General features: G+C 42.5%; 1 protein-coding gene across 4 annotated transcripts; it reads left to right on the forward strand.

Moving 5' to 3' along the window:
• The first annotated feature begins 9,302 nt into the window (after window positions 1–9,302).
• On the forward strand, window positions 9,303–55,546 carry TRIM36 (tripartite motif containing 36). 4 transcript variants are annotated; one of them, XM_006134474.5, is made up of 10 exons: window positions 9,303–9,608; window positions 25,514–25,751; window positions 38,007–38,332; window positions 41,380–41,526; window positions 46,105–46,200; window positions 47,487–47,740; window positions 49,501–49,631; window positions 50,697–50,990; window positions 52,451–52,748; window positions 55,081–55,546. In XM_006134474.5, the coding sequence occupies exons 1-10, from the start codon at window positions 9,513–9,515 to the stop codon at window positions 55,433–55,435; spliced, it is 2,235 nt and encodes a 744-aa protein (XP_006134536.1). In that variant the 5' UTR covers window positions 9,303–9,512; the 3' UTR covers window positions 55,436–55,546. The 4 variants fall into 4 exon arrangements, with proteins under 4 accessions (XP_006134536.1, XP_025046168.2, XP_075788106.1 ...); XM_025190383.3 differs by having other exon boundaries at window positions 9,308–9,608; window positions 49,501–49,625; XM_075931991.2 differs by lacking the exon at window positions 9,303–9,608 and adding an exon at window positions 24,071–24,221.
• Window positions 55,547–72,089: the final 16,543 nt, after the last annotated feature.

Genomic DNA, 72,089 nt, shown 5'->3' on the forward strand with positions numbered 1-72,089 from the left:
GGGTGGAAGAGCCTTTCTGAAGAGATTAATCAGTTTTTAGGAATTGCTGTGTGAAAAGAGCAAGTAAGATCTTTACATGAAAGGCACAAGTGTTATATATTGTACATATCCCCAGCTGATCCCTACTCCAGTAAGAAATGAATTTGTGCGAAGGCAGAAGAAATGCTAAAGTAAACAAATGGCTACTCTAAGCTGCCTGACAGAAGATAATGTATGTGCATTAATTGCTTGCTGAGAGTTTCAGGTTAATTGTATTGTTTCCCTTCCTTCGCTGCCTCCCCTCCCCACCCTTCTGAAGCATTGATGAGAAAGAGGAAAAAATAAAAGCTGTCTGTGGTATCTAGAAGATATCAGTGTAGAGCAATTGGAAAGGGGTGGGTGGGATCCCACTGTGGGTGGGATTTTAAGCTTGTCTACCTGAGTACTGAGCTTTGGTTGGAAAATTTGTGCAAATGGCATGTCCCGTGTTTGTAAAACTTCTCTGGAGTGTAATAGGGGCTCTTTATGTGTCATTGACTCTTGTTTCAGTGGCAGTTTCCATCAGCTCCACTTCCCTGTGGAGGGAAGAGCTTATGTAAAATTCATAACCCACTATCCTCATTCTCTTTGGTTTTATTTTATATGAACACAGGCCCATGAAATCCTTCTTTGAACATAGCTAGGAGAATAAAAGAATGTCCTGCTTCTCAGGAGAGGGACCTGATCTTGGCAAGGCATAGCTCTTTCCAATGATTTCTAGTGTTTGTTACACTAACAGTACAGTGGAAGGCTGAGGTTGTTTACATTGTACATTAGATTTTTTATTTTATTTATTTATTTATTTTACTGTCCACAATCTGACCTTTCTTGTTGTATCTCTGTTCCTGGTGTTTGAACCGTTAACAGCATTTTCTCACTGTCAGATGAAGAGCCAGTACCTTACTGTCATGTCTGTATCCCTCTCTGTCATTGTCAAGTCCTTCTGTCCCTACTCAGAAACCATGCATCTGGTTCCCATCTTTCCTTAAATTCCTTTCCATCACAGTGGAGCGTGTATATTAACCTTTCATCTGTTGCCACTTGCATCACCAGTTCCAGCCGCTCTCCTCAAGGCATTCCCTCCCCCCAACCCCATGGAAAGACTGCCAGTGACATTAAGCCTTTGTGTAGATTTATATGGGAAGACCCCTTAATGAGAAATGAGACCTATATAATGGGTATGTGCATGGCTGGATTCACAATCTAATGAAAGAGGGCAAATACCTTAGAATCCTAAGAGACTAAAAAAGAAAATAGTATCAAGCTTCACTGCCCAGATTTATTTCAACAGCAGAAACTCAAGCAATGGAGGAACCAATGAACAAATCCAGAGCTTTCCTTGGAAAAGAAACATATTTTACAGGTCAGGAAATACAAATTACCATTATACGTTAGCTTGCACATAGCAGCACCAGGACACAATACTATTGTAGGTTGCACTAGTAAGATTATGTATGATGAGGGAGCAGTGATTCAGATGAGGTAAACCAGTTAATAGCAGCTGAGGATTCGGCTCATGGCATTTACTTGCATGGATGCCTTTTCAACATCTAAATAACACTAAGCAAAGCGAAGCGGTTCGCTATTGATGCATGACATAAGTTTGTGTGTGTTGGATTATCACCCACAAAACTTTTGAAGGAAATTAGCAAGATAGTTCCATAGAGGGGAAGAATTTCTGAGGACAAAGCAAAAGAAAGAAAAAGATGAAAGAAATTCCTATTGGTCTCACAAATCAGTTTCTATGGGCTTAGCTCAAGGTTCTCAACCATTTGTCTAAGGTGGTCCACACCTGATTGGCTTTTGGACATCTCCTCTTCCTCTCACTGGAGAATAAAGCTAGAACGCCAGGAAATCAGCATATTGTGAGCAGCTGGAAAAGAGAAGATCGGGCACCACTGAAAAAGGCTCCAGAGACCTCCAACTCCAGTAGAGTGCTGCTGACCTAGGCATACTGGGGTGGTGCAAGAGGGAGGAAGGAGCTTTTTCCACCCCCACAAGCAGCAGGTTCTAAACATCTGATCTGAGTGTTCTTAACCGGTAATAAGCATGATAGATTAACTGCAATTTATCTGAGTGATGTTTCTATTGTGTAGAAGCACCCAGTGGGCATTTGATTGCACAGTTTTGCTTACACCATCCTGGCCTTGCTTGCATATGAGTAGGTGTAAAGGGGAGATGTTTGGGTTTTGTCCCCTTCCCCCCAAGTATTCTACTGTGTGAGTCTATTTGTGTCAAGGTAGTGCTTGTAAAAGGACTGAAAACCTAAGACACTGACGTTTTCTGATTAAACAGCAACTAGGTATATAAGTGCCATCTGCATAGGGTGTACCCAGCCAATGATGTAACTCAGCCTCGGTTGCTCACTTCCCAACTGAGAGCTGAAACCTTTTTTAACGTATCTGTTATTTATTCACAGTGGAAGAACATCAACAGGAGAGACTGAGCACCCTCTCCCTCCCCCCATAGCTCAGTGGTTAAGTCTCAGCTGAAATAGTAATACCCTGCTCAAATCCCTTCTCAAACAGGGATTTTCCTTGCCATAGATGAGTACCCTAATTTTAGCCATCAGGCTTTCTTGTGCAAGAAATTAACGTTGCCTATCTACACTGGCCTCTTGTGCAAGAATACTTGCGCAAGAGGGCTTATCCCTGAGCAGGAGCATCAGAGTGTTTGTGCAAGAAGCACTGATTTCCTACATTAGAACGTCAGTGTTCTTGCACAAATACTTGCGGCCAGTGTAGACAGGTGGCAAGATTTTGTGGAAAAGTGGCCACTTTTCACTTGCACAAATACTTGCGGCCAATGTAGACACAGCCAGCAAGTTTAGCTGCCTGCAGATATCAGGGACAAGTAAGTGAGTGGGAGGTTTATGACTCTTAACATGGCCTGATTTTGGATTTAGGCACCTAAAATAGCAGTTAGATTCCCAAGTCCTTTTGTGAATCTCTCCCTAGGTCACTGACCTACTGTACACAGGAAACACTTAAAAACAACAAATAGACTAGTAGCACCTTAACATGTAGATGGTATCATGAGCTTTTTAAGAAACAGTTTAAGAAACACTGATGTAGATAACACCATGAGCTTTTTGTGGGCACAACCTACTTCTTCAGATGACAGGAGTATTAGAAGTCCAGATCAAAGAAAAAATAAGGGCGGGGGGGGGGGGGGGAAGGGGGGAGAAGAGATAAGGAGGGGAAAGGAGAAAAAAAATAGAGAGAGAGAGACAATGAATAGATGGTTCAAATAGTTACAAGAGGCTGATAAGAACAATTAGCATCTCCATTGTTTGGCTGGTTAGTTAAGTCATATCAGCCTCTTGTAACTATTTGAACCATCTACTCACTGTCTCTCTCTTCTTCTTTTTTTCTCTCCTTTTCCCCCCTCCTTTTTTTCTCTCTCCATCCCCTATCCCCACCATTTTCCTTATTTATTCTTGGATCTGGACTTCTAACACTCCTGTCATCTGAAGAAGTGGGTTGTACCCACAAAAGCTCATGGTATTATCTACATCAGTGTTTCTTAAACTGTTCCACGGAACGCTGGTGTTCCATGAACAACTCGCAGGTGTGTCATGATGACTTCTTTGTTTTTTGTCTTTTTTTTTTGTCTGACAAATTTTTTTGTTTAAGAAAATTTTCACAGGTGTTCCACATTAAAACAAAAAAATTTGTTTGGTGTTCTATGGTCTCAAAAAAGTTTAAGAAACACTGATCTACTTGTTTTGTTAGTCTTTAAGGTGCTACTAGTCTATTTGTTTTTAAAGTTTTTTTTTTTCAGTTGTAGACTAACTTGGCTACCCTGCTGAATCAATGCTGAAATGGTTTGCACTTCCGCCATTGTAGAGAGAGCTCTTAAAACTAGCCAGGCCAGGCTCCCAATATACACAGGCTAACATGGGTAAGGCTTTAAGTGCAATTCTGGCAGCAGTTTTAAAAAAGTTTATGCTTCTTGACTGGGAACAAAGTCTTTTCAGACAAGCTGCTAGCTGACAAGCTTTCAGTCATACCAACCTGGGCTGGATTTGAATCAGCAACATAAAAGTGAAAGCCTTTCTATCCCATTACCAGCTTTTAATTTAGCCAGTTCTCTCATTCCTCCCTCCCCCCAAACCAGGTAGGCCTTTAATTTTAATTGTATTGGTATTTTGACTGGTTCAGTGGAGCTCTTTCAGTGTCACTTCATTGTGGGAATCAAGTGAATAAACACTGGACCTCAACTGAAAAATGCCGAAGTAAGAAGTAGGTAGTTTGTTGTAGCAAACAGCAGTGAGAGGAGATGGTAAACTATAGCTTTCAGTATTCTGAAGTGGGAAACGGCTGTAAATTCTTTGGCTTTTCCCAGTGCTTATCATTACTAAACAGATCAAAAGTGCATGTTTTGCCCCAGTCTGATTATCATTCTGGAGATAATAATGTCTCATGGCTGTCTATCTTCCCCAGCACAGCATTTATTCAGCACTTGCTTCCTGACTAAATTAGTATCCTAAGGCTTGATCTGCATGTAAAACTCAGGTTCATATAGTTATACTCCTAAGGCTTGATTTACATCTAAAACTTAGGTTACAGTTACACCCTCAGCGGTGTGGAAAATCCACACTGCTGGGCACTGTAGCTATACCAGCCTAACCCCCAGGCTACATCTAGACTGGCATGATTTTCCGGAAATGCTTTTAACGGAAAAGTTTTCCATTAAAAGCATTTTTGGAACAGAGCGTCTAGATTGGCCACGGACGCTTTTCCGCAAAAAGTGCTTTTGCGGAAAAGCGTCCGTGCCAATCTAGATGCGCTTTTGCGATCAGGGCTTTTTTGCGGAAAACAAATCTCAGCTGTCTACACTGGCCCTTTTGCGCAAAAGAGACTTTTGCGCGAATGGGAACAGCATAGTATTTCCACAAAAAGCACTGATATCTTACAGTAGGAAGTCAGTGCTTTTGCGGAAATTCAAGCGGACAGTGTAGACAGCTGGCAAGTTTTTCTGGAAAAGTGACTGATTTTCTGGAAAAACTGGCCAGTCTAGACACAGCCCCAGTGTATATGCACCTAGGACAGTCTTCCATTGACCTGTCAATCACCCTACTTCCTGTCACTCAGGGATATAGTGTCTCTACAGTGCTAGACAAACCCCTTGGCTGTGTCTAGACTGGCCGCTTGAATTTCCACAAGAACACTGACAATCTCATGTAAGAAATCAGTGCTTCTTGCAGAAATACTGTGCTGCTTCCGTTAGGGCAAAAGTCCTTTTGCGCAAAAGCTTTTGCGCAAGAGGGCCAGTGTAGACAGCTCAGATTTGTTTTGCACAAAAAAGCCCCAATCACGAAAATGGCGATCGGGGTTTTTTTGCGCAAAAGCGCGTCTAGATTGGCACGGATGCTTTTCCGCAAAAAGTGCTTTCGTGGAAAAGCATCCGTACCAATCTAGATGCTCTTTCCGCAAATGTTTTTAATGAAAACTTTTCTGTTAAAAGCATTTGCGGAAAATCATGCCAGTCTAGACGTAGCCCTTCTGTTCTGGTAGGCTGCCTCTACTCTAAGGGACTATGCCAGCAGAGCTACCATGCTGTAGCTTTGCTGCTATCATTTCCCTCCCCCCAAAGTAGACATGATGACTGTGTTACCTGTAAGATGCTCTTCTGAACAAACCTCTGCTGTAGGGTAATGCTTTGGAAAAGGAACTATAGCACTATAGTGGAAGTTTGCCACACTCTCTGCAGTGTGTCCCTCTCAAAAATTAGATTGACTAGCATTAAATCTGTCTGGGCTCCTGCTTTCCTTAGTGGAGGGGGAGGTGGGATTTACTACTACTTACTGAGTTGTAAAGAAGGTACTTGTCACTTAGTTGGATCAAAGAAACAAAATACCTAGCATGATATTAAATTATATATCAAGCACCTCTCAGCTGTATTGACTGATGACAGCTCTTTCTTCCCTTTCCTCATGTTGTTCATTCCTAAACCACAGTCACAAATACACCAGGTGCTGAAAGTGTACTGAAAGTACATGACTGTATTCAAATAACAAGCTCTTTGGTTAACGAGTCATCTGATCTATAGTATCTAGTAACAAACAAGCCTGATATCTATCCATGTGGCCTGGTTCCTAAGAAAGGGTATATTGTTTCCATGTATAACCTGTATAAAGGAGCTGGGATCATGTTGCTGCAGGAACAGAAAACTTGGAAAGCCCAACCTCTGAACAGATGCTCCGTTATCAGATACCCTTTAGAATGTTTGTACCACCAAAGGGCTAGATGAGTGGGTAGTACACAAGAGCCAAAGAAGAGCTCTCTTTGGTGTGGAAGGGAGCAAAGAGGCCCTAAAACCAGCAAAGAGAAGGAAGTGTTGCCCTAACTATTATTATAACATGGTGCACACTGTATTATTGAGAAAATGGACATTTGGACACCAAAATATTTATCTTGGGTGTAAATCAACATAGCACCATGACAGTTAAATTGGAGCTACAGCAATCCACATCAACTGAGGATCTGGTCCTCATGTTTAATCACATATGAATCTGCTCCATCCTTTATCATCATAAAATAAACTGAGTGATGTAAAGTTTCAGTACAAGCTCTCCCCTCATTGCTTTTGGGTGTGTCATGGGCCCTCATGTGAAAATTTCAGTAGGCCTTGTATAGTCCATCTCAAGCAATTTCAAAGTACCTGCTGCTCCTTGGGTGCTGTCACAAATACACGAGGGCAGGAGGGATCACAGGAGCTGCTTTTTCACCTTAGTAATGGATAGGAGTGCAGCATCCCTCGGGGCTTCCCTCACAGTGACAGAAATATGCGAATTGTGCAGGCATCAGTTGACTTCTGGGACACAGCTTGTGGGGGACATGGGAATCTTACTCCTCCATTCCCAGTTCCTTTGGGCTCTGGGACCTATCCCATAAACTGGCATGAAAATTGCCTACGAGTCTGGGATTCTTGCTGAAATTGTAGTATGCTGCAATTAGTGCAGCAGAGCCCTGGATGGGCATATGGCTCAAATACAATAGCTTACACCATTACAAGTGTGACCATGTACACACAATTAGTATAAATTATATGCATATATGGTAAACCAGTTCAGTTTGGGGTATAAATAAGTCCTCTCCTGCCCTGTTTCCCCCCATTCTCCCCCCCCCTAAAAACCACAAATGCATAATTTAGAAAAACAAGGTGGAATCTTGGTAGAGCTGCTGTTATGTTGTACCTCCACATACCAATCCACTTTAAGCCGTAGTGTCAAGTCACTCCTTTTGAAAAGAGGCATATAAACATCAGGAATGTGTTTTGTGTCATTGTAAATTACATCAATTATCCATCTCACAAACCAGGAAAGAGCACCAGTAATTTCTCAGGCAAAGATAGACAGGTTGAAATAAAGGATGAACATGAGTTGAAATGATAGTGTCAGATATTTTTAAAAAGTGACAAATATATGTTTTTGGAGACAAAAATGTTTTACAAAACCTATTATCGATAAAAAATGTTAACTACTTTTTCAATAATTGATTTTTTCAAAAATTAAACATTTTACTACAGTGTTTACAGATTTGACATTACAATAGGGATCTACCATGCAAAAGAACCAGAAAGTAAAGCTGATTGTTCTTCAGGAGTTGTCTACATGGGGAAATTAACCAGGATAGCTCTTTCAAAATAGTTTTTGGTACATAGGGACACCCAAGGGCTGTGTCTAGACTGGCATGATTTTCCGGAAATGCTTTTAACCGAAAAGTTTTCCGTTAAAAGCATTTTCAGAAAAGAGCGTCTAGATTGGCACGGACACTTTTCCGCAAAAGCACTTTTTGCGGAAAAGCGTCCGTGCCAATCTAGACGCGCTTTTCCGCAAAAAAGCTCCAATCGCCATTTTCGCGATCGGGGCTTTTTTGCGGAAAACAAATTTGAGCTGTTTACACTAGCCGTTTTGCACAAAACTTTTGTGCAAAAGGACTTTTACCTGAACGGGAGCAGCATAGTATTTCTGCAAGAAGCACTGATTTCAGACAGTAGGAAGTCAGTGCTTTTGCGGAAATTCAAGCGGCCAGTGTAGACAGCTGGCAAGTTTTTCCAGAAAAGCGGCTGATTTTCTGGAAAAAGTGGCCAGTCTAGACACAGCCAAGATGTTTACAGTGAAATAGCTATTTCAGAATAGTTTATTACACAGTAATCATTCTTATCAATATTAGGCCTTGATTCTGTAATCAGATTTATGTGGGTGATCCCCTGTGTGTCTGTGTGTGGTTCCCCAGGGAGCAAAGCTCATTTTGGTTGATCCAATTGCAGCCTTGGGGCCAAAGGTCTTTCAAGGCCATCATAACATCTAAACACAGCTTAAGGTATTGCTTTAGGTCCTGATCCTGCAAGAACTTACATACTTAAATGTGTACACTCTGAGACATCCTGTGACTTCTGCGAGACCATTCAGCATGGTTACGTCTAGACTGGCATGATTTTCCGCAAATGCTTTTAATGGAAAAGTTTTTCCATTAAAAGCATTTGTGGAAAAGAGCGTCTAGATTGGCACGGACGCTTTTCTGCAAAAGTGTAGATAGCTGCTTTTGCGGAAAAACTTGCCAGTCTAGATGCAGCCTATGTGTAAAGATAACCAGGTGCTGGTGCATGTCTCTGTGGAAAATGAAGGCATTTTCATTGTCCAAGATGAATTAAACACTAAAAAGCAGAGAAACAGCAATAATGTGAAAAATAAATCCCATATTAAAAAACCCTCAGTCCTAATTACTTGATGTAATACAGGTGACAAATTGATTTTTTTTAACCTGACAGCGTCATGTTAAAATAAACAGTTAAGTATCTTTTAAATCTGTCATCAGTTGCATATAACCCTTCAATGGAGCTCATAAAAATCCCATAGACTATTGCATGTTTTTTTTAATTAGCCACTCCCAGTTTCCCGATCAATACACACTTAGCTTCATTAATTATACAGGCCTAATAGGCTGATTTCCAGGCATGCCCTAGTATTTGCGGCGGGACCTAATTTCTGAATGCCACAGCCGGTTTTATTTCCTTTGCTGTGTATTGTTCCTTTCTTTTATTTGTTAACCTACAAAGAGGCTGTCTGATGGGGGGAGGCTTGCAAGCCAGTCTGAAAAATCCAAACAAATCAAAAGGCTGCTTGAATCAATCTGAAGATCAGATTAGACACATTTATTCATGGGACCCTCTGGAAATGGACTGGCGCTTTGTTGTTCCCAGCTGATGCGATGTGGGGAGCGAAGGAGGAGGCGGAGGAAGAAGCAGCCTCTTTAGGCGGAGCTTGACTGTCCCGAGACAGAGTTCATCTAATGAAATGTTCACATCCGACAGCCTCTCACGTTTTTTCCGTTAGCTCATCTTCTCCCTGACCCCCCTCGCAAACACAATCAATGAAGACCGCGCAGCGCTGGTCTTTGCTCCTTCCTTGCGAGCAGGCGGAGCGCAGGGCGGGTTCGCTCTTCTCTCTCTGACAAAACTGCGGCCGGGCCCGCGGGCGACAGTCAATGCGCTGGAAACTCTTGCTGGCCCGCCCAAGCATGTGCGAGTCAGACGGAGGGAGTGAGTTTGGCTACATAGTGAAGCTGATAGAGAAAGGCAAGGTAAGGACGGTGGGACCCAGCCGCGCGGGCTGCGGTCCCGCTCCTCAGCCGCAGGTTTCCCGCGCTCGCCGCGGCAGGCAAAGCCCACGGCGGGCGATGGGGCTGTTTGCATTCACCTGTGGCCAAACCCCGGGTTAGATCCGACGCGAGCAACTGATTTACACGCGGGCTTGGCTGCGACGCCCGCTGTGTCCGAGCAAATCCAGATCGCGTGACACCGACGCGACCAAACCTCAGCCCCTCGATCGTCTCTAAGCCGGCTCGGCGGGCACCCTGCGAGCCCCTCCTATGGCTAGGCACGACGGGCACCAAAGGGGCGAACACGAGTGAAGTGTTCGTGCGACCCGGGTGCCTTTCGTCTCCCCAAACCTTTCTGTGGGTGGCACCTCAGTGGGAGGGGAGGGGTGAGAGAGAGAAAAGCTCCCTCCAGGGCAGTCGTTTAAACTTGACTCCGGAATTGTTTACACCTATTGGGTAGCTGAAGTGGAGTGAGCCAGTCGGTGGCTGTGGGCAATGAAGTGTAGCTGTGCCAGTGTGCTGTGTGTGAGCGCCTAGCGCTGCCCGGCCAGCTGGTGCCTTGGGGCAGCCTCTGCTGAACCAAAACCGGCTTCGCCCTGAGCACCAGTGTGAACAGGGTTTCGGCCAGCACGAAGCGATGCCAGACTAGGCCTTCCTCACTTGCTTGGTAGCTCATGGGGAGGAGGTGGCACACCCCAGCTGTGCCCTTTCTGCCACCCTGGCGGTGATGAAACAGCCTTTGAACTCCCCCCTTCCAACAATACTAGAGCAGGCTGCGCATGGCGGGGAGCAGGCGGAGGAGCTATTTTCCGGGAGCTGGGCAGGAATCACAGTGGCAGAGAGAGGGACTGGCCTTGTCAGGCCCTGGCTGGAGCCCACACCCTTGGTGGGGCAGGAGACTCCAACACAGGTGATTTCACAGCTGTCAGTGTAATTCAGGAGTGTTCAACTTCACTGAGCCCTGACATGCTGGGCTAAAGCCCTCTGGCTTTGGCATCAGATCTGTGGGGCCCAGGCTTTGGCCCTGGGCTCCTGCAAGTGTAAGGCCAGCTCTTGCAACCCTGTTAAACTGGGGTCAGAACCCACAGTTTGAGAGCTGTTAGCAGGTCTGCCGGACAGGCAAGAGCAAAGGGGGCAATTAGCTAAGGCCCTGGGTGATCCCAGTCTCTGCTACAACACCTTTGAAGGCTTTGGGGAAAGTTTTTTGATTCAAGTATGCTTTTGATATGCCCCATGTAGTTTCCAAGGCCTGGTACCAGGCCCTGGAACTTACATAGAGCATATCAAACATGTCTTTGCATCAAGAGAGGATGCTATAGCTTTTCCCAGAGCAGTCAACTTGGATCCCAGGAAGGGATGTGCAGTGTGGCTGCCCTGAGGCTCATCCAAGCAAGTGGGGGATGAGGATGGTCTGCCTCACTGCTGGGGGAGGTGAGGGTGGGAAGAGGAGGCCCATTGATTTCTGTCTTGGGACCCAAATTGCTGTTGTCGGCCTGTTGGCTTTTTCAAACCCAGAAATCTAAAAAGGCTGAGAAATGTTGTATTCTCATTATGGATTTGTTCTACTGAAAATTAAGGAGAACTGCAAAGATGTACACCAGTGCTTAACTTTTAAATATGTTAACTCAATGGACATGTTTACACTAGGGAAAAGAGGTATGGTTTTGATGTATTTTGTAATTCTAGTGTGGATGACGCAAGCAGCCCTTTCAAACGGTTGGGTGAGAGTAAATGGAGGCTCTGCACCTACCTCGCTCAGGTGTGAAAACTATCACTTGCCTTGCTAATGCTAAGGGCTTATCATGCATTTAAAACACACTTTTTCCTCATGCAGACTGGGCCTATGAGAGCACTTGCACCCTATGTAGACAGCAACAGATTGAATTATTCTGTGGTCCTAGCTTTTGCCTCTCCTTGAAGTGGATTACCTGTGCCGAGGGATGGTTTGGGGCGGTTGCGCTGGGCCTCGCTCTTGGGGGGGCCTCATGCTTCACAGGGACATGGGATCTGTGTGGGATGAGGCATGGGAGCCAGTGGCAGGCCAGCTGGAACCATTCTGCTCCATCCTGCCTCCCCAGCTCCTGGCATTGCTCAGGAGAGGAGATATCAGGAGCTGTGAGGAAGCAGGGGAATGTGCAGGACCTGAGGTCCCGGGATGTCCCAGGCCTTGCCCCACCATAGGGATGACCCTGCCAATGGGACCTTTGGCCTAGGACAGTGGACCCCAACGCAGTGCCCGCAGGTGCCATAGTGCCTGCCGGGCCATTTCTATGCGCCCACCAAGTGATCGGGGCCAGCCCCACCCCTGGACGCGCGGTGCATGAGCGGTGCGAGCCCCTGGACGCATGAGCGGTGCGAGCCCCTGGACGCATGAGCGGCGCCGGCCCCAGGTGTGCAGCACATGATCGGTGCCGGCCCCGGGTGCACGGTGGTTAGGCAGCTCCACCCCCGGGTGCGCGGTGCGAGGTCTGTGCCGGCCCCGGGCACGCAGCACATGGGTGGCCCCACCCCCGGGTGAGATATGGCATGGGGGAATTGTCAGTGTCTGCATCTTCAAAAATTTCATCTTTACAAAACAAAAACCCAGACCCTTTCTAGGGTAGTTGAATATTGGTTAACTGAATAGTTGATTAATGAATTTTTATCAGTAACATGACTATTTTATAGTCCAGGGGGGTAGACCTAGCAGCCAGTGTGCTCTGGCCCACTCCTGAGGACCCCCTGCCACTCCGAGGTGCTTGCCTCTGTATCAGAGGAAGCAGTGTGGGGTGCCAGGCAGGAACTTAGTCCACAAGGGGAGCCCGTTTAAAAACCAACTTCCCTCGTGGACTGGCTGCCTGTTACCCCGTGCTGCGGCCTCTGATGCAGCCCCTGTTGGGGAGGTGGATGTGTAGAGAGTCTGAGCTCCAAAACATGAGCTGGAACTGAGCTGGGCTACCTGCCCACCTGACTCCTAAACACTGTGCCCCCGCTGCAGCACTGCATTTAAACTGTATTAGGAGCCAGGTGGGCAAGCAGCCAGGCTTAGTCCTGTGATGCACTGGATCCGGGACCTATCCCCCACTGCAGCTCTGCATTTTGGTCCCAGCCCCTATGCAAGCCAGGACTGAGCCAAGCTGCCTACCCACCTAGCTCCTAATGCACTCTAAATGCAGAGTCACAGCAGGGGTAGGCTCCAGACCCAGCGCAAGCTGTCACTGAGCTGAGCTGTTGGCAGGCCTGCTAAAAAATTTACAGGGGCAGTGTTCCCTCTAAGCTGCCCAACAGCACAGCTTCACGGGTGATTAATCAGTTCCGCCCCAGACCGGGCAGAGCTGATTAATCACCTGTGCAGTTGTGCTGTGCAGCTTAGTGGGGGGGAGGACGGGGCCCCGCAGGCGGCAGAGAGAGAATCAGTGTCATTTATAGAATTAACCTATAATAACCTTTTGCTTATGGGATATTTTGGCCTTGGAAAGGGTTCAGAAAAGAGCAACTAAAATGATTAGGGGTTTGGAACGGGTCCCATATGATGAGAGGCTAAAGCGACTGGGACTTTTCAGTTTAGAAAAGAGGAGACTGAGGGAGAATATGACAGAGATATAAAAAAATCATGAGTGGTGTGGAGAGGGTGAATAAAGAAAAGTTATTTATTAGTTCCCATAATAGAAGAACTAGAGGACACCAAATGAAATCAATGGGTAGCAGGTTTAAAACTAATAAAAGAAAGTTCTTCACCCAGAGCATAGTCAACCTGTGGAACTCCTTGCTAGAGGAGGCTGTGAAGGCTAGGACTATAACAGAGTTTAAAGAGAAGCTAGATAATTTCATGGAGATTAGGTGATAGAATTGGTGTCCTTGGCCTCTGTTTGTCAGAGGCTGGAGAGGGATGGCACGAGACAAATCGCTTGATCATTGTCTTTGGTCCACCTCCTCTAGTGCACCTGGTGCTGGCCACTGTCGGCAGACAGTCTACTGGGCTAGATGGGCCTTTGGTCTGACCCAGTATGGCCGTTCTTATGGTTAATCATCTACACTATATCCCTAACCCCTTCTTGTATGTGATTGCCCTTGATATCCTTGTATTCCCATTATATCTGGCTTGCTTTCCCCAAAAGCCTATGCCATATGTTGTGATTGTTAAAGTAATTTGTGTATTTCAGATAGTTTTAAAATGTTGAGGGAATGATTTTGTGCACACTTCCTCTTTCTGTTCTCAAGGCATAATCAACTCTTTATACATACTCAAAAGTGGTTTTATTTCAATCATCTTCATGTCCCGTTCTCTCTCCCCCCACCCCCCCACTTCTTATAAGCAACTGTAACTTGAAAATAATGATAGCTGTCATTATAAATGTTTGGGGTGAGAGAAATTTTCCTGCCTCTGTTGTGGTTTTCTGTTTCTCTCGTCAATACTCTTAAATCCTGCTAAAGGGGATTTGTGCTTGGTGCCCTATAAAGATAATTCTGAAGAAAAATGTTTGCCCGTCATGAATCAGAATGCTCTAAATGTTGTGAATAATAAACATTGTTTCCAAGGGAAGGAATCCCTTCCTACTCTTGAATTGTTCTGTAAGAGTTTTATTTCCATCCCCGCATCCAAATTATTGTTCTGTGCTGATAACTAGTGCTAAATTGTCTTGTGCATAATGTATATATCCACAGGTAACATAAGTAGTGTCAATGTGGATCTTGACTGCTAATTCACAAAGAGCCATTCTGCAATCCTAATACACATCAACTCTCACTTGACTTACACGGAGGGGGGTTGGAGTTTATAAAGACAGTAAGATTGGTACCTTTTTTGGCATTTTCTGACCTCTTGGTTTTTGGGCTTTTCTATGGTGATCATTCCAATATCGGACACCTCACAATATGTCTGTAGGGTTGGGAGGCTAAGCTAATTTTCCTCGTTTTACAAAAGAGGAACTGTGGCATAGGGAAATTGGTTGATCTTCCTCCAGTTCTCTTGTGCCTTAACCACAAGATCAACCTTCCTTGATGTCATCAGTCTCCTCTTCAGTAAATATAATATACTAATGACATATCAGTTCTCTTTTTTTGTTACTCTCTGTTATGTGAAATGCCGCTTAGCAACAGTGGCATGTGAAAATATTTAATAAAACATCTCCTCTTCAGCCCATTCCATTCACTAAACTCTGTCCCATTTATAGCTCAATTTTTTATTCTTATTTGCAATGGATCTTGGAATTCACACGGTGGGTCCTCTAACAGGAGTGACTTAGATGTTTAACACCAGGTGATTACACAAATATATTTTGTAAGCTGATATCAGTGCAGCTCTGGAAATGGTGTTTAGTGCTGACACTGCTGCATTTAGTTTTCTTGCATGGCTTTATATGAGCAGACTATAAATCAATAAAAATGTAAGTGATACTTTAGTTTATTCATGACTATTTTTAACTGTAGATTTTTGTTAAAATAAGGGGCACGATATACACAAAACTTGGTCAATTCCCCAGGCTCTTTTCTTCACTTCTTCTTACTCCACTCTTTTTCTTTTATCTGGGTCTCCAGAGAGCCTGTGATTCATAACAAGCAGCTTTAAAAATATTGCTTCCAGACAAAACACTGTACTATAAAGAGTGCTTAAAAAAACAACCCCAAACCTTTTAGAACACGAGTGCTTTTGAATAGTATTTTAAAAGGCATTTGGAAGTCAGGGAACTCCTAATTAGGCTCTTCAAATACCCTAAACTCTGCCTCCCTATCCCTGTCTGATACATTCCTGAATAGTGAGTGTATTGATAACTATCTTATGGTACAGTTTTTGCTTAATTTCAGGAGAGGGTATGGATTTTGTACCAATGTATAGAGCCATAACTGTGTGAGGAACTGAAAAGAGGAAGCATGGTAGGGTTTATTAGCAGCCGTGTAGTCTAAGCTTGGGACAGAATCACAGTAACTTCTGTGTGTTTCATACAGCTATTTTTAGTGCTGTGAGAGCCCTACTAATCCAAGTTTGTTTGACTAAGGCTGGGATGCTCACTCCAAAATACCATGTAAACATAATGACTCACTTGAACAGGAGTTGTTATTGTTTATGGTGGGTGAGTATAACACACACACAAATATAAAATATTATTTCAGATGTTCTTGCTATCAATAGGTGAGTGTTTGGGTTGGTTTCCTGAATGTGAGGATGGGTGCTTTATATTAGTAGAAGCTAAATTATTTGTAAACAGCACTCAGTAGTATACTAGACACTTCATAGATGGATTCTGTCCTGTTCTGAAGAGCTAACATGAGCTAAGGACATAATGTGACAAAGGGAGAAGGTAGTGGGGAAAGGAAAAGTACTGATATACCCATCATTGTTATCTGTCCCATAATTGAGGGGGATCATAACATCTTGGCAATTGTGCAGGTTCCATGGCACTGTATCTGCCCCTGCTGAGAATGTAACCTTCAACCTGTGCAGTCCAGCTGAAGAAGTTTATAAACCAGCTCAGCAGTGTTTGTAAGGCCAGCTAAGGATCAAGACCTGTAGCACCTCTCTGCTCCTGCAGTGGAGATTGAATGGCCAGCCCCCAGGACTGTTAGAGCCTATAAATGGCTTAAGTACCATGAGAGAGGCATAGAAATTAAAGCCTTGTTTGGCCATGGCTATAATACAGTGCCATAACTGTCAGTATACCTTCCTAGTGTAGATGAAAACTAGGTCTTTCGTGATGAAAAGGTGGGTTTTTTCTATTGCTGTAGGAACACCATTTCTTCAAACATTGAAACCATTTTTCCGTTGGTCTAGCTGAGCCTGCACCAGTGTGTACATTGGCATAGCTACACCGCTCAGTCATGTGGATTTTTCACATCTCTGAAAATTGTAGTTATATTTATCTAAGTTTTAAATGTCGCCCAAACCTCTGATTCTATAGATCTCAACATTTTCCCACTTTGTATTTGGGAACGTGGCTATTGTGGGTAAAGAATGAAACTGATGGTCTTAGTGGCTGGCTGCATGTATTAATTAAAAATCCACTGTTGCCTTTACATTTATTTAAATTTTGCAGTGCTTCATAAAAACAAGTTCTCAACTTGTTTATGACCCTCACTGTTGTATCATGATGACTTCAGTTTGCATACTCTTCAAATAAAGTGGGGTTCTGGAGAGAGAGACCAGAATGATTCTATAACTGTAACACTTGAAACATTTTGATAGTGGTTAATGTTTTAAGATAGAGGATAGACAATCGCATTAGCCATAGCCACCACAGCCTTGACTGGACAGTGAGGTGGCTTGGCAAATGGGCTGGGGGCATGCTCTATGGTAGGCACAGCATGGAAACAACTTTGAAGGGAATCAAAGTGCATATCAAAGGTAAAGCAAAATGCAGGACAATGTAGCACTTTAAAGACTAACAAGATGGTTTATTAGATGATGAGCTTTCGTGGGCCAGACCCACTTCCTCAGATCAAATAGTGGAAGAAAATAGTCACAACCATATATACCAAAGGATACAATTTAAAAAAATGAACACATATGAAAAGGACAAATCACATTTCAGAACAGGAGGGGGATGTGTGGGGGGGGGGGGAAGGAAGGAAGGTAAGTGTCTGTGAATTGATGATATTAGAGGTTGGGAGAGTGGGATGTTTGTGAGTTAATGGTATTAGAGGTGATAATTGGGGAAGCTATCTTGGTAATGGGTAACTCATATTCATATGTGTTCATTTTTTTTAATTGTATCCTTTGGTATATATGGTTGTGACTATTTGATCTGAGGAAGTGGGTCTGGCCCACAAAAGCTCATCATCTAATAAACATCTCGTTAGTCTAATAAACCATCTTGTTAGTCTTTAAAGTGCTACATTGTCCTGCATTTTGCTTCAGCTACCCCAGACTAACACGGCTACATTTCTATCACATATCAAAGGTGACTTCATTAATGCCCTGGAGGAGAAAGATCTGGAAGAAAGGTTCCAATTGTAGGCAGGAGCTGCCCAATGTAGGGGCTTAGCAACAAGGATGAAGTTCTTGTCTCTCATGTACAGTGTTGTGAGAGGCAATGAAGTAACTCCTGGATAATGAGTGACAAGGTCAAAGTAAGGAGCAAAAGAAATGACTTTGGTAGCCACATTCTGGAAGGACTGAGTGGGGAGATGATATCTAGGATTTTGTTTAGAAACAACCAATCCAAATTACAAAACACATCTGTTATGCAAGCCCTCTGAACTTTGGACTGGTGTGTTAGCCTCTGACAAATGCTAAATAAAAACTTAAGTACAGCACCTGTCGTCCTTGGGTGCCTCTATTCATTGTGGAGTTCTTAAAGTACACTTGGAAACTAGATTATACAGATATTAATCACTTCAAAATTAAGAATACCATCCATAGGCTTTCCAGGCACAATGGCTTTATTTTGAAGCGTGAAAAAAATAAAAGAAATTGTAATGGTTAAACTTTGAGTTATTATGGGAAGCTAGTTACACAGCCAACGTCACATTAAGGACGTATGTATAAATAGACCAGTGGTCGGCACCCCCGGCACATGTGCCAGAAGTGGCACTCAAGCTGACTTTCACTGGCACGTGGCAGGAGCTCAGCCCTGCTCCTCCTTTCCCACACAGCGGGGAGCCTGTGCTGCCGCTGGAGGGCCCTTCATAGAGGCTTTGCTCCCCTCCCCCCCGGCTGGATTGCTTCCTTCCAATGATACAGCAATATGAACAAACATGGTGCAGGGAAAACTATCCTGAGAATGCAGTAGTGCTGGAGCTAGGGGATGTAAAAAAGGTAGTAAATTAGGTGTTCAGGGAGATTAGGCCCTCCCCTCCTAAGAGAGAACATGTGCTTCTTCCCAGATCTACTAGTTGGAGCCCAGGCCTCTGGGACCTTTCATCCATACAGTGATATAGGCCCAGCTATTTAAAACCCTACTTTCCAAGGGCCCTGAAGCCAAAGTAAACCAGCACACAAACCAGTTAATACCTTAATGATCTATTAGAGGATTGGACAAACAATCACTCACAAAATGCTGACAATAACAACTATTGGCTCTACAATGCAATTGGGCAGTGAGAGGTTTAGCCTTATGTACACTAGCAAAACTAATTGTTGTTGGCAACAGGTGTTCATATGTACCCCTTGCCAGCTGGTGTGGACCATGTTGTAAAGACAAGCGTTACCAAGGCTAAACCCTATTTGTTACTATTTCAGAGATGGTGGCACTGCAGAAAAGGGTTTTGTTCTTGGCTGCAGTTGAACTGTGTTCAGCACCAATTCAGTCATGTTTGTTGTACTCTGCTAATGTAGACAAAAGTGGGTGATGCTTTAATTATTTCAAAGTTCTGATGGAACATGCCCATAGAGTCAAGGCATTCTGAAATTAAAAGGATAAAGCAGTTATTCATAAACTTCCAAATGAAGTCTTAATTCATGGTTTATTACCCACTTGGAATCTTGACAATAAAATATTTCCTCACTAACCTGTTTTTCCACCCTCGTCTGTTCAATAGGTTATTTCTACAGAGCTGTGCATGAGTTTGGGGCAACTAAAAAGCACATAAAAATTAGTGACCCTGTCAGTTCCAGTAGCCTTAACAATAATATTTCTGGATTTTATTAAGAAGGTGGTTTACAAAGCAAACTTGAAAGAAAATGTTTGCAACTGTTGACTTAACTTTTAAAAAAATGTTTTTGTTTTAAGCGTAAACATTCCTTTGCAGTGCTGCAAATGCAAAAACAGTACTGCTGTGTTTGCCATTTCCAGTAAATGCAATTTGCCAGTCAAATTTCACTACTCAAGCTCAGTAAAGGAAAAAGGTAAATTAATTATGAAAAGAAAATTAGTCTCTCTCTCTCTCTCTCTCTCTCTCTCTCTGGTGTGGTGTATTTTTTTGTTTGTTTTTTGTTTTGTATTAATGAATCCTCCGTGGTGGCATTAGTAACATCATCAAAGAATTTTGGGAAAAAAATACCAGATTATCTTGATTACATTCTTTTAAACTGACGTGTGTGTGTGTGTGTGTGTGTGTGTGTGTGTGTGTGTGTGTGTGTGTGTGTGTGTGTGTGTGTGTGTGTGTGTGTGTGTGTGTGTGTGTGTGTGTGTGTGTGTGTGTGTGTGTATAACAAGTAGGTCAAATGTAAGGCTTAAACTTGATAGCCTTTTAACATTGAAATTCAGGCCACAACTCAATCTGTTTAATTAACTAAAAACCTCCTCTCATTGTGTGAATTAAGGACATTGTATGTCTTAACTTTGAACTTCTTAGATAATGTGGGTTTTTTCCACAAGCTTACTTCTCCATGTCCACAGATGGTATTGTTTCTGCCCCTCCCCCAATATCTAAAGACGCTAATCCATGTTATATAGGGTTTTTTGTTGGTGGTGGTTTTTTTGTCCTGGATATGGGTGGAGAGGATGTATTCTGCATATTTCTAAATGGAAGCTTGCTGGAAAAGGGGAAGAAGGTAATACAGATGCTCAAAAACCTCTGGCTTTTTCAACTATTTATCCATCCAGCTATCATTAAAGAGAAGTCCTAACCTGTTCTTCTCCGCTTTTCTAAAATTACTCTTCATATTTATTTCTGATACATACCCATACATTTGATGCTCTTTGAGACAAAGACTCTTACTTATTTTTTTTTTTGTGATTGGAAAACACCCAGTACACTTTAAACATTCAGAGCACCTTACTGTTTGCACAGCAATTTGAATACTTATATTTTAAATGCCCAGAAATCTTGTTTGCAATAATTTTCTTTTCAGTGGAGAGGGAGAGTCTCCCACAGGTGACAAAAACAGGACATGGGGTTCTTTACCATTGTTTTCCAGGCCTGTTCTAAAGTACGATGAACTGGCACAGAGCGCACCCTGTGTGGGGTCCCCCCCAAATTATCCTAATGCACCAGTGCTGGGAAACTTCTCAAAACAGTCTATCATGGGCACAGCCTATGAGGCAGATAATCTTATCCACTTATCAAGATAAGAATTAGGATTTTGTCTATACCAGTGACCTAGTTTATTTTTTTAAATCAGTCTAGTTAAACTGGTGCAAATCCATAATGAAGGTGCACATAGACCAGGTTTAATCCTACCTTATGTTAATTAAACTACTGATTTAAGCTAAATTAATACAAGTAAGCGTCAAATTGGATTAAATGTCTTTCTACTTTAAAGTTCAGCACTGGTTTAAGTAGCTCAGTGTAAAAATAAATTAATTTCATTTAAACTGATAAACTTTTCTAGCATATGGAAGGCCTAAAACACAGCAATTAGGGGCTTTTCGCATTTCCACAGAGGGAATTAGTAGCAGAGGAGGCATCAGGTGGGAATTCCTGACCTTTTCTAGTTTTGGACAAAATGTAATGCATTTGTTGTCTGTCTCCCCCCATTTCCTTCATTTCACTCCCTTTTTGTTTGACCCTCTTCCCTTTTTTTGGAAAATCTTGAATTCCAGTCCCACTCCCAAGATACCAGTTGAGAACAGGTACCCTTGGAGGTCTATTTCAGATGACTCTAACATGACCTCTGGTGCTTTCTTTCCACAAACTTCTGAGTTCTTGCTGTGCTATTTTCTCAGTTAAGTACTCAGACTCAGTACTGAGTCTGTGATGTACTTCCACTAACCCATAGTGTCCAACATGTTAGCCGCTAATCACATGTGGCTATTTGGCCAGTAGAGTGGCTCGTTGGCTCACAAAATTATTTACATTTTCAGAATAATGTGGCCAGTTCACTATAGCAGTAGTCACTTTGGATACGTCTACACTACAGAGGAAGATTGAAGCTGCCGCTGTCGATTTTCCAGGGTTCGAATTAGTGATCTAGTTAAGACAGCTAATTTAAAATGAGAGGGCACTCCGGATGATGCTGGTAACCCTGCTTTCATGGGGAGTAAGGGATTTTGAAGGAAGAGTGTTCTTCCTGCAATGCAGACGGTGCCAAAAGTCGAGTTAAGCTACTTTGACTTCAGCTACTCAATTAACATACCTGAAGTTGTGTTTCTTAATTTGACTTTGTCCTGTAGTGTAGATGTGCCCTATAGTGGCTATTGCTTTACAACTGGTTGGACACCATGGCACTAACTACAGAAGCCCATCCTGCTTCACAAAATAATTGTTCCTTTATGGCTAGTTATTCCTTAGCTACCCGGAGAGGAGCAAGATGGTGCTTCTGCATCAATGCCAGTAGGATTAATCAGAGAATTTTGTGTCTATAGACATCACTGTGATTAGTTCCCAGCAAGGGCATACATTGATCCAGAACAGTGATGCCTTTGTGGATAGAATTCTCAGTTTCATTCTAGGCAGTCTTTCTTAATTACTTTTGGAAGTACCTGTTTCTTTCTTCTCTCAGAGTAGTGTGTGCCATTTTTTTGGAGAGGAAATATTCTTTGTCTCCATTGGTGACAAAGCTTCAATTCTATCTACTTAACTTGTTTTGTTGCACCCTAGCCCTAGAGCAGGGGTCCCCAACGTGGTGCCCATGGGTGCCATGGCGCCCGCTGGGGCACTTATGTGCGCCTGTGCCGGTGTTTTAAAACAGTGGTCTCCAAACTGGGGTGCACACACCCCAGAGGGTGCATGAGACTGTCAGAAGGAGTGCATGCCGCTGCGCAACAGCTGAGAGTGGAGATGCTGGAACACACCGCGCATGTGCTCCCTCAGATGTCTTGCGAACCAATGTCTCCCCTCTCAGCTGTTGCATGGCAGCATGCACGCCCTCCGATCATCTCGCACACCCCCTCCGTGCAGCAGATGAGAGGGGAGACGCCAGGTTCGCAAGATATCTCAGCGAGTGCATGTGTAGCATGTTCAAACTCCCGCGCAACAGCTGAGAGAGGAGACGTCTGGTGTGCCGTGATGTCACAGCCCGGGACTTTAAATTTTAAAACCACGCAGCTCAGCTCCAGGCCTAGCACATGGTCTGGGGTCACGGAAGCAGCTGGGGCCGGGCCTGATCACAGACTCAAATTGGGAGGCAGAAGGTGGGGGTGTGGGTAAAAATAGGGGGAAGGGGTGGGAGAGGAAAGGGCTTCTGCTGAGGGGAGAGGGGCAGGTCAGGAGAAGAAAGGGGAAGGCACCAAGGGACAGGGTGGAGGAGAGACAAATGCCAGGGGGCCAAGTAGAGACAATGAGGAAAAGAGCAGGAGGGGAAGTATCCGTGGGCGGGAGGGAACAGGGTGGTGCTGGGAGAGGAGAGGGTAAGGGCATTGGGGCTGGAGGGGGAAGTGCTAGGAGAAGGCTTGAAAGAAGAGGTGGGCATGAGGAAGGCGGGGATAGAACAAATCGTGTGAGGGCACAGGGGCATGAGGACAACGGGGGCAGATGGTGGTGAGGGAGTGGGCATCAGGGGCAAAGGGGGCAGGAGCAGTGAGGGAAGGGGGAGGCACCAGGAGGGTGCCGGGGTAAGGGAAGGTGCAGGTGCCAGGGGATTCTGGGGTGAAACAGAAGGACAGACACCTGCAGGGGAGGGACCAGCACCAGAGGAGAGAGGCAGGGCAGGTGTGTAGTGTGAGGTGTTAGGAGGGGGGGTAGCTCACATGATCAGAGTGGGGCTACTGGAGGAGTGGGCATGGGTGGGGGGGAGAGAAGGGCTGGTGGAGGGGGGCAGGTCTCAGGAGGGCTGAGGGCAATGAGAAGGGCAGGAGTCAGGACAGCAGAGGAGGGTGAGAGGCTGGGGGGGGAGCAGGCACCAGGGGAGCTGATGGAGCAAGGGGAGGAGACATGGCAACAGATGGTGGGGACATGGTGGAGATGGGGAGTGTGAGATTTAAAGGTGCCATGATTTTTTTGTGGGGGGAGGGTGCTTTTTTTGCTCAACATTTGGACACCCCCCTTTTTATTATTGCAGAATTTTGTGTTTGCTATGACTGATGCCTTGTCTACACCAGGCAGCTGGTCTGATTCGCCAGGGCCAACCAGTAGAGTTACCCTGCAGTGTAAGATTGGGGTGGGTGACAGTTCTTACTTAGTCTCAGAAGGGGTTGCCATGTAATTTAAAAAATGAGTAGTCCTGTGATACCTAAGAGAACAACAAGAATGTAAGTAGCGTGAGCTTTTGTGTGGATAAAACCTACTTCTTCAGATGAGACGATCATTTGCCGTCTTACGTTTTGCTTCAGTCTAGTGGGACTTTGTTTACATCAAGCCTACCCCCGAAGGAGCCTTCGCATCGGGAGTTTATCTACATTGGGTTACAAACCATTTTAAGTTGAAACTGGTGCAACTTTCTCACCCTGCCAACGCCTGATCAGTCTCTCTCCCGCCCGGGCCCAGGGCTGAGTGGCAGGGGCCAGCAGGGCGAGTCCGCCCCGGGCTGTGCGTGGGGGTGGAGGGGTTACGCGGGGGTGAAGCAGCGATTCTCCGCTCTCCGCCTGCCTCGCTGGGCGGTGTCCCGGGGCCGGTCGCTGCTGGACAGCGCCAGCCCCGGCCCCGCCCCCGGGCCAGCCCGCCCCGCGGCCCCTCGCGCTTCCTGCTCCCGGCTCACAAAGGTGCCAGGTGCCGCCCCGCCCCTCATTGTGCGCTGGTCGCGTTGCCAGGCCCGCCCCGCCCGGCCAGCTGCGCTGGGAGCCTGCAGCCGCCGCCGCTCCCGCCCCCGCCGCAGGAGCGCCAGGCGGCGCCGGGATGGAGGGCGATCGGCTGGAGCCCGCAGTGAGTGCGGGGCGCGTGGGTGGGTCCCCCGGCCAGCCCCAAACTTCCTGCCTTGAGCGCGGCTCAGCCCCCCGGGCGGCTCTGCCCTGTGGCCCCGGCCCCCGGCGGCAGCGCGCTCCCTGCGTTCTGCAGACTCATGCTGCTGCGCTTCCCGTCCGGGCGCTGCCCGAGCAGGAGCTGTCAGGCTGCGGCCCCTGCCCAGCTGCCCTGCCGCGCCCCCGGCTGCCAGCGGCGCGATCCCCTCCAGAAACCCCGCGGGGGAGGGGGGAGGTGGTGGGCAGGAGCAGCCCTTGGGGTAACTAAAAAGGTTTCCCATTGCTCACTGCGTCTTTAGCAGCCAAGCGCCCTCGCACCCCACCCAGCTCACAAAGCACTGCCCCTAGGGCGCTGCAGAGCGCGTCTCCCAATTCATTCAACCAGGCTGTAATTTACTTTGACTGGCCTGTAATTGGGACAGGGATCTTCCCTCCCGCCGCCTTAGGAACAATGTGCTTTCTTGTATTCGTGGTGAGGAAGAAGGAGAAACCAAACTGAGTGCACGCTAGACAATAGCAAACTTAAGCGGATGCGGGAGGAATAGTGTTTTTTTTTTTTTTTTTCCAGAGGTGCTTATTGAGAACTCGAATCTCTCATGGAAGAAGTTTTTGTAACTAAATATACTGAAATAAATGGAAAAATGCAATTGATTATAGTTATTTCTGGTAAAGCCATACTTTCAGATAGTAAAAGCAAAATACATGGCTTTGATATTTTTTTTAAAAAAAAGCCTTACACAAATTTATATTATGTTTTCAGGATTATTACTTTTAAAGAGTCATGTACAACTCTAATGCAGATTATTGTGCAAGGAAGGAGAAGTAGAAATAAGATTTTGATTTTAGACAGTTTCACTTTTGCTTTATGTATTATTTACTGTTTGCACTCCCTTTGCATAATAAAACATAGTACTTGTGGTGACAGAAATTACAATTTAAAGTCTTGAATCTAATCTGTGGTTTTAGGAATGTAGAAAGGGAACCTGGTTTTATGATTTTGGGCCCTTTTTTAGAAAGTGAACTATGGAGCCAAAAGAAAGGAACTTTATGATTAATCTAAAAATTGCTTTGTTTTATGTTTTTGACTTCTCAAGAGGACCTGAGATGCAAGTCTAGCTTTCTTGTGCTTTTATTTTTTGTCACTTTTTTTTTCTGATGCAAGATTTAAATGCAGTTTTGAATGTTTGCATATGAGAGTCTTATTGGCTCAGTTTCTGATCGTGTCTTATTCCCCTCCCCCCACCTCTTCTTTTCAAGGTTACAATTAAGAATATTGAACGAGAGCTCATCTGCCCAGCATGCAAGGAGTTATTTACCCATCCACTGATCCTCCCTTGTCAGCACAGTATCTGTCACAAATGTTTAAAAGAAATTCTCTTCTTCACACTTGAAGACTCTTTCACTGATCTAGGGTCCGAATCCTCCTGTCAAAGTAGCCCTCGTATTCGAATACATTCTCCTAGTTTGGATCGAATTGACAGGGTTAGTAGATCAGGTATGTACCATCATTTTATATGTACTCTGATTTGATTAGTAAAGATGAAAGCTTGATGCTTTTAAGTGCTGAATGTTGTCACAGGAGTAACTTAAGAATGTTTTAGTGTTTATAGCAGAAATGGGATGTTCTGTTGTAAAGTTGATTTACTTTAGTGGACATTAAAAAAAACTCTTTTATATTTTATTATTTTTAAATACAGTACCCTGTAAATTAGTTCATAACTCTTATTCTTCCTGATATTAAGTTGCCCTAGTCAAAAAATTTGTTTGTGACATAATCTTCAATTCAAACAAAAGACGTGACATTTTCTAAAGATACAGATCTCCAGGCTTTAGGTTGCTCAGTCTGGAGGCTTTTTTTCCCCCTTTGAAGTCTTTGATGCAGCCTTTCTAAAATACATAGCTGTTTTGCGTCAAGCATTTTACTACGGTATATTAATAAATTACTATGCATATGTGTTATCGGAACTCCTCAGGCAAACAACTTTGCAAGAAGATTGAACCAGAGTTCTCTGTGTAAAGTATCATGGAATGCTTAATTTTTGGATTCTTTAACTGTTATTTCATGACTGAATTTATCTTGAAGACACTTAACTTACCCTTATTAGTCAGTTAACATCTATGAATATTAAGTGAAAGAAATACACCTTATTTCTGTAAATTTATGTTATGTAATAGGAAAGAAAAATCTCAAGGCTTGGCTACATTTGAAGGTATACTAAAATAGCTATGGGTATGTCTACACTACCACCTTAGTTCGAACTAGGGTGGTAATGTAGTCAACTGGAGTTGCAAATGAAGCCTGGGATTTGAATTTCCCGGGCTTCATTTGCATGTTGCCGGGCGCCGCCATTTTTAAATGTCCGCTAGTTCGGACTCTGTGCCCGCGGCTACACGCGGCATGAACTAGGTAGTTCGGACTAGGCTTCCTATTCCGAACTACCTGTACTCCTCGTATTCAAATCCCGGGCTTCATTTGCAACTCCGGTTGACTACATTACCACCCTAGTTCAAACTAGGGTGGTAGTGTAGACATACCCTATAGCTCTGAAATAACTCTGAACGTGCACACTCTTATTTTGGAATAAAGGTGCCTTGAATTAGCTTAATCCATTTCCAGAGTGGATTCCCTTTAAATTCATGCCATACTGTACTTTATTGTTGAATAACTTTCATGCATAGACAACTCTTAATACTTGCATCTCAGGTTTTAGCAATGTTAATTTCTTGTTTTTCATGCCTTAAAAGCAAAAATTTACATCACCATAATCTTTTAAAGAACTACATTAAGATAACTATGGCTAGTTACACCTCTTTGGCTCTTTTTTCCTGTCCCTCTCCCCTCAAAAGGATGGACTTTGATCAATATGTTGAACACCTGAATTGGCTAATTTAAAAATAAAATCCTACATTTATCTTCGAAGTTTTGCATTTTGGCTTGCTGTCGCCCAGGAAGTGTCCAACATGCTTAACCTCACAGCAGTTCTTTGGTGGTACTTTTTGCAGGGACATGTGAATTGTAATACCTCTTTACTAGCACTGCATGTTCACTGTAGATTTGTTGTAAATTGTGTTCAGTGAGACATTATCCTGCACTTCTGATTCTAGCATTTTCACACTTTGTTACTATTATATCTAAAGCAAACTTGCCAAAAGGACTCTGGGTTTGCAAAGTCAAGTATGTGGAAGCTAAGAAATGACAGAACTAAGTGTTGGTTATAGAACCTTAATCGGTCCCCCTTTTGCATGTTCACTATGATTCTATCTGTAATTACATGATGGTATGTTATCTTAACCATAAGATGCCTACCTCATTCAGTGCACAGAATGAACAATTTTCCCTAGGCTTACTGACGATAAGGGGGCAGTTACGTTGGGGAGTGGTGGTTCAAAAGGGCACTGCTAATACAGGAATAACAGCAGCCAGATCTCCAGGCCCTTTAAATTGCTGCTGGAGCACGGCAAGGCTTCATATTCTGAGTGGATTTCAGGGTCTACTGGGGGGTGGGGGAACCAGCGCGGCAGCTCTGGGCAACGATGAGAGCTGGCTGTCCCAGCCTCGCCCATTCCACCTGAGACCTTGCTCCTTCTGGAAGTGCGAACCTGACTCCCACCCCACTCACCTTATCTAGGTACCCCTGGTGCTCACTGAGTGAATAACTCATGGACAATTTGCCATATGCCATCCAAACTCTGCTCTAAACTCATAATTATTAATTTCTTCTGGAGCTTTTCTGTGGTGTACTCTCATCATAGTATCTTAGTTCTTTACAAACATCTTGGTTATTTAAAAATATGTAATCTTTACAACACTCAAGGGAAAGTGGCAATTTCATACCTATTCTACATATGAAAGACCTGAATTACAGAGATTACAGTTTTGACAAAATGGTAAAAAGTGACAAGTGAAGTAGGGTTACCAATTTTGAGATGTCATGGGCCTCATTTCTTTTTCCAGAGTATTTAGTATTTTGTACGAATTCATGTATTCTGAGCAAAACTCCCATTGACTTTGGGATGCTCCCAAGGGTGGCCTAAGCGCATGAGTGCTGGCAAACTTGGAAAAAATAGGGTACAAACCCTAAATTGGTTATTAATTCTAAAGAGATTTCCTCAACTATGTACTATGTGCAAACTCTTCAGGCACGTTAGCAGCCTTACACAGAGTTAAAGGTTCCCCTGGGGTCTGTCTTGTCATTCAGCTGTGTGTGTGTATTTCTGGGATAGGTGGCCCTTAAGGCCAAGAATCACAGAAATTTGCAAGTTACTCCTAGTCCCAAAGCACCCAGTCAGTTACTCCAGTCAGTTGTGCCTTAGCTCACATACACCAAGGACAACACTTGTAGCTAGTCCTTTATAAACTATATGAAGGTTTATTAGCCAACCAACAAATTTCACCATGCATATATACACCACCGAGAGAACATTTTCATCCAAATTTATCAAAATTTACATATAGGCAAAGTAAGTCAAATCTGCCTGAATTTACTAATCATTTTGTCAAACTCTTGTATATTTTGACATACAATGTTGATTGTGTTGTGTTAAAACTTTAAATATTAATGTGTTTGATTTTCCGCATCTATTGTCATTAAATAATTATCTGACTCCCCATAATTTCTTACAACAGTGAACATTTAAATCAATAAACCCCCAAATGCTCAAAAATAAACATAAATGTCTGTTGACAGAACTTGATTACTTGTATATTATTAATTAAGGCTATGTTTTAATCGTGTATTTTTAATAAACCAGGGACAGATGTTATGGGCAGTAAACACAAAAATCATGGCTTGTGACCTGTTCATGACTTGTACTATATAAGCCTGACTAAAACTTGGAGAGGAGGGGAATCTGGAGTTGCTGAGGATGCTTAGAGAGGAAGGGGAGGGGACAACCATGGCCAAAGGGAGCTGTGAGGTGGAGCCTGCAGGTGAAAGCAGTATTTGGAGCTGCCTGGCTATGCTTTTGCCTAAAAGCAGAGGGTGGGACATGTTGCTCTTTTAGGGGAGAACCAGAGGACTCCTAAAGCCCTCACCCTAACCCTCAGCCCTGAGCCCCCTCCTACACCCAAACGGCTTGGGAAGCAGGATGCAGTAACTTGAGACTGCACTGGCCACTGCAGAAGTCCTGGAAAGTCATGGAATCTGACTTTCATGACAAGCTTGCAGCCTTAGTCATGAATTAATAAGTAGCAGAAATTATGTGCTTTCTTGGCCTTTAAATACCAAGAGCAAATTGGTCTCCATTATGGAGCTATTATCTGCACAGCCCACTTTTCACAAATGCAGTTTGTTATAATACCAAAAATGTCTGAAATTGGTAAATGTTTTATCCTCTAATTTAAACTGTGTACAAATGTTAACTTAAATATCCTGGTCTTCATTTTATAGAATCTATTTAATGAAAATAGAGGAGCTTTATAATGAAAATTTTGCTAGCAAATATTTAAGTATAATGCCATTATACTAGAAAAATTATATACAATGTTTGGTTCTACTAAGCTATGTAAATGGTGAATTATTCTGGAATACGATAAAAGGGGAGAGCTTGACTCCCTCCCCCCCCTTCATGCATTAGAACTGTATAGTGTATTAGGAAACTAAACAATTTTTCATTTCAGTGATACAATACTTTATTTGCAGTGGAGAAGAAAACAGTTGGTGCTTTATCTTTTGTAAACAAATGGCGAATCTATTCTTTCATTTCTAAAATCAGCTTTTTGTTCATTGTTCACAGCCACACAGCGGAGGTCTTTTGGGTGGAGAGGTAGAAATGCTTCACTTCTTCTATGGCTGTAGATAGCATAGTATTTAGATCTTAATTTGAATATTATTGATTAGCATATAGTTCTTCTAAAAATCCTGTCCAGCTGCTAAACTTTTGTGGACTTGACCAAAGTTATGGAAGATTTCTAACTGAGAAACTTTTCATTCTGCTCTGCAATTGATCTAAAGGTCAACTGGACTAAACATACAAATTTTTTTTGTTGGGATTATTCTTAAGCAATAGACAGAAAAAGAAATTTTGTTTTCCTAAATAATTATTTCTCTAGAGGCTACATAACCAATCACCTGTAGATTAGATTGTAGTTAATGCATTGACCCTCTATGTACTCTATGGTTAGTTATCCATTCTTTAAAGGGAAAATAATTGCAATATGAATTTTAGTTAACCATAAAGAAGAGTGAATAACTGAATGCTTTTTAAGGTATCTTAAATGCTTGGTTGCTACCTTCTAAAATCAGGGTGAGGAACCTTTTTTGGCTTGGGGGGGGCGGCGGGGGGGGGGCTCTGACCTACAGAAAAATCTGCCAGGGCTGCACAGATGTGAGAAGCGAAAATGAACAAAAAACCCCCAACCCTACTGGGGTTGCCTCTGAGGAAAAAGGCACTCCCCCCCACATTCCCCTCGTACACCATAGCCTAGGCAGGGTCCAGGCTAGTAGATTTTTGTGTGTTCCAGCCCCTTGGTGGGGCAGCAGAGAGACTGGAGCACCAGCATGGGCTTCCCAATGCTGGGGGGAATTCTGAGCCTCAGGGTCCAGATCTAGGGAAGCCAGGGACACGTCTGGCCCACGGGCCTAAGGTTCCCACACTTATTTTAAATGGCTGGTAACCTGACCCCCAAGGCTCAGCCTCCTGCTCTGTCTTTTCCCTCCAAGGCACCCCATCTCTGTTGCTCACTGGATTGTCCCACCCAGCTAGCCACCTCCTGCTCTGAGGCTGTGATGGGAACTGCTGCAGCCTGACAAGGAGCATGCCTGCATGTAGAAAGTAGCCCTAGATGAATGGGAGCTGGGGTGGGTTAATGACCCCATGACTGCCCCTGCTCCAGTAGTAACTGGACTTCTAGTGTCCAGTCAATATGTTTGATAGGACACAGACAGGGCCCCTTTTTGACTGGACTTTCTGGTTGAAAATTGGCACCTGGCAAGTGGCAACGTTAAATGGCACCTGGCTACAGAGGCCCAAAATTGGACTGTCTGGGTAAAGCCTGGATGGGTAGCAATGCATAACTAAAAAGGAAGCTGTCATCTGATATAGTTTTGGGATCCAGGAAATTAATCCGAGCATGAGGAAAATAAGAGATGTCAAAATGTTGGTGTCTCTTTTTTGGGGGGTGGAGAGGTTGTGTATCTGTTTTTTGTTGTTAGAAGGGCTTTGGTTACCTTTTTAGATACTTAGATCAGGGCTACTCAACTTTGGAAGTCCCAAGGGGCCACGTTACTCACAGCACATACTGAGGGCCACAACTTAAGTGTGGTTGCATATACATGCAAATATATACAGGCAGTCCCCGGGTTACGTACAAGATAGGGACTGTAGGTTTGTTCTTAAGCTGAATTTGTACGTAAGTCGGAACTGGCGTCCAGATTCAGCTGCTGCTGAAACTGACCAGCGGCTGACTACAGGAAGCCCGGGGACTGCCTGTACGAGAATAGCTTCTTTCACACTGATGGGCATGAATACAAAGATTAAGGCAAGACTACACAACAGGCAGGGCCCATTTAAGTCAGTTCTGCTGATTATTAATACAATGCAATATTTACCTGATTTTCATTCCTATGACAGCACTTTTAATGAGCAATGACAGTCCAGGAATTTTACTACTAAAACCTATATCAACAGAAGACCATTATATTGACTACTTTTTTGTTTTGGGTTGCATATTGACCCCGCATAAACCCAAACCACACCATGGGCCACAAACAAACAGGCTGCATGTGGCCTACGGGCTGCATGTGGCCTACAGGCTGCATGTTGAGTAGCCCTGACTTAGATGATTATTCTTGTTACTTCCAAACTGTCAAGTGGAATTGACGCTTGGAAGTGGTGAAATAGCTTTTATTGTGATATACAGATACTTGTTAATGTTTCAGCATGCCTGGGACAAGTATTTAATAATTATGAAAATTGACTTGTTGATACACTCTTTGATACACCTGAACCCTCCATGCTCCTGGCATCCCTATTCCGGGAACGCCCCTGGTACCAATCCTCTGCACACTGCCACTTCCCCTGACCCTTAGCTGGGGGAACGGCAGCACAGAAACAGCTTCCCCTGCAGTTTTTCCCTGCTGTGAGTGGTGCCTGGGAGCAGCATGGGGCGCAGGCCACATATGCCCCCAGGATCAGGATGCCTGGTAAGTGTCCTATAACACATCCCCTCACACTCAGACCTCGCAGCGGCCTCCCTGAGCTGGCTAATTCTTTAATCTTAGCATACTCTATTTCCTAGGGTTGCCATATTAAAGGGGTTCAAATGTACTACATTTATGTGATAATTGTAAATTGTAGGGATGTAAAATCCTATTTAAAATACAGTAAAACTCCAGTTCGGCATCCAATGCTCTGGCACTCCCGATAGTCCAGCACCAACTGGAACCCGGAAGTGCTCTGGCCAGCCGGACAATTGGAGCTGCTCTGCCCCCGGCTTCCCCAAGTCCACCGCTGGTCAGTTCCAGCAGCGGCAGTCTTGGGGAAGCCGGGGGCAGAGCAGCTGGAGTCTGAGACAGCGTTTGGGTGAAGGGAGGGGGTTGTGATCTGGGGCGAGGCTCGGGGTGCAGAGTCTAGGAGGGAGTATGGGTTCAGGAGAGGATTCTGGCCTGAGGGAGGGGCTCTAGGAGGGGGTGCAGGGTTTGGGAGGGAGTTGTGACTTGGGTGAAGGGGATGCAGAGGGCTTGGGTGGTGATGATTTGGGACGAGTGAGGTGCAGGATCAGGGAGGGTGTATGGGAGCAGGAGAGGATTCTGGCCTGGGGAAGGAGGTGCAGGGTCTGAGAGGAAGTTGTGACCTGGGTGAAGGGGGTTCAGAGAGTTTGGGAGGTGGCCTTGGGCAGGTAGTTGGGGGTGGGTGGGTGGGGGTGTGTGTGTGTGTGTGTGTGCGCGCGCGCGCGCGTGCCAGAGACTGGCTCTGGCTGGGAGGTGCTTATTCAGTCAGTAGCCCTGCAGGAACCTGAAGGCTGCAGTTGCAAGCTGCTCTAGGTGGCTCTGCTCCAGGCAGAGTGAAAGAGGGTAGGGTGGGGGGAAGGCTTTATTGGCTGCCAGCAAAATATCTCAGCTGTTATTGGTCAGAAACTGGCCAATGGGAGCTGAGAGATTTTGCTGAAGGGCAGGACAGGGCACAAAGCCTCACTCCCAGAATAGAGCAGCCACATGTGCTGCATGACTGCCACTGCTGTGCACTTAAAAGGTCCCAGTGAGGCAGCCATGGACCGGATCCAGTGGCTTGGAGGGCTGGATTTGGTCCATTGGCAGCCTCTTACCCACCCCTGTGGTAAGGCAGTGCTTACCGAGTAATTGGTTAACCAGTTACCCCTTTACATCCATTCCTAGTAGAATGCTGTTTGTAGCAGCATATTCTTAATATAGGAATTTAAGTTTATAGATGTTTCCTCAGCAAGCTCTGCTTTTGTTTCTGTATATGCAAAAGCATCTAACAATTATTTTATAAATGTTCTGCATGCTGGAACATAATTCCAAGAATAGCCAACTTACAAAAAGCATATAGTTTCAGGTGCTAAATAAACCTGCTCCTTAAATCTCTCTGCCAATTCTTGTAGTTTTACAATTGCATTTTCCTGTCTTGATAAATAATCTGTTTTTGTTTGGTGGGTGACCCACACAAACAGGAAACATTGAAACACACGTATCTAAATACAGTTAAATGTACAAAGTAAACAAACATGGAAAACTAATTTGTCATTCTTGCAAATTATAATAGACATTTGATAAGAAATTAAACTGGGTATGTACTGTTGAAAGAGGAAAAAGTGAATGAATTTCAGAAAATTGTGAATCCAAATTTCTCATTAAAAATGTGCAAATCTAAAAAAAACTGAAGGAAAAATAAGTTTCATAAGTCATTCTATACATTTCTAAATATTTTACTCAAATAATGTAAGATTTAGCAGAATAGAAATCGTCCTCTGTTTTTTACAGATAGATAAGTAGTCTTAAAAAAACACTGTCAAAAATCACATTGCTATATGTCAGCTACAAGCAACACTTAAGATTATAACAAAAAGGTTGTAAATTTATGCTGTACCTAATATGAGTGAAATTAGAGTCAATTTGTAGCATTTTTGTAAGGGTATTAGAAAAAGTTCTAACTATAGGCATAAGGTGGAAATGTGAATTCATTTAAGTGTTTAGTTGAATCCAGTTGACCTTTAAAATATCCTTTTAAAATTTTAAATCTCTCCACAAATTCAATTTTCATATCCACCATGATCACAGAATACTGGTGATATCATGTTTTATTTGAAAAACAGAATCAATTTATATTTTAAAGATGTATTATCCCTTTTCTGGTTATCTGCTACAGATAATGCTATTCCACATTGTAAATGTTGATCTAGTATACTCTCTTAGAAGAAAACATTATTTAAAAAAGATGTAGATAAAATGTGTGTGATTTTCATGTCTTGACTTACTACTCGTGTTTATTAATGTACTTAAGTGTTGGCAGGATTGGGGTTTAAACTTCTTGCCACGAGAACCACATTTTTATCTTTTTAATGGAATTAGAGCATTTGTAGAAGTTAAACTCAATCTGAGAATTGGTAGGATATAGTTTACTTACAAGCAAGACTATTAGTACCACAGAGTTTTGGATTCAAAATATTCTAAACATTTAGAGGTGGAAAATAATCTTAATGGTCTATGATTATTAGTGTGTATAGGACTGATTGGTAGAATCTGGATTTGTAACATGCAAAAGACGTTACAGAACAGTCTGTGTTACTTTACAAGTGATTAGATAACCATAGAAGTTGAAGGTTTTTTATTTTTTTTTAATGAAATTATTCTAGGCATATTCTATCTTTCATATATCTGCAAAACATAGCTTTTGCTTTTCTGAAATGAAGGTGGAAGGGGAACAGAACCCATTTCATTACCTATAATATATTTATGTGCCTGGTTATTCATCTTATGTTGTTTCAAAGATGGAATACAGTGATCAGAATCCTACTTTTTAACACTATATAGACTTTAATAAAATATGGAGAGTAGCCTTGTAATTTACATTGGTAGCCACAAGGCTTATTTTCCATATAGCTAAAATAGCTTTAACTAGTAAAAGCACTTGTTCCCCTGTTGAGAGGGCTTTAAATCCCCATGAAGTAATCATGAGTTTAAGAAAAAAACAAATGATTGAAGTGAATTTAACAGAAAGGCATGGAACCTCTTTTAAAGATCTTTTTGGATTTCCTAGCCACTGGATGGGGTATTGTAGGCATGGTGTCACCAGTATATGTATAAAGCATGTAGTCATTACCATGGTCTGATTTTGTGCATTAAGTGACAGAATGAAAAGTCACAATTGGTTGGCAGTTAACTCATCTTTTGGTTAAACAAATTCTAACCATACCTCTGTGTGTCACTTGGTCCAGACTTCAAAAGCATGCTAGTGGATTGGTTTGTACTGTTTTTAAACTTGGCCACAGCATCATATTTTTTTTCCATCTGTTGTTTTGCTTTTTCATTGCTCATTTAACTGGCATGTTAAACTGCTCGTGTGCTGTGTTTGCATAAGCTACCATTATTTTTCATAATTGATTTGCTTTATTAGTGAATGTAAGTATTACCTTATTTTTACTCATTACTCTTCACTGCATGGTTTGAATGTGAAATAATTCTTCTTCTTAGGCCTTTATAAGTACTTTCTGAAGTGTCTGTTGAAGGTATACTTAAACTTGTGTACATATATGCTGGGCATACATTTAAATAAGGCTTTTAATTCAGTACTGTTTTCATACATTTCATGTGTGTGTTGCTCATCTATGCCAAATTACAGGTATTCCAGAGCATCCATCTTGGGTTATTAAATTCACTTCAAGTAAGTACCAGAAGACTTTGGACTCCTTTTTAGCCAGAAATCTGCATTTGCATTAACTACACTAATCAGTTTAATTGTATCTATTCATAAATCTGAGCTGGCCATCTTTCTGTAGGCTCTCTAGATAAAAATACAGGAACTTCTGAATTGGAGCTCGATATCAGCTTGTGCACGGTTGCTCACTCTATGGCTGGGCCTTTCAGTTCCTGAAGTGTGCACACAGCTGTCATCATGCAGAGCATGTTTTGAAAAATAGTTTTTATGCTAAAGTAAGAGTTCTAAAAGGGAGTTAGTTCCTAGTGGGGATATTTTTACAGAGAGGTTGCAGAATGCAAGAGGTTATGAAGAAAATTTGGAATTGGTTAGTATAGTAGGGAAAGCCAGAGATCAGCATCACTAGATATCTTAGCATGTAATGAAATCTTAATACTCAAGGTGTGTGGTGAAGCTAGCCACTTACCCCCAACTTTGAACAATGGAAGATCAATGGAAGATCAAATGACTATCAAGGGAAGAAGCAGGAGATTTCTTGGTTTTTATGTAGTGTCACCATAATGCTCTATATTCCCCAATTAAAAGTAAAGCAAAATTCCTTTCTGCCCAGGCAAACTTTAATACAGGCTAGGTGAAACTATATTAAACCTGCTAAAAAACCAGAAAACCTCATCTTGGTGCTGGGGTTTCTCTTGTCTGGTGACTAAGGCCCTGAAAATATCCAACTAATTGTCTGTATTGAAAGTTCCATCATAATAGGATAGAACGCTGTTATTACTTCTTGCCAATACGCATTCCTTTTAGCTTTTCCTCCTCTTGGACTTGAAACTACCATCTCACTTAACCTTACTGGAAGTAGCCTTCCTTTCATGAAGGTGGTTCTGACATCTTTGGTTCAAAATATAACATTTTTAAACATTTGTTTGGGAAAAACCAGATCGGACAGTGCATGCTATGATTGAGTGATTTGGCTAGAATTTCCTAGTACGGTATTCTAAATGCCCAGCTTGTCCTGTTTTGTCTCTGCTTAAGACAGACTAACTATATATGTTGCAACCATAACACATTTGTAAAAGCTCAAATTCAACTGTGTATATCTGGGAACAATGCTATTTTAATCTCAATCTCCATTTAGATCATTATATTAAAAAATCCCACATCTGAATTTGGACACCAGTCACTTTAACTCAAATATGGATTCCAGAAAATATTGGAGACTCTAATGCTGAGGTATCCAAAGCTAGATTTAGATTTATTCTCGTAGCTCTTGGTCTGTTAGTGATTGGGTTTCAGGTTTTTACACTCATTTAATTGCCATGTAAATTTGTCAAGCTTAATAGAATATATTTTTCATTCCCATATAAAGTAAGAGGAGTTTAAATATCTGGAGTGCATTTGTGCCATATTTGACTTGCTACCAGGAATGAGGACAGACCAGTTAGGTCATTTTCCTTTTCATTCACAGTTTTGGCAAGATTAATCACTGAATTTAACTGGTATGGTCTCTTAGAATGATAGACCTATATAGTGCCTACTTGGAAGGAAAAGGCATGAGTATACCGCTATTGGCATATTTTACTATAGCAAGAAACAGAATTGCCACATTGCAGCGCTCTAGTCAGAATTGTTGAATATTTTCACCCCATTTTCATTTGGAATTATAACTTGACTTACTATGCCTACTGTATCCAATCAGGGCCATGCCTTGAAAGGGAAAATATATTGTCTTCTGTGGCTTGACGGACTTTATCTGAGTTCATACTGTGCCATTCTGGATGACGTACTAAAGTGACTCAAGATTTCTTCAGAATTTAGGCTTGTGGATTCTTACATTAGGTGCTGTGTTTCCTGCTTTCCTGTCCTAATCTTTCTTCCCATTATATCCTGACTAAACTAGATCTTGCCATCTATACAGGCTGGAAACGCAATTCACTGACTCCTAGGACGACCATTTTTCCTTGTCCTGGCTGTCGGCATGATGTAGATCTGGGAGAACGAGGCATCAATGGCTTATTTCGAAATTTCACCTTGGAAACTATTGTGGAAAGATACAGACAGGCAGCCAGGGCAGCCACAGCTATTATGTGTGATCTCTGTAAACCTCCACCTCAAGAATCTACAAAGAGTTGCATGGACTGCAGTGCAAGCTATTGCAATGAATGCTTCAAAATACATCATCCTTGGGGAACTCTAAAAGCCCAACATGAGTATGTAGGACCAACCACTAACTTCAGGCCCAAGGTAAGTGGTTTTTAATCTGGTATACCTTGCAGATTTTTTTGTCTCTTGCATCTGATCTGAGAATGCAGAGCAAATACTGCCCATAAGAAGTAACCACCTGGTTTCCATTACTATCATTTATTAAATGAATTGTACAAGTTTGCATTACAATTATTAATCTGATGCCAAAGAGGTAGGTGTTGACAAATGCACAGGTTGGAAGTGAACCATTTAATACAATTAAATGTTTGCTATGGTTCCCATCAGATGAAGATATGGCGCTTTTTAAAAACAAGGTGTAAATGATTTTAGACTTTTTAGTCACTTTAAATAACATTTAAAAATAATTGCACTGGGTGTTTTCTAGAAATAGTACAATAACTAAAGTTTTGTGGCAATAGTTCTATTTGTATTCCCTTTGAATGCACCATTTATATAACAATATTTCTCTCTCTCTCTCTCTGTCTCTCTCTCTCCTCCCCCCGTCCCCGTCCCCCCCCGCACTCCTACCGGTCAGTAACAGAATGTTGAGTCTCTGGCACAATTCAGTACTAGGTGTGTGGAATGTGTGGGGTCCATCAGGCCCGGACTCAGGGCAAGGCGAGCAAAGTGGCTGCCTTGGGCCCTGCACTGCTCGGTGTCTACCCACCCGACTGCTCACTCGCTGCCCTGGCTGGGAGTCGCCTGGCCACATGGTGCAGCTAACCACGACATGCTGCCTTGGGCCCTGTAAACTCTTTGGCCAGGCCTGGTGTCCATGTTGAACTTTAAAACCTAAACTATGGTATAAATGTCACCATATGATGCCACTGGCTACAAGAGTTGTCCTTTCAATATAAGACAATTGGTCAGTCTTAATAACCTATGAAGATGGTTGTTAGGACCCAGAAATACCACAAATATTGCTTGAGTTATGAAACTCTTCTGTTAGCATCACTAGACTATCTTGGGTATACTTTCTTAAGATATTAACCTGCTTTTGAGGCCTGCTTTTCTTTTTTTAATTTGGTTCACTTAGGTTGAAAGGCATGTCTAATTTGGGCCAAATATGTTTGTGTTAAGTAAGTGACGTAGAGAAAACAAAGTACTTCTGGAAGCAGAGAGGTAAATAGATTTACAGATGTGGATTTGTTTTTATGGAAGTTGTCTGGAAGCTATATACAAACAGACAGCTACATATTTTCTAGTAGAAGCTCTTTAAAATGTGTTTAAACTTAAGCAGGATTCTAAGGTTAAAATCTTGTCACAATTGATTAATGGTTCTAGATTCTAGAAAATCAAGGCTAAGCAAGGAAACTGAGTTACAGTTCTGCAGAAGTTTTGTGTAATTTTGAAACACATTTATGCTGTTAATTCTCTCTTAACTATCCAGACTACTCAAGATAGTTCTGGATTCTATTTTGTTAATTACTTAATCTATAAAAGCAGAAAGAAGCAGACTGATCCAAGTTCAGGGCAGATGGAAACCCTGAAATTATTAATAATCCTATTTTAATATTGTAGGGTTAATTGATGTGATTTAAAAATATTCTATTTAAGATTAATTTATATGAAAAAAGCATCCTGTAATCTGACAGAAAATCCAACAATAAAAATGTGTAGAGACTTGTAAAGACTTGGTGTTTGTTTGAGATACACAGACTCAGGCTTTCATTCTCTCCTTTTAAAGACATCTTTTTCCCAGAAGCATTTTGCTGACAACAAATATTTTTATTTAGAATGTCAATTTTTAGAAAATACCTTTGGATCTCTAGACTCAGTACTTTAATCAACAAATTTTACTTAGAGGAAAACTAATACAGGATATCATTTCAGAAAATCCTTGTCATTTTATCTAACTTCAATAAACATTTTAATTTTTTTTAAACTTCTAGTGACTTTGACATCTTTCTGAATTTTTCTATAGATTCTGATGAGTATAATTATCTACATATTGTGGGTTGTGTGTGGTGTGCGGGTTTTTTTTTTTTTTTTAAGATTTAGGGCTTAAACCAAATATCACTTTTGCAGACGGAGGAAGTAAGCGGGAAGACACAATGATTTTGGGATTCTTGGTATATATTGTCACAACCATATGCATACATACTTGAAGTTGCGACAATGAAAATAGACCTGTTCTTGTAATGTTTTATAAGAAACATTATCAAGTTACCTGGTTGATAATGATGGCTTAATCATGTCAAATTATACAGACTTCTCTATCAGAACAAACAATATAGCTATGTTAGTGCTTTTGTGATCCTCTTATTGAGGGATGCCAGCACTTTTATGTAAGGTTAAATGTGCACTTGCATCACATGCTTTGTTAGGACATGACTTGAATGTGTAAAGTATTAGTCCTCTGAACAATGTTCCTAGTCCTCTATTTGATTAATTTTAAACCAAAATTGATAGAACTTGGTGACTTGGGTGGTGTAGCTGAGAGAAGTTTATACTATGTTTGTTCCTTAATTGAGAGAAGGACAAGGTAATCTGCTCGGTCTTTTCCATTTTCACCTTGCTTGAGGGCTAGTACTTTCAATGAATCTTTTTATGAGACAAGATAAGTAGAAATGTGTTCGGCTATGAAGGCTAGAAATTCCTTGGAAACAGTGACTTGTCTTCCAAACAGTGGCTAATAATTGAATCCTCATATTTTGAGGTCTGTTTAAAGGAATTTCATCAGGGCATCCCTTCATTTTGCAAGTCAGTCTGTAGCCATAGAATCCCATACATTCATACTTCCAGCCTAATGATGGCACTTTTGAAATTCTCAGTAACTTGGATAAACAGATTGTCCTCTTCAGTGGAAAGGCTAAAGAAGATAATAATTGGTTCTTGGAATTCAGAAGTAAAAGTTTGCATTAGTTGAGGACTGCATCCATCCACTTGCTCATATTACCTCTGTCCTCCTATACACAAGTCACTGGTAAATACTTACTTTTAGCAATGGATTTTAAATAAGATGAATGCACATTACTTGAGTTTGCACTATAGTCCAGTGATTATGGGATTCGTTTACTGCTAAACTGTATCTTAATGAGCTGTTAACTATATTTCAGAAAAATATTTGCGCTTTTTTTTGGCAGATCTTAATGTGTCCAGAACATGAAATGGAGAGAGTAAATATGTACTGTGAAATTTGCAGAAGGCCTGTGTGTCATCTTTGTAAACTGGGTGGATCTCATGCAAATCACAGAGTAACAACCATGAGCACTGCCTACAAAACACTCAAGGTAAGACTAAATGTCATTTCATTTTTCCTTAAGGCTACGTCTACACTGGCCCCTTTTCCGGAAGGGGCATGTAAATTTCACTAGTCGTCGTAGGGAAATCCGCGGGGGATTTAAATATCCCCCGCGGCATTTACATAAAAATGTCCGCCGCTTTTTTCCGGCTTTTTTAAAAGCCGGAAAAGAGCGTCTAGACTGGCCCCGATCCTCCGGAAAAAGTGCCCTTTTCCGGAGGCTCTTATTCCTACTTCGAAGTAGGAATAAGAGCCTCCGGAAAAGGGCACTTTTTCCGGAGGATCGGGGCCAGTCTAGACGCTCTTTTCCGGCTTTTAAAAAAGCCGGAAAAAAGCGGCGGACATTTTTATGTAAATGCCGCGGGGGATATTTAAATCCCCCGCGGATTTCCCTACGACGACTAGTGAAATTTACATGCCCCTTCCGGGAAAGGGGCCAGTGTAGACGTAGCCTAAGTGTATTAGATGTTGGATTCTAAACACTCCTAGGCTTTTACATTTCTGTTGTAATTAATGCTTTTTCTACCAAATTCAGACATGAAAAATGTGTTCCAGACTGTGAAATCTGATCCCACCCTTTGTCCCACGAAATCCGGTCTTTTCTGTACTTTTATTCTATACTTTGTAGGTTTCTTGGGGGAGACTAGCATTTCTGAAACTGGGAATTGTGACCCAAAAGGGAGTTGCATGGGGAGGGCTGTAAGATGATTTTAGGGTGGGAGGTTGCAGTCTTGCCACACTTACTTCTGTGCTGCCTTCATATCAGGGAGTCTGACTGCCCAGCTCTGCAGGCTGGAATGCGGAAGTAGGGGTGGCAGCACTGCGATTTCCCCCTCAAGTATGGGCGACGCAGGTAATGTAGGAAAGAGAAGGCTTTGCCTTCCCAAGATTGTCTACACTACCGAGGCGCCTGGGAAGGGCTGGGGCCGTGGCAGTCAGGCTCCTGGGCAGCTGGGGAAGGCTGGAGCTGTGCCACGCAGCAGCTCCAGTCCAGAGCTGGGGTTGGGCAGTGCTTAATGGGGGGAGGGAGGTTGTGAAGGAGCATGGCCTTGGAAGAAGGGGTGGGGCTTCAGCTGCCTTCTCCATCTAGGCCTTCACCTCTCACCCATGCTCTCCAAGTCCTTTTTGGGTCAGGGCCCCTTAGGGTTGCCAGGTGTCTGGTTTTGAACTGGACAGTCCGGGATTTGAGCTTTCTGTCCGGGAAACAAATTGAGAAAATACCAGACATATAAATGTCCAGTATTTTCTAATTAAGTTTTAATATTATCACGAGTATCAAACATAGTTGCGTACTGCCTGGCTGGTAGATATGCTCACACTGTATGAATGTGTCTACTAGCCAGGCAGTACGCAGCTGCACAGTAAAGAGGGAGAGGGGCGGGGCCAGAGTGGGGTGGAATTCCTGGGGCCAGACTCACCCGTGTGCTCCACTGGGACTGTGCGTGGGACGGGCAGCACCCCGGGATCTGCGTGCACCCCGGCCAGTCCCACTCTCCTCCCGGCCGGCCCTCTCCCCCCATCTGAGATAAGTATGTCAGGTATTCTTTTGAAATCATCTGGTAACCCTAGGGTCCCTACAATGACACCAGTGTGAAATTGCAGATTTAAATAGCTGAAATGTATTATTTTTAAAATCCTATAACCATGAAATTAGCCAAAATGGACTGTGAATTTGGTAGAGCCCTACTTATCCATCTGACTGTTGCACAATAGAACACACTGTAACTATTTTCTTCAGTCTGAGTAGGTGTTAATAGCTATCTAAACATTAAACTACATACTCCAGCTCATTTAAAATTATAAACCTTATCTGCCCATTTTGATAAAATGTTTCAGTTAATGTTTATCTGACTGTAAAGCACAGACTCCAAAAAAGTTGAGAATATGGAATTACTGGCTATTCAGGTAAAACAGTGTCTTGTCGTATGACTTGGGGAGGAACTGACTAAAAAACAAAGGTGCAAATGGAATTTCAAACAGTGATATTTTTTTTCTTAAATAGTGGAAAGCAAATTTGTACAATAGCAGAAACAAGTTCTAGAAGCCTAACAGAACTACAAGTTAGTTTAAACAAACTGAACTACATGCATACGTGTAGAACTGTTGAACAAATTTCAAATATTTGTCTTCTGTAGAAGTGGGTTGTGCCCATGATCGCTCATGACACTATTTATATATTTTTGTTAGTCTCTAAGGTGCTACAGGACAATTGTTTAAAAAAAAATGTAGTTAGAGATTAACATGTCTACCCCTCTGAGACTCAAATATTTGGTTGTTTTTGATGGGGGTGTGTTTATACCTGATGGATGCTACCTGGTTTAGGATAGGGTTTTTTCCCCTTCTTGTTAGATTTCCAGCACTGATTATTTTATATCTCCCCCCCATCCTTGCAGTATTTTCAACTTTTCTGGTTCTTGTGAAAAACAGGGAGATGTATGTGATGGGGTCCCCAGAGTGCAGCCTGGGACCACTGTGACTTGTGAACTCTCTCCAGCCCAAAGTGTCTTTCACAAGGCTTTGTTAGTGGCCAGCAGCAACCCCTTCCAGATGCTGTTATCACTTTGCACAACCACATGTGGAGCCCCCACATCCAGCTAGATTGCATGAATGTTCCCAGAACTATTCATGAATCACACAGAGAGGTTCTTCCCCTGCCCAACTCCCAGTACTGTACTTCAGGAATGTACCATCCACCTCTTCAACTGAAACTTTGCAAACCTGAGCCAAGCTCCCTTGTCAAACACTTCAAGCAAATTTGCTGATAAAGATAAGCAATTAAACAAGTTTATTGATTTCAAAGGATAGATTTTAAGTGATAAGCAAAAAGTCAGAGCGGTTACCAAAAGAAAATATAAACATGCAGTCTAAACTCTCTATCCTATTAGACTGGGCAACAACTAGATTAAGCAGGTTTTTTTTCATCCCACTGGAGATTGCAGTGTACAGATTTCATCCTTGAAACCTGAGTCAGTCCCTTCTGTTGGCATCTTCAGTTTTCTCAAGTTTCTGTGTAGCTTGAAGCATAGGTAGGGGGCAGGAGAAAAGGTAAAGCATGGGTCCCTGTGTTTGGTTTTTATGATCTTAGTCCATGAGCTTGGAAATTATAAATCTGGGCATGTGTGATGTGCATTGCTGAGTTCTCAGGCAAGGTTGAGCAATTCCTTGGGTGTGGCCTCATGCAGGTGAGTCATTGCATTGTAGCTCCCTTGCTGGACAATGGCTGGTGATGTCTGTAACACAACTCCCACCCGGATGTTGGTTACCTCCCTTGCCATTGTCTGTTTCTGTAGCATTAGCATCTTGGCACCTCCCAAGTTCACAGCATATTTTAATGAAAACCACAGATCACCATTCTTATTTCACATGCATTAATGATATACATGTTTAGATAGAAAAATGACTTTCAGCAGAGTATATCCTTTCCCTTGTACCTTCCATGGCATGCTTTATATGCAATATCACAATTACATACAGATGAGGAATAGGGTGCACCCCCAAGGTATGGAATATCACCATACAGAAGCATTTATTCAGAAACTCCTAACAACTCAATTACAATTAGGCTTGGAAGATTTTTATTGGTTAAAATCAAATGCACCATGTCACAAGGCAATGCACACATTTACACTCAGAATAACAATTTACACTTATGGAAAGTAAGAAAAATGCTCCTTGAGAACTTAAGAGTTTAATTTGACAGCTTGTGTTTTTACAGTTAAATATTTAACGTTTAGAATTCCAGTGTCTAGGTAATTAAGTTATTGTATGACCCCCAATAATATCCTGAAACTGTGACAATTTAAATAGATACAACTAAAAATGCTTAAAATTAAATGGTGATATTCATCAAAATTACATTAAAAAGTCAAATTCTGCCAGCCATCATAATCTTAATTATCTTTGTGGTTTTTAGGAGCTTATTCATATAAGGGACTACAAAAGTATTATAATTATCACAAATATCTTAAATCTCATTCTTCAGGCTATAAGAGAATTGGTTTCAGAGGCTGGGAAGAAATGTCCTTAGAAGGTAGATGGTAGGGATGTGGATGGGTAACCGGTTACTTGGTAAGCATCACCCCGGGAGTTGGCAGCCTCGAATGGGGCTGGAAACAGCAGCAAGGAGGGAGAAGGGGCAGACAATTCCCAGCCCATGTAGGTGGAGAGTCAGCAGCCCCGTGTGGGGCTGGAGCAGCCCCTGCCCGACACCATTTAATCAGTTAACTGGTTAACTACTTAAATGGGATTTTACTTCCCTAGTGCATGATACACTATAAAATAAGATTAGGTGTATTACAGAGATTTTTTTACCTTCCTTGGAAACATCTGACATGAACTACAGAACACCAGATAGGGTTGATCAGTGACCTGTCGTGGTTGCGTATGTTCCTGTAACATTTTGCTTGCGTATAATCCATCCCAGGCTATTGGTCTTCTGTAAATAGGTAAATTAACTGAACAACTCAGATTGAGCATTGGATGTCTGTCTTGTAGATGGCTTACATGCACTAACTGCAGGGTAGGCATACTATCCTGTTTCTTCTAACTTGCTATTATATTTCAACAGGAGAAACTTTCAAAGGACATTGAATACCTCATTAGTAAGGAGAGCCAGGTGAAAGGTCAAATTTCTGAACTGGGTCTCTTAATTAAAGAAACTGAGGTAGGTATAACTTGGTCAGATATTTGAACATTCTCTTTTTCAAAAATTTGCTCTTAGGTATTATCTTTTACGTTATCAATAAAAATGGTGTATGTTCTGCAAATTGAGATGAACAGATGCCTGAGTAGACTTTTAACAGTGTGAGTGACATTGATTGCACAAAATAACGGAGAGTTGCTTGTCTAGTCAAAAAAGGCACATCCCATTTCTTCAGATGATAAATATTATGGAGCAAGGAACACAGATTTTGAAATGTAAAGAAATCTGTGCCCCTTGCTCCATAATATTTGCTATCTGAAGAAGTGGGTTGTGCCCATGAATGCTCGTGATACTATTTATAGGTATTTTTGTTAGCCTCTAAGGTGCTACAGGACTATTGAAGTTTTTTTGGTTACAGACTAACACAGCTAACCCCCTGAGACCTAGTCAAAAAGGTTCAACTCCAATGTACCAAATATCTGATGATATCTCCTTATAGGCTATATATTTTCTTAGGACAGAGAATGTCATCCATCTTAAATTTTAGTTAGACTATAATACAGTCAAAATCCAACTTTAAAGGAAATAACAGAAATTCAGGCTGGGGAGAAACCGCTTATATATGCAACATAAGAGGCTGAGAGGAAGCTAGTATTAGATGTGCAGAGAGAATACAAAATACAATTGAACCAGGAGTTTTCACTTACCCTATTTCAGGAAATTCAGCTTCAGTGTGTGTGTGTGTTGGGGAAATATATAAACTTTGAAAAGCAGTTGACACCAGGAAATTATTTTATAAATCACTTTTCTACACTCAGAATAGAAATAACTCTTCTTTTTACATGGAAATATTACATGAATACTATATAGTATTCTAGCTATAAGGAAACTTCTTATTTTCCAGTGCTTAAATTATTCCACTATCAAGTAAATTTGTTAAGCTGCCATTGCATAAATTGTTCAAGAGTCAGTTTAAATCCATGTGGAATGATGCAGGTTGAAAAATGTCTAGTATATTGCATTGGATGAGCAGAGAAATATTTTCTTATCCCCTCACTTACTACATTAGCTTTGTGAAATTGTCATGAAAATTTACCAACTTAGCCACAAGATCTAGTCGGTTGCTCTGTATTTTGGTGATGATGAAAATACTATCTGTTTTTGCCCATCAAAAATTCGTTGCCAAGACTGAGAAGAACTTTGCAATGCTGTTTTGAAAAGTTTTCATAAAACTTTTTCCATAAGATTCCACAATACTATGGAACGGTTCCTATTTTTTTTTAAGTGTACTTTGTATTTTGTAATAGTGCAATGGCGAGAGAGCTAAAGAAGAAGCATCTTATAACTTTGACAAGTTGTTTGATGTTTTGGAAGAAAGGAGATCAGCTGCTCTGAGAGCAATTGAGGCTTCCAAAAACTTAAGACTAGAGAAACTACACACCCAAATAGAGGAATATCAAGGACTTCTAGAAAACAATGGACTTGTGGGATATGCTCAGGAAGTGCTCAAAGAAACAGACCAGTCTTGTTTTGTTCAAACAGCAAAACAGCTCCATGTCAGGTATTTAATTACCTTACATTATAAAGATTGTTTAAAATTTTGTCTTTCATCATTTCTTTCAAATTTATTAAAATATTGCTGGCTATTGACTAAAATTATGGATGTCATTGATGCTCATTGTGTAGAGATTAACATAATAAGTTCATTCTTTACTGAGATGGCAATTCTTAAGTTGCATCATAATATAGGAAACAATTTATGGAAATAAGTCAGAAATTCATCCATGCAGAGTGACAAAGTAGAACACTCTTCGATTAATGCACAGCCCACCATTGGCAGGGAGACTATATCATGAATTTGTGAAGGTAGACTTGATAATCTAATAGATATCTTCCTTGTTTAACCTCTTTGATCCTAAAAGCTGATCTCCGTTCCTGGTAATTAATATTAATCTTTTTTTTTTAAGCTACTTTTGTGGAGGCATGTGTACGTGTTCAGTTTGCCAATTGTAATGTTACCTTTTTAGGTTTCTTTTGTCAGTGTACAAATTTTTTTGAGTGAAACCTTGGCTCCAATGATGTCTGGATTTTTGCCCAGGGCAGCAGGATTGCATGCTTTGAATTTTAATGCTGTTTTCAATACAAGACAGGTCAGATTCACAGGGGAGATGAAGATGCATTAAGGTGCCTAAGAAAAGAGGGGTTTTGTGAATCTTATTAGTGCCTAAAGTTCCCTAGGGGTACGTCTAGACTACAAGCCTCTTTCGAAAGAGGCTTTTTTGAAAGAATCTTTCAAAAAAGCCTCTTTCGAAAGAGAGCGTCTAGATTGCAACCTCTTCTTTGAAAAAGTGAGCCACTTTTTCGAAAGAGAGCACCCAGGCAGTCTGGATGCTCTGTTTCGAAAAAGCCCTGTTTGCATTCAAGAATGCCTCTTTTCAAAAGAACACTTTCAAAAAAAGGCATTATTCCCCGTGAAATGAGGATTACCACCATCGAAAGAAAAGCCGCGTTCTTTCGATTAATTTCGAAAGAACACGGCTGTAGTCCAGACGCAGGTGAAGTCTAGACACAGCCAGGTGTCTTAAGTTTCTGCTGGTGGATATGTGCATGGCCTAAATCTTGACAGTGCTGAAAAGTTCAGCTCCTAGCTCACATCTGAATCCCAGGTTTCCTCAGCCTATCCCTTTTTGCAAGATATAATCTGGCAAGCATGCTGCTTCTGGCCTGCAATCTTAACTTCCTTTTTAAGGGGCAGGAGTTATATACCTGTTTCCTCAGCATTTGCTGACAGCTAGCTTAGGTGGCTACCTGCTCAGCATGCTTGTCTTTGTGAATCACTTCTTAGGCATCTCACTGTCCCCCATGCATTGTATAGGGAATCTAGTAGTGAATTTCTCCAAGTGTCTTTTAGTGAGCTTAAAAGTTAGATATTGCAATGGTCAGTGCCTAAGGGTACATCTACACTGCAAAAACAAAGAAAACCCATAGGAATGAGTCCTGGAGCCTAGGTCTGTAGACTCAGACTCTTGCTCCAGGGCTAAAAATAGTACTATAGGCTTTCCTGTTTGGGCCGGGATCCAGGCTCTGAAACAGTGAGGTGGGAGGAGTTTCTGAGCCCAGCTCTAACTTGAGCAGGAAAGTTTATGCTGCTGTTTTGGGTGGATGGGGAAAGGCAAAACATGAACTTCTTGATCTGGGTTCTGAGACTCCTTGCCACAGGACTTTTTTGGCTCTGCAGACATAGTCAAAGTCGACTCCTTCCCTTGTGAATGTAGTCCAACCTTGCTGAATACATAAGTCTATTTTTTTTCTCTCTTTTAGAATTCAAAAAGCTACTGAATCTTTGAAGAGTTTCCGGCCAGCAGCTCAAGCTTCTTTTGAAGACTATGTGGTTGATATAACAAAGCAAGAAGAGATTCTTGGAGATCTGTCCTTCTACACCAGTGGTAAATGTAATAAAGGGGGTTGTTTTTATTACCTCTTTCCTGAGGTGTGGCTCTGGTGGTGTTACTAGCTCTAACAGGAGGCTAGGTTTAGGCAGGATTTCTAAGATCTTTGGACTATGGCTGCAAATTCCACGATGCTCCTCCCAAAAGCTGTTTTCCCAGCAGGAAAAAGGGTGTTTTGTTTTGTTTTTTAAGCTAGTGCTGCAGAGATTTCTGCACTCCCAACATATGTCATCAAACGTCAGCTTTTCAGTTTTGTAACTCAATGTTTACTAAGAGGATGGATGTGCTACCACAGTGGACGTGTGGTGCTACAGCTAATGCTTCCTAGATAAACAGAAGGGGGAGGGGGGTTGTATCAATGTAATTAATCCACTGCCTTTGAGAGGTGGTTTTTACGTTATGGAAGAATCCTGGTATTGACCTAGCTGCATCTACACAAAAAGTTTTGATCCTCCTAACTGTAATGTCCTCAGTCCAAAATATTTCACAGTTCTGACTGACATAGCTTGGTTCTAATTTTTAAGCATACACTAAGTATGTAAGGTCAGGGAAAATTCTCGCTCCATCTTAACATGCAGTCTCATAATACCAAAAATGGAAAAATACTATTCGTGTGCAGAGCAAATTTCACATAGAACTACTTTAGGAGTAACTATAGTAATTAATAGTTTGTGTTTTGGAGGTATTGGTACCAAAAACTATTTTAGTTGCTATTCAGTAGGCCTCCTGCTTATTCAGTAATCCTCCTATATCAGAATTGTTCATTGATGGTTAGAAGTATCTTTTAGACGGGTAATAATACTTGGCCTAGATAAACATTTTGACACCTGGCACAACATACACAAAGGACATTGCGTGTAGGTTTTTAAAATTTTCTGTAGTTTCTTGATATTTTAAATAAGTAGATAAGGAATACTGGAAACATTCAAAATGAGAGCAGGGAACTTGAGGGATATATCTTGCTTAGTCAGTTAATAAACACCCACTCATAGTATCTTTCACACAGGAGGAAGAATTTTGATTACTCCATACAAAAATACTTTTTCTTGTATATGATGGTTATTTCAGGTGTAGATGTACCAGAGATCAACGAGGAGAAGAGCAGAATGTATAATAAAGCTTTGATCTGTTGGGAACATCTGGAGAAGACAGATTCAGCTGATACCTATATCCTTGAATACCGTAAACTTAATAGAGAAGAGGAGAATGTAACATGGCAAGAAACTGAAGCCTGCAGCAAGAGTAAAGTAATCTCGGACCTTGAAAATAATAGCAGCTATGCCTTTAGAGTCAGAGGATATAAAGGATCTGTCTGCAGCCCTTGGAGCAGGGAAGTTATCTTGCACACACCTCCAGCTCAAGGTATAGCAGGCTTCAGTTAATTCATAGACAGCTGAATCAATGTACAATGCGTATAGTTTCAACTTATGCCCATTTTCAAGTAAATTTTAAATTTTCAATCTGCTGTCATCCTAATGGTGCTTGTATATATGAATAAAGAAGCACCATGTTTATTAATTAAGTTGAGATGAGTTGGTAACCAGTAAAATGTTTGCAGTAGTTTGTATTGTACTACCAGTTGTTTATCTTTTAAAACGTTAGAACAGCCATACTGGGTCAGATCAAAGGTTCATCTAGCCCAGTATCTTATCTTCTGATACCCCACAGGGAGTGAACAGAACAGGGAAATCATCAAGTTAATCCCTCTACTGTCACCCATTCCCAGCCTCTGACAGAGGCTAGTGACACCATTCGTGCCCCTCCTGGCTAATAGCCATTGATGGACCTAACCTCTATGAATTTAGCTAGTTTTTTCTTGAACCCTCTTAAAGTCCTGGTCTTTACAACCTCTGGCAAGGAGTTCCACAGGCCGAACAGGAGCTGTGTGAAGAAAAACTTCCTTTTATTTGTTTTAAACCTGCTACCTATGAATTTCATTTTGGTGACCCCTAGTTCTTATGTTATGGGAACAAATACAGAATTTTTTCCTCATTCACTTTTTCCACACCAGTCATGATTTTATAGACCTCTATCATATTCCCCCCCCCCCCCCCCCCCAGTCTCTTCTTTTTTTAAGCTGAAAAGTCCCGGTTGTTTTAATCTCTTCATATGGGACCCGTTCCAAACCCCTACAATTTTTTTTCCTGAACTTTTCCAATGCCAATATATCTTTTTTGAGATAAGGCGACCACATCTGTATGCAGTATTCAAGATGTGGGTGGTACCATGGTTTTAATACAGAGGCAATAAAGCTATTCTCTGTCTTATCCTCTATCCCTTTTTAAATGATTCCTAACATTCTATTTGCTTTTTTGACTGCTGCTGCACATTGAGTGGATGTTTTCAGAGAACTGTTTACAATGACTCAAAGATCTCTCTGAGTAGTTGTAGCTAAATTAGTCCCCATCATTTTATATGTATAGTTGGGATTATTTTTCCAATGTACATTACATTACTTTACCTTTATCAACATTAAATTTCATTCGACATTTTGTTGTCCAATCACTTAGTTTTGTGAGAGCTTTTTGAAGCTCTTCACAGGTTGCTTTTGTCTTAACTATCTTGAGCAGTTTAGTATCGTCTGCAAATTTTTCCACCTCACTGTTTACCCCTTTCTCCAGATCATTTGTAAATAGGCTATATAGGACTGATCCCAGTATGGACCTTTGGGGGACACCACTAGTTACCTCTCTCCATTCTGAAAATTTACCATTTATTCCTACCTTTCGTGTTAGCTCACCTTAGAAAAATGTAACATACGTACAAAAACCCCTCATGGTCAAATATTGACCTAGTGTGATTTTGTTGTTGTTGTTTTCTAGTCTTTAGTTTTCTTTTTGATGATAAATGTGGCTACAACAGTGAACGTCTCGTGCTGAATCCAAGGAGAACCTCTGTGGAAAGTAGGGCTGGATTTCCTTTGCTGCTAGGGGCTGAACGTATCCAAGTGGGATGCTACACAACCCTGGACTACATCATTGGAGACAATGGAATCACAAAAGGGAAGCACTTTTGGGCTTTTCATGTGGAATCATATTCATATTTGGTGAAAGTGGGAGTTGCATCTAACACTAAATTACAAGAATGGCTCCATAATCCCCGTGATGTGACCAGCCCAAGGTAAATGTGGTAGATCTTTGTATAACAGTACCTCACTTTAAAATGAATTAGACACATCTTTCCATTTGGTAGAATTAAGAATTGACCTTACCTCGCATTAGTTCAAGTTAGATTAGCTTCAGCAATCATGTGGGTGAGGAAGGGTAAAGGAAGAGATGGGAAGCAATTGTTAGAATCTCGGATTTAAAGAAAAATTATGTTTTCAGCAGTTGGTTGACTACCCGAGAAGCAAGCAATTAATATTGATGTCTAAAATATCCAAATCCCTAATTTGTCCCCAGAGACAATTGAAATATATAGGAGTCTTACTTTGTCCATTGCAAGTGTACAGGATATCCTAGGTTTTGCAGCTTTCCTAGAGTTCAGAGGGCCTGTTAGGTCTTACAAGAGAGACTGGAACAGTATCTGTGACATGTTTTCATAGTAGTCTACCTCACTGGATCTCAATGTCTCACTGATTGCAGGCATAGCACTGCACTGAAGTAAGATGTGCTGCCTTAGCAGCAACTGAGGGGCAAAGTACAAATGAAGGACTTTCAAATGTATCCTGTCCCAACTGTAATGATTTTGGCTACATATAAAGAGATTGCATGTTCTGGGCCTTCTGGTCATTCCAAGAATCAGAACTTCATGTGTGAGCTGGAGAAGACTGCTGTCTTATGTGCTTTGAGTTCTTTGAGAGTATTAAACACAAAGTAATGTTAGGACACTATATTGTCTCCTCCAACTGAAGAAAAGTTCTGTAAGCTTAGAATTTTCAAGCCACTCCTGGTTGTTGTTTATTGAGAGTGGGTGGGGTCATGGTGCAAGAGAAAACTAAGGGTCAAATTAATCATTAAGCCTGGAAGGAATTTCAGATGATGTAACTTGAACCTTCTTCCATCCCCAACCATGATGCATGTTAAACTGTAGGTTCTCTTACTCTTCAATATTATATCTTTTCTTTATGCATCACTAAGGAGCATGACCCAGTGAATGTATGGAAATCTGATCTAAACTGGTATAATTGACACATTCAGAGTCCAGAAATGAGGAGAAGGACGAAAAAAAATCTTGCACATTCTTTTATTCTTCTGTTAATATATAAGTCATGCCCTTTCACCACCTTCATAGATCACAATAGAGATCCCTCAACACTTTCTCACTGGTAAGTGGGTAGATGTAGACTTGTAACATCTTGGAAATAGGCCCCAAGATTCAGAGGTTTACTAGATAGGTAATTAATATAGGGGTCATGTGAGAAAGCTTGAAGATGTTAAGACAATAAGGCATGTGGTAATAAAATATTTTTCCATGTCTCAAATGGAATGGGCATGTACCACATCTCTTCTTTCCTCACTCATCCACTGTGAGGCCAACAATCTAGAGAACTCAAAGAACAAAAGTTATGGGGTTGTGGCATGTTTAAGGAAATTGAGGATTTTTTTAAAGGTGCTCTTCTGTTTGTTGCCCTGCCACATGCCTGATTTTTGAGTTCCTCAAACAAATTGAAGGATCAGTGCGCCATTGGTTCTGCCTATTTTGAGGTGGTCAAAATGTTTCTAGAACAATGTTTGGGTACCTCTGCTGATTTGACTATCACTAGTTTAACAGCCAGTCTTAATAAGTGTAGCTATTTGAATATATCACTTCTGTGGGAGGCTGGCAATGAGAGAAGAGTTTGTAATCCAGAATAGGGGGCTCAAGGAGGAGCGAAACCATGAAACTGGGAAGAAAAATGTTTGAATTTGGTCTTCCTCAGACAGAGCACACTGCTCAGCATTCTAACCAAAGAATCCTGCTAGTCCTTCACTGAATTCAGAGATTTCTTAGGCATTGTCTGATTTTGGCTTTTATAAAAGATTGCTGCAGCTAGTCACCTCAGTTTGAAGGGGTCTTGCCAGAGTTGACAGTTCTGAACTGTCATCTTATCTATGTCAGGAATTTTATTTTAAAGAGTTCCATATAGTGCTTATCACTGTAGCATCTGACCTCACCAGAATGTTAGTGAATTTTGTTTCATAAGAACTTTGTGAGGTAAAGTAGTACCCTATGTCACAGAGAAGGAAAGTGGCAACAGCATCATGAATTGACCATGGTTTCACACAGTCTGTTGCAGAGCCAGACATTTAATCCAGAGTTCCTGATTGTCAACCCTTATTTTGACCACAAGACCACCTGAAAAGCTGTCCAGGTGGCATGGTTCTAAGATTTATTTCACAAATCTTTTTCAGTGCTCTAGTCCACATAGCATCTGTTGTGGGTTTTTTTTTTTAAATACTTCAGTTGTTAAAATAACGGAACCATTCTGATTATGCCTTCTTTGTTGAGAAAATTGTGCTCTTTGTTCTAGGTATGAACAGGACAGCGGTCATGACAGTGGGAGTGAAGATACTTGCTTTGATTCATCACAGCCTTTCACACTGATTACTTTAGGCATGAAGAAATTGTTTATTCCCAAGGCACCTACTGCTTCCAAAGACTCGGCAAATAGAATTCTTCCGATGCCATCATGTATAGGAATCTGTCTTGACTGTGACAGAGGCAAAGTCGGATTCTATGATGCAGATCACATGAAATGCCTCTATGAACGCCAGGTAGACTGCTCTGGGACAATGTATCCAGCATTTGCATTAATGGGGAGTGCAGGAATTCATCTTGAAGAAGCTGTCACAGAAAAGTATTTGGAATACCAAGATGATATGTAGTGCAAATCTCTACTGGTACGGTTTTTGAGATGGAAAAATGTGAGCAGAAGGATCTGCCTTAGCATTTAATCTTGATTAATTACATCATATCTCCTAAGTGCTTTTGCTGCACTCATGCTTTTGGGTCATTTTTTAATCATAGAAACAAATTATTGTCCAAACTCTTCTGCCTTTTTACCAACTTTATAGTGCCCAGGAGGACATTCTTCCACTCTCCTGCCTTTCTTTGATTGTGTGTTGAAACTTGCTCCTCACAGTTTGATTAGCAACCTAATTGTTTTTCAAGAGCTGGAAATGTGTTGATATAATTTATATCCTTACTTAGCTGGCTCTGCTGCCTTTTCTTTTTAATGGAGTCAAAGCCCACACGATGGTACATTTATCTTTTGTGCATCCCTTTATTTTAAAAGAGCCTTAATGCATTTGAGTGATCAGGCATTTTTGTAACTGATTCATGAGCACTAGTGTGATGGATTTTTCTGTGCTAAATGTTTGCACCAATGGAAAATGCAAAGCAGTTAGAAATCAAAATTGCACTGAATTGGTTGTATTTGTGCAGGGGAGGGTTACTGTTTTTGATATACATTTAGATTGACTATAAATTAAATTATGGCTTCCAGAAACTGGTGGGTAACTGTACAGTGGTTAATAATGAGGTTCTTAATATATATTTACTATTCCAGGTTTGTAGTATGTACTGCATAACATATTTAAAAGTGCAATTTGTCTTGAAACATTGGTCTTCAATGTCTCTGAAGCTCAGTTATCTGCCTGTATAATAATGGTTCCAGATCTTTTGCTGGACAAAAACAAATAATGAATTGACACAAATGATAAATGCATAACTTTTAAATTAAAAATTTCAGGTCTTTCTGTTAATACATACACGTAAGTTAACTTTGTAATTAATAAAGGACTGTTTTTAGCAAAAATGTTAGAAAAATGCACTGATTTACATTTGAGACATTCTTTCTTTGCCTTTGAGTCTTTGTGTAGCTCAAACATTTCCTTGTTGTGTTAAAATTCTCTAATGCTGTATTTATATATGTTTGAAAGCAGTATGTGTAAAAATGGCTTAAGTATTTGCACTGTTACCATAGCTTGTAAGAAACACGTATCTCTAACTGAAAATATTCCTGAAATATAAGATATTTAATAACTCAGTCTTCTTGTTCAGTTGTGGTTGTCTTGATGTATGTAAGCAGTAAATGTACTTCACTTTTACTAAGTATATAGTGTTTACTTAAATGGAATCTGAAAATCACAGTACTTCCTTCTCCCCCACGTTCCACAATTGAAGAGAATCATCATTCTGGATCATAAACTTAAATTTAATGCAAGGTAAAGTTAATGTTTTGAGATTTGTCAGCTATGCCAGAACTATTTATTAGTCAGTGACTAATAATTAGATTACTATAATAAATCAACATGCCTGTCAACTAAACCATGATCCAGCTTCTGAGATGTCTATTATTATGCATTTCCTCATTATTTAAATTAAAAATTTATTTCTACTAGGCATTACTTGAATACTTTGGACACATTAATACAGTAATAAATGGTACTTGCTCCCTCAGTCTATTAAGCAACAAATATACTACCTTATTGTACAAAGGCAAACAGTTCTCCATTTTTCACAGTGATAGAAATAATGTCATCTTGTAATAGTAGTTCAGTGACACTTTCCTATTCAAATGTTTGTGAAACTAATTTCTTGCTACAAAATAGCACTTTACAAGTAGACGGATCTAAGAATTGTGCAATATAGCTGCTAACCTAACAAAACAATTGGTGACTACTGTGATCTGCAAAGCTCTATGTAGGTTTAAGTCATGTAAAAAGACATTTTTTTCCTTAAACATCTAAAGTGCAGAATATTTTTGAACGAGGCCACCTTGTTCTTAAGTGTAAATGTACCTTCAATTAGGTTTTGCTCTTAAAATAAAAATGGAAAAGTAATATAGTTGGGTCATTCACATTATTATATCCTAGTCCTACAGCATTTTACTTTTAAGACATGGTAATTTCTCACAGTAGCTGAATGTTTTTAGATATGGAAAAATTCATGTTCTTAATGTAAGAAAAGTATGTTATCACACTTCAAGGATATAAACGTGATTATGGGGTTGTTCCCCCCCCCCCCCCATAGTTCTCAGAGTGGATTCATCTATTTTAGACTTAATACCAGTTTGTTTAGGACTGCTGAGATTTAACTATTCCTAATTATTGACCTAACCTACACTGCATCCTGAAAGTGAAATTATATGAAATTTCTTAAAATTTGAGAGTTTTGAAAGCAAAAAATCCCAATTTTGGTCTGCTTTGTAGCAGTAGATTTTCTGTGTCTGTCATTTCTGGGAGGAGGCATACTGAGAGTTGTAGTTAACTTTATAATATAACAAATTACTGAATTTTGAACAAATGTCAATATGGCTCAGCTAGATTCTCACTAAATCAGAAGGGCTTCCTTCATGTTTCACCCAACAAATTGGGCTCACTTGTGGGTTGCTTCATTATAGTTGCTCTCTACAGCGAGAACAGTCTGTCTTACCAACCTTTCATCTGTGCAAGTAAATGATCCTAGATCCCTTTTCTAAGAGGGCAGTTGACATTTAGCCAACACACTCTCAAAACACTGTATTCTGTAAAAGGCAGAAATGCTGCTCTTATACCTATCTCGTAGAGCTGGAAGGGACCTTGAGTGGTCATTTGTCAGTCTCCTGCCCTCATGGTAGGGCCAAGTACCATCCCTGACAGATTTGTCCCAGAGCCCTAAATGGGCCCCTCAAGGATTGAACTCCCAATCCTAGGTTTAAGCTGGGCAATGCTCAAACCACTGAGCTAGCCCTCCCTCAACAACATTCTTAAATCAAGTGATATAATCAAATGGGGCTTGTTTAGTGACTGCAGTAATACATTGTAACTTGTGTAAAGTGTCTTTTCAGAGATGTACCTGTAAATGTGGGTAATTCTATTTAAAATGTTGGGGATGTGGGTGGGAGGGAAAGCAGCTGTGAGACCACAAATAAGCATTCTCTGAAAGTTACTTGAGTTGAGGTAGAGCTTGCTGGTACTTCTTGGAACCACATTATTTGTGGGGCATACTTAGAGACTTTACGGTCTGTGTCTGGAACTGGATTTTTAATCTCACAACCTTGTCCTATTTTTAAGATTTAGGAAAACATTGCTCTAAAGGTATATCTGTAGGAAACCACTTTTAATGTGAGACTTCAGTGCAGGTTGAGAGCAGTAGCTTTGACGTGGCCTGAGGAATATTTCTAGCTTCTTGGCACTGCGATAAGACTTTTTTTGTGTCTTTATTGCCAACCATAAACACTGCAATAGGCAAGTCCAACTGAGTATGAAGGGATTCATTTGTTTTTGCTGGCCTGTCTAGTTTGACAGAGCGTCCTTACAGAATTCTTAACCCCTTTCTTCCTTCCACTTCCAATGTGCTAGATAGAATCCTTAAGACAGAAGTGAGAGAATTTAATGCAGTGTTTCTTTCCACTCCAGTTTAAAAACAATGCATTTGTCTCCTGTCCCTGGACTAGATGACAAACTATTTGGCCCCATTTGATTATATCACTTGATTTAAGAATGTTGCAGTTGACCATGAGCAATGGGTCCCTTTCAAAGTTGTCTAAACAAAAACAGATCTCTCCCCCACACCTCATTAAGTGTGTAAATTGTTTTAATGTCATTTAAAAAGGCTGTAAGAGAGAGTAAAACCAAATCTTAGTAATTTTACTGAATGACTCAAGTGAAGAAAGAGATTCCTACTAGAAAAATAGTTTTCATAAATGCTCTCTAAGCCCTGGTCTATGCTAGGGAGTTATTTTGAAATAGCTTCCCTTAATTAGAAATAACAAGTGGAGTGTCCACTCTAGCAAGCCTGATATTTAGAGAGAACTCCTGCTTTGCACGAGGAATCACGCTTAATTTGACATACAGGCAGTCCCCGGGTTACGTACAAGATAGGGACTGTAGGTTTGTTCTTAAGTTGAATCTGTATGTAAGTCGGAACTGGCGTCCAGATTCAGACACTGCTGAAACTGACCGCCAGTTCTGACTTACATAGAGAATCAACTTAAGAACCCCAGGCGTCCCCAAGTCAGCTGCTGCTGAAACTGATCAGCAGCTGATTCCAGGAAGCCCGGGGCAGAGCAACTCTGCCTCGGGCTTCCTGTAGTCAGCGCTGGTCAGTTTCAGCAGAAGCTGACTTGGGGACGCCTGGGGCAGAGCAGCTGGGGTGCTACTGGACCAACCCAGCAGCACCCCATCTGCTCTGCCCCAGACGTCCTGATTCAGCCGCTGCTGAAACTGACCAGCAGCGGCTGAATCAGGACCTGGGGCAGAGCAGCTGGGGTGCTGCCGGGTTGGTCCAGTAGTGCCCACGGGCGCTGCAGGACCAATCGGCAGCGCCCCAGCTGCTCTGCCCCAGAGTCCAAAACAAAAGCCTGGTCTGCAGGGGGGGGGGCACACTAGCTGCGCCCCCCCCCCCCAGCAGACCAGGGACACGGGGAGCAGAGCCGCAGCGGCAGCGGGGTGCCGCGCCTCTGAGGCTTTGCTCTGGCAAAGCCTCGGAGGCGAGGGACCCCGCCACGGCTGCGGCTTCAGTCTGGGTGCCTGTGGTCTGCTGGGGACGGCCCCCAGCAGACCACAGGCACCCAGACTGAAGCCGCAGCCGCTGGGGGGTCCCGCGCCTCTGAGGCTTTGCCAGAGCAAAGCCTCAGAGGCGCGGGGAACCACCGCTGCTGCCGCTCCAGTCTGGGTGCCTGTGGTCTGCTGGGGACGGTCCCCAGCAGACCACAGGCACCCTGACTGAAGCCGCAGCCGCGGGGGGGTCCCGCGCCTCTGAGGCTTTGCCAGAGCAAAGCCTCAGAGGCGCGGGGAACCGCCGCTGCTGCCACTTTGACTGAAGCGGCAGCAGCGGCGGTTCCCCGCGCCTCTGAGGCTTTGCTCTGGCAAAGCCTCAGAGGCGCGGGACCCCCCCGCGGCTGCGGCTTCAGTCAGGGTGCCTGTGGTCTGCTGGGGACCGTCCCCAGCAGACCACAGGCACCCAGACTGGAGCGGCAGCAGCGGCGGTTCCCCGCGCCTCTGAGGCTTTGCCAGAGCAAAGCCTCAGAAGCGCGGGAACCCCCGCTGCTGCCGCATGAGACCCGGTGCCTGTGGTCTGCTGGGGACCGTCCCCAGCAGACCACAGGCACCGGCACCCAAGTGGCAGCAGCAGCGGTTCCCGCGCTTCCGAGGCTTTGCTCTGGCAAAGCCTCAGAAGCGCGGGAACCCGCCCGGTGCCCCTGGTCTGCTGGAGACGGTCTCCAGCAGACCAGGGGCACCGGAGCAGCTTACGAACGGGGCTTTCTCGACCCGACTTCCGGGGCGAGAGCTCCGTTCGTAAGTTGGATCCGCGTAAGTCGGGGACTGCCTGTAGTTATTTGGAAATCACAGTAGTATGGATGCTCCACTGCTGCTATTTTGAAATAACTACTCCCCAGAGTCATTCAGAGGAATTTCTCCCCAGTGCTTCCTAGGGCTTGTAAGTTGAGGTAGCACATCCACATTAAGGGAGCCTGCCTCGAACTAATTTCGAGGCTTCCCCGTAATGTATACATGCTATTTCAAAATGGTTATTTCTGGAGTTATTTAAAAATAAGTTATTTTAAAATTTCCTAGTGTAGGCATGCCCTCAAAGTTTTTCAATAAACCAAGACAAGAACTGTATGTGCAAGACCAGTTCATCTCAAGCATGACCTTTTACCATGTCTAGATTATTTAAGTAACCAAACTAAACAGTGAATTATGGAGTGAGAAATGCAACCACTGTTCTACCCTATATAAAAATGTATTTGTCAGATGCCTCTAACTTTTTTCTCGCAGTATAACATTGCTAGAAAGATAGACTAAATTCCTTTCTCTTTCCCTCAAAGCAGCCCAGCACGTCCAATGGCTATTGCTAGCTCCCAGCTAAGACTATAGCATGAGCCCCCTGTAAAAACCTAGTATGTGGCATCAGGCCACCTTTCCACATTGATGCCTCACTGTTTCAGACATCTAGATGTCCTTTTAGTTTTAGATATCTGCTCCTAGTCTGACTGTTCTCCCTATGGGACTCAAGCTTTGGCTGGATTTACCTAAGGCAAGAAAAGGGAGCTTTTTATCTAAGAAGAGAGATGATTTAACAAGAGCATTCTCTTTGGATCTCAGTGCACCTATAGAGACATGCCTGCCTCCTCAGAGTTAAACGTCTTTCTCCGTTGTTATTTGTTGTTCCTCCTGTTAAATACTATCCCCTATGTAGTTTTCCTGTAAAATGAACAGGCCAGCCCCACACTATTAAATACAGCTCCATAACTCAGTATTGCATTTTATAAAGACATGGCATTGTCCTTGCCCCAAAGTGCTGAAAGTTTAAATTGAGTATACAGCCGGTCTCCGAGTTACAAACGGTCTATTTACGACCGTTCGCATTTATGACCAAACCTCCCATTAAGCGGTCGTAAAGGGGTCCCCAGGTTACAAATGCGACCCATGCTTATGAACAGCGTGGTCGCAGTGTAACTCAATGGGGTCTGACTTACAAACATTTTGAGTTACAGCCAAGTGTTTGGTCTGTAACCTGGGGACCAGCTGTCTACAGTTATTAAGACAGAAAGGGCCTGGGGGAAAAGGACTCTAAGGCTGTGTCTAGACTGGCCGCTTGAATTTCTGCAAGAACACTGATGATCTCATGTAAGAAATCAGTGCTGCTTGCGGAAATACTACACTGCTCCTGTTCGGGCAAAAGTCCTTTTGCGCAAAAGGGCCAGTGTAGACAGCAAAAATGGCGATTGGGGCTTTTTTGCGGAAAAGCGCGTCTAGATTGGCACGGACGCTTTTCCGCAAAAAGTGCTTTTGCGGAAAAGCATCCGTGCCAATCTAGACGCTCTTTTCCGCAAATGCTTTTAACGGAAAAGTTTTCCGTTTAAAGCATTTGCGGAAAATCATGCCAGTCTAGACGCAGCCTAAGAGTAAAACAAGAAAGCCACCATGTATGTTCTTTTTAGTTTCATTTCAGAGTAAAATGACATTAGATTGCATCAGGCCTGGATAATTAATGTCCTGACATTTATCGCAGAAATGTTACCTGTCTCTAAAGAAACATTCATTTCAATAGTTCATGATGTGTTCAAATCCTCTGGCTTCCTAGCCACAGTGACTGATTTTTTATTTTAACATTTTTGTTAAAGTCTTTATGATCATTTCTCCCCTTTGTAGCTATCAAGATTCTGTTTTGCTTTCTCACACTTGTGAAAGGTGCTGTGTAGAAGCAACCTAACTCAAAATAAGATACGCAATTTTCTATTCTATTTCTAAATAGCTTATTTTGAACTTTGGCATGTCTACACAGTGCCAAATTTCAAAATAACACACTATTTCAAAAGTTTCAGGGGGTAGCCGAGTTAGTTGGTATCCCATGTTTTGTTAGTCTATAAAGTGCTACCAGACCATTTATTGGGTTTTTTTAACACTATTTTCAAGACATTCCTTAGCCCTTGTGAAATGAGGGCTACAGGGATGCTGAAATAACATGCCTGTTGTTTTAAAAAATATTTTGAAATAACAAGCAGCTTGTTAAGATGTGGGGTCGCTATAGCCGTGCAGTGTAGACATACCCTTACCGGCTTGAGTACAGTCAGCAGAAAGTGAAGCTGAATGTCTTGGACTTTCAGTCTCTTGGACTAATTAAGTGTCTGGACTGGAAGGAAAAAAAGGCTTTTAAAGTAATTAAGCTTCCCCAGAATGTCTGTGATTGTTGTGGCAAAGATCAACATAGCTGATTGGACTAGCAACACTCCATGTTGAGCTTCTCTGTGCCTAATAGCTAGCCTGGGCAATACGTGCCTTTCAAATGCAAGATTTGCCTAGTAGTGTTAGTTACTCCCATCCTTTTCCCTCCTCATGTGAGGTGTCATCTTCATCCCATGATGCTTTTCATTGCTCATCACTTCCATCCTCTTCCCTGTTTTAAAAAGGATACACTTAGTTAAATGATGCTGATCCACCATTTTTTCCCAGTTGATGCATCTATAGGAGCTGCTTGGCTGAGGGGAAGATAAGTTAGTCCAGTGGTCTCCAACCTTTTTACACCCAAGCTCACTTTTTAAATGACAGAACAAGCCACGCTCTACCACCCCGCCCTTTTCTTGAAGCCCCGCCCTCTCTATTCTCTTCCTCTCTATTACTTGCTATCCCCAACCCTTATACTGCTGCTTCCCCCCCCCCAATTCTTCTGTAGGAAGAAGTTTTTCCAACATTTGGCCTGTCTAGACTGAACCAAATGTCAGAAAACCCCTTATTTTGGAAGCCCCCTTATTCCTTGTGGAAAGAGGAATATAGGGGTGACCGAAAGATCATGTTTTCTCTTCCACTAAAAGAAGTGGAAGAACAAATGCATCCCTGGATGCAGAAGAGTTTTTCTGGGATATCTCCAGAATCTTGAAAAACTCCTGGGCTGCGTCTAGACGGGCATGATTTTGCGGAAATACTTTTAACGGAAAAGTTTTTCTGTTAAAAGTATTTCCGCAAAAGAGCGTCTAGATTGGCACGGATGCTTTTGCGCAAAAAGTGCTTTTGCAAAAGCATCCGTGCCCAGTATAGACACACTTTTGCACAAGAAAGCTTATCCCTGAGTGGGAGCGTCAAAGTATTTGTGCAAGAAGCATTGAATTCTTACATGAGAACGTCAGTGTTCTTGCGCAAATTCAAGCGGCTAGTGTAGACAGCTGGCAAGTTTTTGTGCAAAAGCGCCCGCTTTGGCACAAAATCTTGCCAGTCTAGACACACCCCTGCAGTCTAGCCGTACCCTTGCTGGCAGGGTCTGATGAGAGTGCTGCGGGGCCCCTCCTTTGACACAGCTCATGCGCGGGGCCTCGGGAAGCGCAGGGCTCAGGGTAGCCGCCCCGCTCGCCCTGCCCTAAATCCACCACTGCTTGCTGGGTTGAGATGGAATGTGTAGGCTCTGGGGTGGAAATGAGGGATTTGGGTGTGGGAAAGGGTGAGAGGTGCAAGTTCTGGGAGGAAATCTGGATGCGGGAGGAGCTGGATAAGGGAACGCTGGCTCGGGGAGGGGGCTCCAGGGCCGGGCAGTGTTGTGGTCAGATGTAGGGTAGGGTACTAAGCAAGCCACAGCCTTCTGGATGTGAGGGTTCAGGAATTTGGGTTGGGGTATGTGAGGGGCTCGGCAGGGAGTTCCAGTGTATGATAGGCTCAGATGTAAGGTCTGGGGGAAAGGGGAGTGCAGGAGTGTTATGAAGCTGTGGCCAGATGGGGGCTTGGCCCCAACTGGGGGTTTGTTGTCCAGGCTTCATTTTAAAATAAAAGACTGTCAAACACAAAAAGTTTCTGCATTGTCTTTATTTCTGAGAAGGGCTGGGAACCTGTTTTGAGTCAGGGGTCACTGACCCACAGAAAAGTCAGTTGGGGCCATACACGTGAGATGCAAAAAACCCTCCTCCAACTCCTACCCCCCAAGCTTCGCTATTGTGGCCCCAACTGTGTTGGTGGGAGCAGGGGACGACAGTACTGGGGAAGGGTGCTAGTGGGTGCTTCGGCAGGGGACAGGGTGCCAGTGGGGACAGGTTTCTGCGGCTGGAGACGGGGGAGAGGAATAGGGTGCTGGGAGGGCAGGGGATAGGGTGCCAGTGGGGACAGGTTTCTGAGGCTGGGGAGTGGGGAGAGGGAACAGGGGGCCAGTGGGGACAGAGTCCCCTGCATGGGGGGAGGTGGGACAATGTGCTGCACATCCCCCTCCTCACACCGCCACAGGGAGGAGAGGAGGGCGAGTGGGCATGCATGTCCCCAGCCTCTCCGGCCTGAGAGCACAGGGATGGAGGAGGATGCGTGGCCCCAGAGCACTGAGAGGGCAGGCGTGAGGGGCAGTAACATTCTGCCCCCAGAATGCTGTGTGTGGGGCTAGGCTGGCAGTTTGGGAAGGCGATGCCTTTCCTCACCTATTATACCCATGCCTCCAGGTAAGCAGTTTCCTGTGCTGACATTTCCCTGGGGGAAGGGAGAGCAGGATCATGCAGAGCTGTTTCCTTTCCCAGCAACCTACCTCGCCCCACCTTCTGCAGCGGGAAACTGGTGCAGGTGCTCCAGACTTGCAGAGGGAGTCACAGGGCTGGAGCAGGCTCCCTGCTGTGGGGTCGAGCCCTGATCCCACGGACCACCTGCCAGATGGTCAAGGACCGCTGTTTGAGACCCACTGTTCTAGGTGAAGCTCTTTACTTGAAGTACTGGGGGCCTGTGATAAACAGGAAGCTGGCTGAGAGCAGATTCAGCTGGCTTTGACACTCTCCCAGTCAGTAGGTCAGAATGGAGGAGACCATTAAAGGATTTAAAGAAAGTAGCTGGGTGCAGCTGAGGCTGGAGAGATGAAAAGCAGCAAGGACAAAGAATTGTAAGCATGGAAAAGCACTGAAGATAATGGGACTTGTATAAGCTTGTATAAAAGTGTACGTAATTGAAACCTTAGTGTTCACAAGATCAAGGACTGAGGCTCTGTGCCTGTGCCACTGAAGTCAATGGGGGCTTTGTCACTCATTTCAGTGAATGTAGGCTCAAGATGTGAGACTGTAAACTCTGTCAGGCAGGTGCTGCTGCTTTTTGGGCATTATCCAATTTCATTAAAGTCAAAAGGGGTTGGATTCAGTCCATGATATACAAATGCAGCATCTAGTACAGTGGGGCCCTAATCTTCATTAGGAAATGCTGTAGTAAAAAGGCGATGACATAAATCATGCACATTTTGGATCTGAACATGTACAAGAATACTTCGAACACAAGGTTAACTTAGCCAACATTTTTTTAAAAGTGGAGTCTTTGGCATTCCACAGGAGTCGGATAGCTTAAGGAATGTTAATAGGTAGCATAGGGTAGGATGGCCCTTTAGAGCAGGGGTAGGCAAGAGAGCCTCCACAGGCTGGATTCATCCTGCCAAGTGTGTTGATCTGTCCCACGGCTGCCCTGCCACTCCCTCGCCACCAAGCTAGTGAGATCTAGGGACAGGGAAGCATACAAGGTCTCCTCCCTCAGCCAGGGGCACGCGGCACCAGAGGAAACCACCAGCTGTTCAGAACAGCTGGTGGTTCACTCTAGTTGCCGCACGCACACCCCTTGCAGGATGGGGGTGGCAGGCAAAGACTGCACACACTTCCCCACCCCCAGGCCCTGATTGGCTTGGGGGGTGCGGGAGCATGCAAAGTCTCCTCCCGCTGCCAGGGGTGCACAGCACCTAGAGGGAACTTCCAGCTATTTAAAACAACTGGCACTTCTCTCTAAGCTCGGGGGGGGGGGGGCGGCAAGGGGCAAAGACTTCATGTGCTCCCCCACCTCCAGGCCAATCAGGGTCTGTGTGTGGGAGAGCAGGGGAAGTGTCCCAACCTTGCCCCTTCCAGAGCAGTCTAGGGCCCCTTAAATTTGTGAAGTGGCCTCCCTGCTTTAGAGGATATCTACACAGCAATTTGGAGCAAGCTCCCAGCTTTGGTAAACAGACATTTCAGCAGTGTGTGTGGCTCCTCTATGCATCCATGATGTGTGGGAATAAGATTTGCCCTTATAATCACTGACACATATTTAACTTTGTAACAGCACTTCAGAGGTATTCAGAATGTGCACAGAAAAGAGAAGAACATACGAGTGTGCTGTCTCAGTAGGAAGGTTAAAAATGGAAATGGGTAGAAGAGTGTAGGGTATATAGTGTCAGAGCAGCCAGTAACACCATTTGGAAACATGACATGCCTGTTCTGGGAAGCCCAAGTAAAGTAACTGTGGCTGTGTCTACTTTGGCACGATCTTGTGCAAAAAACGGCTGCTTTTACTCCAAAACTTGCTGTCTACACTGGCCGCAAGTTCTTGTGCCAGAACACTGACGTTCTAATGTATGGCTATGTCTACACTGGCGCGTTCTCACGCAAAAACTCTTCCAGAACAGAGCGTCTACACTGGCATGTGCTTTTGTGCAAGAGCATCCTTGCCAGTGTAGACACTCTCTTGCGCAAGAAAGCTCTGATGGCCATTTTAACCATCGGGCTTTCTTGCGCAAGAAATTCATGGTGCCTGTCTACACTGGCCTCTTGCACAAGAACAGTTGCGCAAAAGGGCTTATTCCTGAGCGGGAGCATCATAGTTCTTATGCAAGAAGCCCTGATTTTATATAGCAGAACATCAGTTTACTTGCGCAAGAACACACGGCAGTGTAGACAGGCAGCAAGTTTTTGTGCAAGAGTGGCTGCTTTGGCACAGGATCACGCCAGTGTAGAGAGAGCCTATGAAATCAGTGCTTCTGATTTCCACCCATATGGCAACACTTTTAATGATCAATGACAGTCCAGGAATTTAACTACTAAAACGTATATCAACAGAAGACCATTATATTGACTCACCATTGTGGAGTATGTTCCCAGTGAAGGCCATGTTCAAAGGATCCCACCCACAGGCTATATATTGAGCCCTATATTAACCCAAACCGTACCGCGGGCCACAAACAAATGGGCTGCAGGCCACGTGTTGAGTAGCCCGGCTATAGGTTATAGATGAATGCAAAGACATACTGAAAGATTGCTTTGAAGGAAAGCTGGGAAACGTATCTTCTCCTTTGAAATGCAAACATAATGGTATTGCCATTGTTCTGGTAACTGCCAGTTTCTTTGCCTTGAAATTCACAATGCTGACAAATGGTAGAGAGGGACAATCAAACAAGGATTTGAAGCAGCAGAGGACCAAAATAACACATTCTCATTTTCCACTTTTTTAATGCTACTTGTAAAGACACTTTCCTAAGTTATGCATATCTGGCCAGGGCAATGCTGGTTTAATGACCTATTCTGAATTTCAGAAAACTTTCATCATTCATGTTAATTTTTCTCTTATTTTAAGTGACTCAAATGTGTTGGAAAAGTGATTGTATCTGAAAAATCTAGATTAGGCTGTGTAAAATTATATCTAGAAAGTGTTATGAATTCTATTGGACTTTATAAAACTTCAACTTAATAATAATGTACCTAGTAAAAAAAGTTGCTTCTTAGTCACTTGTTGGATTTTCCTGCTGCTGTGCTGTTGAGCATAATGAGGGTAATGAATAGATGACAAATAATCAGTTGTACTACAGCCAGCTAGCTTCAGAAGGGATTACAAATGCTTTTCCATGAATATCAGGAGAACTTGATTAGCTTTTTCCTATGTTTTGTCATTGATTTTATAACGATTCCTTAAAAGGCTTAAACCTCACCCAGACATGTCCCTGAGGAAGAAGACGAATACATAAATGACTGTGTTTGCATTTTGGATGAGGTGGAATTTTCATGAACTGCCCTTGAAATCAAAATTGTGAGATGTTTTGTACAGAAAATAAAATTTCACATTTTTGGTTTATTTTACCAAAATGGTATAAAACTTGTTTTTTCCTGCTGTCTTTTTCTTAACAAGCAAATGAAAATGTTATATCTGCAAAGCCATTTTCTCTCTTTTTTTCGAAAGAATGTCAAAAATCTTCAAGCAACTACAAAATGAACACAAAAGTCCTATCCACCTGCAGTTAGCATTAAAGTTTATCTCCTGATTCTGTAACAACAAATAGATATTTTTCAGTGAGGACAGGACCATAGTGATGCTCCATAATGGAGTCAAAGTCATGCTTTGTTTTTAACCCAGTGGTAGCGTTTGGTTAGGTTTCATCTGCTCTACAGATTTTAATTGTTTTTGTAAATGTCTCAAAGGACAAACAACCATGTTGTAACCCCGGGAACCCCTATCTTGTTATAATTATACGGTGATACCCAGAGAGCATGTTCCAAAGTTCAGTGAAGTCAATGGACCTAGCTTAATTGCAATCTATGGACTATAGCTTAAAGTCACTAAGTGGATGAAGTAGAGGGAGGATGAGGAAATGGCGGGAAATTTTGCACAGGAAGCATACTAATAAATGTCATGGTCTTTGTAAAAGAGAAAGTTGCCTTTTATTGTCCTGCCTTTATTTATACTAGAATCGTTGGCTGTACTATGATAACTACACCCTTTTACAAATGACCCTTCCCCCCATGTGTATTATTATTTTTTAGGAGACATATGGGCAAGATTTGTTTGAAAGTCTGGATTTTCTCTCTCTCCCAGCCAGGATGCTAAGGAGATACAGTGTACACATGATGTAATTAACAACCTTTTGCTCCCTCCAAAATTATTCTATGTGAGTTATACAATTGGTCCTTAGGTGCTGCTTCTACTGATGGAGAAGATAGTATTACTTTAATGCCATACTCAAAACATCATTACAGGGTGAAACCCACACCATTAAAGCTACACATGCTTCTGTGGAGATTTGTAACTAAAGTTTCAGACCCCACAATATCATCAAAACCAGGTAATTCAGAGGAATAATCTATTTCCAGAGCCTGGTCCAGGGGCGACTGGTGAAGGGGAACATGGGGGGCACCAGCCACATGACCTCCTAGACTGGGGAATGGCTGGAACAACTTCCCTCCGCTTCAGGCCCTGCCTCTGCTCTGCCCCGTTTCTGCCTCTTCCTCTCTCCTGAGTGATGTGGTCTTGGGGGGACTAGCAGGGCCAGGGGTCTGGCACTGACAGTAGTTGTCCAATCCCTCCCCCGACCCTGCATTCATTGGCATCAGTGGGGGAAGCAAAACAATGTGGCCCAGGTTCCTGTGCTCCACATTGCTCTGCTTCCCAGTGGTGATTACAAGGATGGTTCCACCCCTCTCCAGAACTGAACGAGCTGGGGCCCCGTGTTGCTCTGCTTTCCATGCCACTATCAGTGAGTGCAGGGAGGACTGGGGAGGGGAAGACGGTGGATTTCTGCTGCAGCTGCCAGGCCCCTTTCCCATTAGTCTCCCCTGATGACCAGGGACTCTGGCCCCACAGTGTACTGACTGACCCATTACCCCACCTTGCTGACAGTGTTTACCTACCCCCACCCCCACATGTTGCCCCTGCATGGAAACTCTAGAAATCCTGCAATTGCTATATTTTACTGCAGGAGAAATAAGAACCACACTCTAATTGTTGCACATTTGGTGCCAAAGACATTGCTATTTTAAAAGCATGGAGAGATGAGATAAAGCTCTGTATTAAGCCTTTTTCATATAACTTTGTATTAGGCTTTTTTATAATGTTATAGTCCTTAGGACTAATTAAGGTAAAGAAAATGTCTTTGTATTAGAAGTAGACTAGATCTCTCCCATTTGACCTGAAAGTGGTTCTGTTCCTTATGAATGAGGTGTGAATGGATGAGGCGAGGAAGACAATCACCTCTGAGGAGTGCTACATTGTCCTGCATTTTACCTCTGAGGAGTAACAGCTGCCACAGTTGGAAAGGGAAAGAATAGGAGCCAAACCCAAGGATATTAAAACAAAAAACAGGACTATGTAGCTCTTTAAAGACTAACAAGATGGTTTATTAGGTGATGAGCTTTTGTGGGCCAGACCCACTTCCTCAGATCAAATAGTGAAAGAAAATTGGCATGACCATATATACCAAAGGATACAATCAAAAAAATGAACACATATGAAAAGGACAACTCAAATTTCAGAACAGAAGGGGGATGGGGGGGAGATAAATGTCTATGAGCTAATGATATTAGAGGTGATAACTGGGGAAGCTATCTTTGTAATGGGTAAGATAATTAATGTCTTTGTCAAGACCAACAGCGAGGAGTCTCCCAGGCAGGGTGAGCACTGAAAGATGTAAGCATACAGACTGGCTGGAACAGATGGGTACAGGGTGTCAGTGTTTCTAGCCCCCAGGGAGAAGGGGTGCCCAGGCATTGTGTGAAAGAAGCTATTTGCATATATTTGCTTGCACATGCAACCACCCTTAATTTGTGGCCCTCGGCATGTGCTTTGAGTATTCTTGTGGCCCCTGGAGCTTCCAAAGTTGAGTAGCCCTGGGCTCTGTTACCAAGCCAAATATTAAGCCTTTTGCTGAATTTTAATCTACCAGGGATATTTGTGGCAGTTAAAAGTCTTTTTGAAGAGATTATGTGGTTTCATCAGACCTTTATGGGGTCAGTTTTGGTTGCAGTAATTGTTAGTTGAAACATCTTGTGTCTTTAACATTTTGCAGATGGGGCCTGCTGCCTATATAGCTGCCCTAGTATACAAATTGATTAGCAGTAGCCTGCAAATGGGTTGGTCAGAAGAAAAACTCTCTAGCTTTCTCATTTCCAACTATTAATATCAGTAAGTCTTATACGTAGTTTCACTAGGCTGCAGTAATTTAACATTACAGCTGGAAACCAGAAATCCTATTAACAAACTGAGGTGAAGTTAGAGCCTCAAAACATTTGTGAGATGATTTACTGGAAAAGTTATTAATGAAAGCAGATGTTTGGCATGAATGACCTCCCTGCAGAAGCACCAAACCACGCATTCTATACATTTGTTCTTTCAATACAGATGACTAACCTATCAGTAAAATACAATAACCCTGGAAATAGCAGCTCTAAACTGACTTTCATTACATTTGCCTGTTTGAAAAATTACCAACAAGTAGCTTACAGCAACTGCTTTCTAGGAAAAAAGAGAGCCCCAATGTTTGCCAGCAGAGAGCAGCTAAGAATGTGAAAATACTGTAGGCTCTGAGCCACAGAGCAGCTTCTGG

This window comes from Pelodiscus sinensis, chromosome 6 (genome assembly GCF_052426305.1).
Source record: "Pelodiscus sinensis isolate ZL-2025 chromosome 6, ASM5242630v1, whole genome shotgun sequence".
Classification (NCBI taxonomy): Eukaryota; Metazoa; Chordata; order Testudines; family Trionychidae; genus Pelodiscus; species Pelodiscus sinensis.

Bases quoted from the DNA above. Each gene is read 5' to 3' on its own strand.
- TRIM36 (XM_006134474.5), top strand. From the start codon at position 9,513: ATGCGCTGGAAACTCTTGCTGGCCCGCCCAAGCATGTGCGAGTCAGAC. The intron at 25,752-38,006 runs GTATGTACCATC...CCATCTATACAG, and splicing joins TGACAGGGTTAGTAGATCAG to GCTGGAAACGCAATTCACTG. The intron at 49,632-50,696 runs GTAATAAAGGGG...TGGTTATTTCAG, and splicing joins CTTCTACACCAGTGGTAAAT to GTGTAGATGTACCAGAGATC.